Source organism: Phaseolus vulgaris, chromosome 8 (assembly GCF_051622355.1).
Source record: "Phaseolus vulgaris cultivar YP4 chromosome 8, ASM5162235v1, whole genome shotgun sequence".
NCBI classification, from domain to species: domain Eukaryota; kingdom Viridiplantae; phylum Streptophyta; class Magnoliopsida; order Fabales; family Fabaceae; genus Phaseolus; species Phaseolus vulgaris.
In genome coordinates, this window is record NC_143505.1 from 49,257,977 (window position 1) to 49,330,065 (window position 72,089).

At 33.6% G+C, this 72,089-nt stretch overlaps 3 protein-coding genes and 1 pseudogene across 3 annotated transcripts; 2 read left to right on the plus strand and 2 right to left on the minus strand.

Moving 5' to 3' along the window:
* Positions 1 to 10,262: 10,262 nt before the first annotated feature.
* LOC137826457 (phospho-2-dehydro-3-deoxyheptonate aldolase 1, chloroplastic) lies at positions 10,263 to 14,782 on the plus strand. Its single transcript, XM_068632427.1, has 5 exons — positions 10,263 to 11,152; positions 11,299 to 11,576; positions 12,913 to 13,189; positions 13,322 to 13,567; positions 14,314 to 14,782. The coding sequence occupies exons 1-5, from the start codon at positions 10,622 to 10,624 to the stop codon at positions 14,578 to 14,580; spliced, it is 1,599 nt and encodes a 532-aa protein (XP_068488528.1). The 5' UTR covers positions 10,263 to 10,621; the 3' UTR covers positions 14,581 to 14,782.
* A 12,357-nt stretch (positions 14,783 to 27,139) lies between these two features.
* LOC137826241 (serine/threonine-protein kinase SAPK2) lies at positions 27,140 to 30,672 on the minus strand. Its single transcript, XM_068632135.2, has 9 exons — positions 30,321 to 30,672; positions 30,113 to 30,187; positions 29,149 to 29,250; positions 28,892 to 28,945; positions 28,721 to 28,813; positions 28,543 to 28,635; positions 28,310 to 28,414; positions 28,081 to 28,179; positions 27,140 to 27,762 (listed from the first exon to the last, which is right to left on the minus strand). The coding sequence occupies exons 1-9, from the start codon at positions 30,438 to 30,440 to the stop codon at positions 27,484 to 27,486; spliced, it is 1,020 nt and encodes a 339-aa protein (XP_068488236.1). The 5' UTR covers positions 30,441 to 30,672; the 3' UTR covers positions 27,140 to 27,483.
* A 14,840-nt stretch (positions 30,673 to 45,512) lies between these two features.
* LOC137825295 (plant cysteine oxidase 1) lies at positions 45,513 to 47,714 on the minus strand. The gene is made up of 4 exons (XM_090294144.1): positions 47,657 to 47,714; positions 46,296 to 46,450; positions 46,053 to 46,178; positions 45,513 to 45,690 (listed from the first exon to the last, which is right to left on the minus strand). The coding sequence occupies exons 1-4, from the start codon at positions 47,712 to 47,714 to the stop codon at positions 45,514 to 45,516; spliced, it is 516 nt and encodes a 171-aa protein (XP_090150270.1). The 3' UTR covers position 45,513.
* A 23,116-nt stretch (positions 47,715 to 70,830) lies between these two features.
* Positions 70,831 to 72,089, plus strand: part of LOC137825296 (uncharacterized) — a 3,432-nt pseudogene continuing 2,173 nt past the window's right edge.

Sequence of the window (72,089 nt, forward strand, 5' to 3'; positions counted from 1 at the left end):
GGTCATGAGGTGTTTCACCAATTGTTTGCAAAAACTACATTGTTTTGACAATAATATAACATCAAATTACTTGGACTCTTAAGAATGTAATTTGCAAATTTTTGACTTTGAAATAATTCACCTTGTCAATACACGTAGATTTACGTGAAACCATCACCATTAGAGAGGATGAAATAAAAATACTAAAACCATAATTTATTCAATGTAGGGTCAAACTAAAGAACTCTAATTTATCAAATAGTAGGAGAATAATTCTCCATTTTTAACTTACTTAACTATAATAATAGCATACTCCAACTACTAATTTAAAAGGATGTCACAATCCAAAGTGAAAAACTCATTAATGTATGTGTATCCTTATTGTTATATGGTATAATTTTAATATTTTTTTATAGCTCAGTCAAAAAAAAAAAAGACCATTTTAGAAACTTAAGTGGTTAAATTGAAATTGTTAAACCATTAAGGATCTTACTAAACATAAAACGTAAGTTAACAAATTAAAAAAAATTAAATTAAAATATGTTTTAATTCATAATATTGTCTTTAAATAAAATTATATTTTTATTACTGTTATTGATATTAATTATAGCCTCATTTATAATTCGATGGCCACATTAACATATAATTAAAATAAAGAAGATTATTTTATTAAAATTTAAAATGATAAAAAAACACAATGGGAATGGATACTAAGGTTGATACATACTCCTGCACCTTTATTCTTGGATGCTAATAACAATAAAATATTTTGTTCACTTGCACTTTTATTCTCGAGTGCTAACTATACTTTATTCCTTACAACTTTTATAGATATTTAATTAGCGTATGTATTATAAACAATTAAAATATTTCTTCTATTTTAATTATCTTTTTCAAGTTGTCTATCAGCATCTGGGTCGAACTTATGATCCACCCTTTGAACCCATACTGCCCCAAAAATCGAGCTTACCTAAACTCTTGGACCGATGTTCAAGCACTCCTGACCAATACAATATCTATTAGTTATGATTATTATTTATAATTATTATTTACTATTATTGTTTATGAATATTATTTATGATTTTATAATTATTCATACTATAATATTTTCAATATTATGTATATAATCATAATTATTATGATTAATATTATTATATTATTAAAACTTTTAAAACCTTTAAAACTATTAAGATTATTTATATTCTTAATATTGTTAATAAAATTATTTATATTAATAATAATAATAATAATGAATTTATTTTAGATATAGATTCGTGAGTAAAATTTGTGAATAATGTAAAATTTACCTACGGATAGAGATTTGTGGGTAATAATCTGTAGGCAAAACTGAATTTACCTATTATTTGAAATTTGTGTGTAATATTCAAAAAAAATTTGAATTTATCTACAAATTCATATCAATAAATAATATAGGTAGATTATGCTAAATTTAGCTACGGATTATCATGTCCGTGGATAAAAATTCGTAAGTAAATTTTGATTTTTTTTAGTGACACTTCATAAAATAAACACATTTTTCACCTCACTGCACCCTTATTCTTTGGCTCACAATTTTTCTCCACCTCAACCAAGCTAATATTATATTGGAGATGAATGTTTTAAATAACATTTTGTTTTATAGCGGGTTTATAATTTGTGTTGCAATAAATGATATTTTATATCAAAATATTTTCTATTCTCGGAAAAACTTAGATTTATTTATTTTATTTAATCACTAAAATCTTAAACTAAATGATCATTTGTGATTTTTTATATTAAATAAATTTTATTCAGAATATTTTATTTTGAAAATACTTATATTATGAATATTTTATGAAATTTAGAAAACTATTAAATATATAGTTTAGAATTTTAAAAAAAGGTATTCAAATTTGATTTGTTTATTTAATTTAAAAATAAAGTGAATACAAAGAAAAAAAGTAAAAAAGTGAGATGGTTTTTAATGGGTAAAATAAATCAAAATAAAAAAGCTAAAATTATCTCTTATCTAATTTGGCTGCATAAAAAGTAAAAGAAGAAAGAAAAAGACATACAAAAAGAGAATCATTTCTAACAAAGTAAGCTAATAAAAAAGGGTAATTTACTTTATTTTATAAAAAAAAAAAGAGAGAATTTTCATGTTTAACTTGTGCCATGTGTAGGTTCACAAGTAACCAGATATGAACAATAACGGTTAATTAATGAAACAAATATTTCTCCATCCATCCACCTTTTTCTATTGATTTTTCTAAGATGGACCAAGTTAAAATGTTGAATATTAGCCGTTAATTAATGCGTTTAAGGTGACTCATTTATTTAGAATGAATTTCTGTGGATGTTGGTAAGAATTTCACTACTTTCACAGCATATTCGAAATAACCTGTAACAATGTTATCGATGCTTATACAATATTAACATGAGTTAATCCTAACACAGCCACAAATATACAAGATTAACATGAGTTAATCCTAACACAGCCACAAAGTCTTTAAAGAAAAAATATTTCTTAGCTTACAACAATAAGAGTATGACTTTACTCTCATACATGTTTTGTCTATTATATTATTTTAAAAAATATATTAAATATGTTTTTCATCTAATAGTATAATATGAAATTAATTTTTTTTTATTTTCAAATTTTAAATTATTTGAACATTTATAATAAAAAAGTTATTAAAATGAGATTTTGTTTATATTTTGTTGTACGTAACAAACGGATATCTAAAATGTAGTATTACAATATTACAACATTCACATTCTTCAGCATAAAATATTTTAAGTTACATCAGAAATCGATTTCTCATGACAATAATTTATTTCAATAATTTTTTATTATTTAAAATTTAGATTAGAAACAAAACTAATTTCACGCAAAAATGTAGAAAGAAAAATATATTTAATCCTTAAAAAATTTACTCCTATTCATAAATTTGAGTTGATAATACATTTGGAGTAAAGTGAGGTGCTAAATAAGTAGAATCTCCAAATTCAGTGAATACAGAAATCTCCAGAAACAAATACACTAGAATAAGAATTTGACTATTGAAATTTTGTTAGTGCAATTAATGTAGTAAAACACAACATTCATATAAAACAAAGTATCTAACATTCAATTTTGTCATCTAAGTCCATTAAGTATTTTATATCACATATTCCCTATTCATGTGTATAGATATAAGTTGTGAAAATATGTTTATAGATTGATTTGGTGGTAGTAGAAGTTGGTTGAGAATAGGTGGGGTAGGAGAAGAAGAGTGATAGCAGAAAAGGAAAAGGAGTTAAAGTGGGTTGGTGGGAGAAGACTTGGATCCATTTGAATACAAAAATCTTGAGCTTCAAAATATTGGGTATAATAGTCAATTGAGTATAAGCTTAAGACCATAACACGCCTACACCTCGTTGCACGTGTGCTAACTTCGAACCCCAAACTTCCACTTATTTTCCACGTGGAAATATGATTGTCACCAGCTTTGACTCTTTCTGGCTGGCTCTGTTCTTTACTCTGAAGACTCAGATATGGCTGCCACTGTTGTGATCAACAAAAACAAATAGTAGGATGAAGATGATGCGAATGTAGCTAAGCTTTTGATGGCTTTTAATATAATAATTATAAAAACTAATATAATTTTAAATAGAGTACGTAAAATGAGTAACTGTTCATCTTAATCTTTTATCTCATTTTAAATTAGCTGTTCAGATTAATTATGTTAAGATTAATTAAGTAATAACTGCACTAAATTATTTCTCAGAAAATCATTCATATTTTTCTTTCATAATATTAATTTCTATCAGCATGTATTCTAAATGATATAACTATATTTAAATATTTATTTGAAATTTAATTTTAATAAAAAAAAAAATATTTTTTAGTACTTTTTTTATAGAATCAAAATTAGAATATAAATATGTTCTAAATGTAATTTTGATCAAAATATATATTTTTAGTACTATTTTATAGAATCAAAATTATAATATAAATATATTTAATTTTTTTTATTTATTCTAATTGAAAAAGGAGATATTTTTTTCATTTATTTTGATTGAAAATATAACGTATTATTATTTTTATTAATACTTTTAATAATTAATAAATATAATATTTTTATTCATAGTTTTGTAAAAGATTATTATATTTGTAAAATAATTAAGTAAAAAAATTATATAAATGCATGTAGACTAATTAATATTTTAAAGAACTAAATTTTATATTATTTAAAAACTAATTAAAATATAAAAAAAAGTATTACGGACATTAATCATTTTGATAAACTGATAACATTGTATTAAACTTTCATATTTGATTGTTGTAAATAACATTATCTAATTATAATAATATTATTAATTTTAAAATAATTATAATGTAACTATATCTAATTAAAATGTATGTATTTTATAAAATAAAGTAATCTTTTTTTAAATAAAATTTTGTCTGAAAAATAAATTTCTCAAAGAGAAATATTTTCATAATATTTTCTTTAGAAATAATTATTGAATACGTATTAATAAAGAGAAAAATACAAGATTGCAATACTCTGACATACGTAGCAGAAAAAACTGCCAATGATTCCGTAAATAATTAAATGCACCTATTATCTAATAAATCCAAATATTCAATTTAAATAAAATAGAAGGTTAAAATTAGGAGTTAGTTATTTCACTTACTCTTGTTTGAACTAAGTGGATCTTCATTCTTTTAAATAATAAAAAATAAATTTTACATTACTAGAATAAATAATATGGTTTCAAACAATTGTGAATTATTTTATTCATGAATGTATTGTGAGGAATATGTATAAATAAAATTTAAGAATTTTTAACTTAAAAACAAATTTCCTATTAGATGAGAGTTTCCTTTATTAAGTTAGGTTAAAATTAAAGTGATGGTGCGCTTAGGGGTTATGGTATTTTCTATGAAAGTATGAAGGAGTTTATTGATAGTTTTTCTACGTTTATTGACGTTCATACTGCTTTAGTTGTTGAATTTTATGAAGTTATATATGAATGTAGGAAACTCAAAAGATGAGTATTATTAATGTATGACTTGAATGTGATTCTACCTTAGTTAGTTAGTGATGCATTTACTTGAAGGTTCCGTGAATGTTTCATAATTGATGGAACACTTATCTTAATTACTATAGAAAAATAAGGTTTATGGTTATTCATATTTTTCGTGAAGGGAATGCGTATATGAATAAGTTAGCTAACTTAGGATTTATTCATAGAGACTAATTTTATTAGTATAATAGGCTTCCATCCAGTCTATTTTTAGAATTCTTTATGAATATGTATAATTTACCTATATGAGTTTTGGTCTAATCTCTCCATATTTTTTTGTATTTTTTTTTTCTTTTAATAATATTATTTTTCATGTGATGACTGATGATTGTTGTTATTTGAAATATCAGCTTAACTGAGATGTCAAATTGAATAATGACGTGTAACATCAAAATTTTATATATAAAAAGAAAACTAAGAAAGCAAATTAATAAAATGGTAGCATAGCAACCAATTTATTATTCACCAACCCTCTTAGCACCAACCAAACCAAATACAAGATTTTCATTTTTGTTTTAAGAGATAAGGCCTTCTTTTGTGTTTTTCGGCTCGGTCGATTTTGTCCTTTTGTTGTAATTTTTTTTACGAAATCAATTTTATTTGAGTATATTTAGAGAAACTTTATTCTAAGGATTCTGGAATATAAAATTAAAAAAATTAAATTAATTAATTTATTTATAAATTAAAATTAAGTCTTGTGTGATACTTTTCATATTTTTATCTTAGATTTTTCTTGAATTTTGTTTTAATTAAATATGATCTTAATTTAACTATTAATTAGGAATAAATTTACTTAAACATATTATTGTAAATTTATTTTTTTAAAATAAAGAAGAAAAAATGAAGAAATACTTTTGAAAGATAAAGACAAATCCACTATGAAAGCTAATTTTATGTTTCAAGATTAAATTTGTCATTCTTAGTTGTTAGTATTCTACGAATGACCGTGAAATTGTTAGAAGTTGAAACACGAGAATTCTAGGTTGACTGTTAGTGAGGCTCACTGTCAAATTTTCTAAGGTTGGATGTGAGACTTTTTTTTCGGAGTGGAAAGTTTTTCATGACTTTAATAAGTAGGTATAAAAGATATTTTTGTACCCATTGAAAGTGTTAGTGTATTTGGGTTTCAACTTAAGCTTTGGAGAAAAAGAAAAAGAAGCTTTTAAGATATTAGGTGTAGAAAATTTACATTGTACTTGGATGGTTACTCAACCAAGTTTTTCAATTTTTTTATCACCTCTTCTTCCTTTTTCATTAATAAATAGGTAAACCTTTTTTTATTTGATTAAATGTAGTTATACTAAACACTCTTATATATTAATATACATAATTTTTTTTAATCTTCAACACTATTGTTTTAATTTTATGTTTCATGAATCTTGTGAGATATTAATCATAGCTTTTGTTGAGTTTTGATTGTGACTTCAATTCAAATCTTTGAAGTGATGTAAAACACCATTGTCCATCTTTAAAAATGAGTATTAATTTATTGGTCATATTTTAGTAATTGATCTTAAAACAAGTTACTTTGTTAAGTTACGCAAAGGATTGAGGCTTAATAAAGAAACTTAAGTCCTTTTCACTAAAAGAATTAGGTTTATAATGATTAATATTAATATTAAAAGTCAAAATGTTGGATTAAGTATCACATTGTAATAAAGTGATCTTTAATAAAGTTTAACCACAACATTTCACTTAGCAGGAATTATTTTTTAATACTTTCATATTTTCTTAGGTTATCATTTTAGTGGCGGGTAAAAACGCATTAATCCCTTTTACTTTGATATTTTGTAAATGATTTAGTTTTGCAGTAAGACTTGAAGTTTTCATTTTACTACCTATACGATGTAGTATGCTTGTTAAGGACGTTGTTAAACAGACAATCTTACCAAGACGATATTATTTCAATAGTCTAATCAATGACAAATTAGTTTTTATAGTCTAGAAGAGCCTTGACAAGACGTCCTATGATTTGAATGATAATAAATAATATCAAGTTTTGATGAACTAGTGATTTGTTATAAGTGTTTATAATATTTGTAAGATCATAAGACTCAAGATGAAGTTTATAATAAAATAAAATTTCAAGTTTAATTTGTTAAGATTGTCTTAGAAGTCGTCGATAGTTGACTTATACATCCAAATAAAGCTTATGAGCAACAAACCAATTTTCTTGTTGTTATATGCTAAGTTTTGTAATGTCAATATAAAAAAAGAATGTTTAGTATGAAATGTAATTTAAGCGTAACAAGTTGAGTACATTAGAGATCTATCATCTAAAAAGGTTACCAATCTCTACTATGTTTAACACAAAAATCAAATATCATCACGTAAGTCACAATGCTCTTATTCAATATGTCTATAAATATAAAATCTCGCAATGCCAAAAATAACTAATAATGTTAATGCAAGATCGTCTTTTAAACAAAATAAAGTGAGTACAACATAATCTTTCTAAATCATTCATTTTGTAAAATTATTTCTCAACAAAAAAGTATTCATTTGTATTCTCCTTTTTTACCTTCACTTATTGTAGCTAAGATTGACAATAATAGAATACTCATCAAACTTAAAAGTGATTTAATATTAATCAATACATTTGTTCTTTATTTTCATGGAGTTAAAAGAAGATTACTAAAAATAACTTTTTATACTAATATAAGTTAAAATGGCATGAAAAATACTTATAATAATTTTAATTAGTAGTTTTTATAGGTTGTAAAGAAAGACCATACACAATTCAATATTGAATTGAACCACTATAAAATTCTAAGTTATTTGTGCTTCAATTTTATATTTATACAAACTTCTAGTATTTGTCACAAACTATTTACAGTAATATCTTTTTATAACTAGTAAAGAATCCTTTTTAGACCAACTACTTTTTGGTATCTAGTGAGAAACTTTCAAATAATTTTTTTTTCCAATCTTTTTATATAACTAATATATTAACAATACACAAACTATATAAAAGTTCTTTATATAATTGTTCTCGTCGGTTGACTCTGGTGATAAGCTCTAGCTCCGGTATGTCTCTTCTGAAATCTGTTTTACGTCTTGTTGCACTGAAACGTGGTTTCGTTGACACAAAGAGAGTTATACCCGTTGATCACACTCCAACGATCAAGTTAGTAAGAGCTTACTAAAATTAAAGAAGTATTAAGTTTCAGTATCAGAAATAACGTATCTTTACTTGGGGTCTCAAACCCCTTTTATAGTTTATCTCTTATAGCAGTTTTCTCTCATGAAAATCTAATCTCAACCGAAAGTATAAAATAATAACAGAAAAACCACCTGCCAACACGGCACCATCTTAGGCACTAACAACAATAAAATTCTCTGTTTACATGGACACTCTTACTCATGATGCAACGTTATCTTTTCACGATACATGCAACTTAACCACTACGTGCCCTAAAACACACATTTAGGTTAAAATATATTTACGTGGCTTAACCACTACGTGCACTAACGCACACCCTTAGATTAAGAAATATCTTTTACTTATAACCTTATATTAGCGTATAAAAATATTATTTTAATTATTTTCCAATGAGCTTACTAGTATAACTAGATCAAACTCGTGACCCACTTTATAGGCCTAACAGTCGAGCTGACCTACCCAAATTCGTGCACCGAACTCCAATCACTAAGCAATGAACACTTTGTTTAGTACAATAATCTTTCTAAATAATTTTTTTAGATTATATATAAATTAATTGTAGCGAAACCAATTTATTTATTTTTCCTAAAAATCTAATGGGATTCCAAAGTATAAATTTTTATCTTAATTTCTTGCACATTAGTTCTACTGGTAGACAAATTTAAAGTATAGTTTTTAGTGATCATGGTATTTACGTAAATTTTAAAAGAGAAATGATATTTTTATTATAATTTATCAAACACCATTTTTGTGTGTTTATCACTTCCTCATCATTTATTGCATGTCGTAATGATAAAAAAATTAAAAATGATATATATATATATATATATAAATGTTATGTGTATCATTTCTAAGTTAAAAAAAATACTGTTAACTAAAAGGATTCTATTTTAATTATACATAAATTTTAATTCAATAAATTTTTAATTACTTAAATTAATTATATATTATACTATGTAGGTCGAAATGTCAAACCGAAAGTTCATACCGCAAGATTAAATATAAAGAATAAATAAATAAATAATATTAAATTAATTACTGTAGCAAAGTTCACAAAAACAAGTTTGTGTGTTTAATAAATATTAGGTACAAAAAGAAAAAATCCAAATAGGTTCTGACCCAATAAGAGAGCATTATAAATAGATGATCAACCCAATAGATAAGTAGAGTGATTTTATCTGATAACTATCTAAACCTGATTCTGATTTTCATATCTTATTTTCTATTTTCTAAATTGTGTGAATTTTAAAAATATTTATGCTATAAAGAAAATTTCCATTAGCTTTTGTTTAATCAAACTTTGGTTCAAACTAATTTAAGGAAACTGTAAAGAAAATGTCAAAGAAAAAAAAGCGAGAGAGTCTTCCAATTACAAATCACCATGTATCATAAATTGATTGATTTTTTTTAACAGTCATATCTTGAAATATATTTTATTTTTCTTAAATTATATATTAGTTATATAGTTGTAGAGAATGTAATTAAATGGTAACTAGAGTTTGTATTTCTTCAATTGTATACATTATGATATTTTAATTTGATATGTTTTGTTGTAATACTTTTACATATTATTACATAATAAAACCTTTTAGAATTGTGTGTTGTATTTATATGAATATTTTGTCTAAAAGATTCAATTTAATATTTCATTTAGTTTTATTTACTAATTTTTCATTTTATATTTCCGACTATTCGTGTTTCGTTCTTTTCTTTATTAATTTTTTATTTCATATTTCTCGACTATTTGTGTTTCGATCTTTTGGTGTGTTTAATGATCTTAAATTTATTTTAATAAATTTAGAATAATTTTTCAAAAAAGAATTGTTTATTTATTTGAATAGAACATTAAGGTAAGCTTAAAGTCTATAAATTACAGAAGCCGCCCCCCAAAACTAAATCCGGAGTTTAGTGTACTTCATTGCAACCTTCCTGCAACTAAACCAGTTATTTATTTTAATTTATTTGTAATAAAATAAAAAACAACTAAATAAAAATAAAAAAAAAAGGTATTTTTATTTTGTGAGAAAAAACCCTTAAAAAAATGTTAGCTGGGTCGTTCACTCTCCTCCACGCAACGCCGCCAACTCACCTACGCCCAAATAAGGAGCGATTAGTAGGTGAAGAGGAGAAAACAATCAAAAACACCAAAACCCTCAAAAATTTGACCTCATTGCCAACTAGCACGCCCAATCATTCGGAAATTACGAAACCACCCTTCTCCCAACTACCACCATTCCGTCTCTACCAGACACACACAAACACACCGCAACAACCCAACCTCAGACGTCTCCTTATAAATCTCTCACCAAACTCCCCTCACCCTCTTCACCACCCACAAAACCTGTGTGACTCCTCACATCCAAAATATCAAACACCATTACTGCAACATCATTACCATTCTCTTTCTCTCTCTCCACAATAACAATGGCAATCTCCTCAACCTCCAACTCTCTCATTCCCACCAAATCTCTCATCCCTCAATCCCACCCGCTTCTTCCCTCCACCAACATCAGGCCTGGCCTCAAGTCCAAGCCCGGCCTAGCTCCTTCCATCTTTGCCGTCCATGCGGCCGAGCCTGCTAAAAACCCCGTAGTCTCTGACAAGCCCAAGCCTCAGTCCCCGCCTCCCCCAGCCCCGGCCCGGGCCGGGAAGTGGGCCGTGGACAGCTGGAAGGCGAAGAAGGCACTGCAGCTGCCCGAGTACCCGAGCAAGGAGGATCTGGAGTCCGTTCTCCACACGCTCGAGGCGTTTCCGCCTATCGTCTTCGCTGGAGAGGCCCGGACGCTGGAGGAGCGCCTGGGCGAAGCGGCTCTCGGAAATGCCTTCCTACTTCAGGGCGGTGACTGCGCCGAAAGCTTCAAGGAGTTCAATGCCAACAACATCCGTGACACCTTCCGAATCATCCTCCAGATGAGCGTCGTCATGATGTTCGGCGGCCAAATGCCCGTCATCAAGGTAAAACCCGAACCACGACAATCTTGTTCGATAGAGTATCCAGATGTCAATATCTTAGCAATACTTGTTGTCACATTCTGTTGTGAATTGAATTGACGGTGTGAGTGTGAATTTGAATGGCGTTGTTGTGGTTGTTGTTTGTTTAGGTGGGGAGAATGGCTGGGCAGTTTGCGAAGCCGAGATCCGATTCGTTTGAGGAGAAGAACGGCGTGAAGCTTCCGAGTTACAGAGGGGATAATATTAACGGAGACGCGTTTAATGAGAAGTCTAGAATTCCGGATCCGCAGAGGATGATCAGGGCTTATTGTCAAGCTGCAGCTACGCTTAATCTTCTCAGAGCTTTCGCCACTGGAGGTTATGCCGCTATGCAGAGGGTTACTCAATGGAATTTGGACTTCACCCAGCACAGTGAACAGGGAGATAGGTATTTATTTATTTATTTATTTGCAATTTGCAATTTGCACTTTTTACTTTTGCTTGGAACTGTAGCAATCCTTTGAATTAGTCGTTTTCACCTCTTACAGGGTTCCCTGATTTACATGAAATCTAGGTTGGTTTGTAATCAGTGAAGGGAAAAAAAATCTAAATTGGGTGAAAATTAATTTGATTATTGAGAAAAAAAATGCTTGTTTTAATTTTTTTTTGTATCGTAGGAGATAATTAAACCGTTGTTTGATATTGTGATAAGTGGGGATGCATGTGCGGTGGAGGGTATTTGGTTGTTTTGTTTCTTTCTCAAAAGCCAACTCGTCTGTGTCGCAATTGTGATAAAGTTTATGTTAAATCGGCACGAGTTACACGATTTCCTCTAAACAGTGGTATCTGATGATGATAGTTTAACATAGTTTATTTCACCTATTTGACGTAAGAGATTGACTTTGGAGATTTTTTATTAGCAATTCAATTTACCCGTATACGAATTTTGTTTGAAGTTGTCTTCACTACAGACTCGGAAGGCAGAACTCGATTGATGTTCTTTACTTTTCTTTTATACTTTCCTACACACACACTCATTAAAAAGACAGCCTGCTTTTGCTTTCCACTTTTGCTAGGTGATTTTACATTGTACAAGAATTATAAGAGGGGTATAAAGCAAAAGTAAAGTAAAAAATAAATATTTTAACAAAACTATTAGATTGTATCCATATTTGTGTAGTTGATGTGAATGTGCATGTATGGAGCTACAACTGATGATGCATTAAAAAACCGAACTAATTTTGTAGGAATTATCTAAGTGATAAATACCATAGATTGCCGGGCAAAATGAAATTTTGCCAAAATTTATATCCATGCATATTTGTGAAGCCTATTTGATGTGATGCATACCACGGTGCATTAAAGAAGTGGGAGTGTATGGATTTCCAAATTTTGTAGTATTTAACTCAGGTAAATAGACCATAGCCTTCCACTTTTTGAAAATGGGTAATTTTTCACCAAAGGACCGACCGTCCCTGATATCTTCCACTCCCATTTTATTTCAGCACCCATGCTGGTTATACTTTTTTTTACACTTTCCTAGTTTAGAAAAAAATGTTTAAAGCGTGTTTGGTGTGTGCACTTTTGTTTTGTCATCTAAAACAAAAGATAAGAACGCTGTAATGAAAATGGCGTACAGAGAAACAATATTGTTTTTTTACTAGTTTCAAGATAACAGTTTATAAGAGGAATGTACTTGTTTACAATTTCTTTACAAGGTCTATTATGTTGTTTTTAATTGTAGTGTGGCTTGACATAGATTATATTTCTTATTGGTATGGCAGGTACCGTGAACTTGCTAACCGAGTTGATGAGGCCCTTGGATTCATGGCTGCTGCTGGGCTCACAGTGGACCATCCAATCATGAAAACAACCGAATTCTGGACATCTCATGAGTGCTTATTGTTGCCATATGAACAATCCCTCACTAGGTTGGATTCAACTTCTGGTCTCTACTATGATTGCTCAGCCCATATGCTTTGGGTTGGAGAACGAACCAGACAGCTCGATGGTGCCCATGTTGAGTTTCTTAGAGGAGTTGCTAACCCCTTGGGAATCAAGGTTTGGACATGATCAATTTAATTCCTATTCCAAAAAATGCAGTGTCATTCTTATGTCTAGTGTTTCTTTGATTTGCATTTATAGGGATTTAAGTGGCTTTATTGAAGCTGTATGTTTTTTATGTATTGGCAGGTAAGTGATAAGATGGATCCAAATGAGCTTGTTAAACTCATTGAGATCTTGAATTCCCAAAACAAACCAGGGAGAATAACTGTGATTACTAGGATGGGAGCTGAAAATATGAGGGTGAAGCTTCCACATCTCATCAGGGCAGTGCGCAGGGCAGGGCAAATTGTCACTTGGGTCAGTGATCCTATGCACGGAAACACCATCAAGGCTCCCTGTGGTCTTAAAACTCGCCCGTTCGATTCCATCAGGGTATACTCTCGCGTCTCTTTCTAATTTTTAATTGGTTATAGGTGGCTGTCGAATATCTTCAAATATGCGTAAATGTTAGGATTAAAATGAAGTTGAAGTTATTGTCCTCTTCCTTGGAGGAAAATAAAACCGTTTTTCACCCTGTGCTAGTCATAATCTTTGGATAAAACAAAACCTCTTCAAACTTTTGTTTGAAAGAAGGAAAAATATTGAAAAGATGTATGTTTTTTAAAATGATGCATACTAACATGTCTTGCTAGTAAGAGAAAGAAGATAGAAGTGACAAAAATTGTAAATGTTATTGACAATATGACCCGAAAAAAATCTAAAAAAATGAAGGATGCGAACAGAATATACTGGCATCTGAAGTGAGGTCGTGTATGGTGGGCTACCAGACCTAAAGTCTATAATACTTAGAAGCTGAAGTGGTAGGTCGAAAAAGGGCTAATTGTAGAAGTTGGTGAAACAGTATACTAGTCAGGTCATTTTCAGTTCGAAAGATCATTGTGGTATTGGTTATATTTCCATATCATTAGGTGGGAGTGGACCTTGGGGTCCAAGTGGGGGTGTTAATGTTTTTATTCTTGTCAACTAATAGAAAGAAACATGATAGCACCATGTCACTACCGCCAAACCACGTTAGTGATTTTTCCAAAGCAATAAAGTTTAGTGAGATAATAAAGTATTGAGAAAATTGATCATTGTTGAGGAGGTCATTGACTTTTTTTGTCTGAATTATTGGTCAGGCTGAAGTGAGAGCATTCTTCGATGTGCACGAGCAAGAGGGAAGCCACGCAGGAGGGGTTCATCTAGAGATGACGGGTCAAAATGTGACTGAGTGCATTGGTGGATCAAGAACAGTGACATTTGATGACTTGAGCTCACGTTACCACACACACTGTGACCCAAGGCTCAATGCTTCACAATCCCTTGAGCTTGCTTTCATCATCGCTGAACGTTTGAGAAAGAGCAGGATGAGATCGCAGCAAGCAACTGCCCCTCTAGGACTGTAAAAGCGCCTACAAAATCCAACAAGAGAAAATATCTTTGTTCTTTTTTTCCCTACATATTTATTAACGTCACTTTGATGCTGCATGTGGATTTGTTATGTGTTGTGTTCGTATGTGTATACTCCTATCACCTAGTAATGAGTTTGAACTGCCAAGGACAACAGTACTTCTTTTAATAATAATGAAACCAAAACGTTTCTCCTCACTCATCTTTTTGGTCCTTCTCCTTCGACTACTTTTCACAGGGATGCGATAGAACAATAAAATTTTATCGTATAAGTGAATGAAAGTATGTTTAAAAATTAAAATATTTCATAAAATGTTGATGTATGATTAAGAATATAATAATTCTGTATTAATTAGCTATGGTAAAAGTTCTTTTTTCAGAAATTTGTATTAGGGTTCCGCTTTGCAAACTTGATATTATGGGTTTATTGACATGCGGCCTTCCCATTATTCAGCCATATAGGCTCATGAGTTGGGAAGTATCCATTACCCAGCATGGATTGTTTCTTCCTGCACCTCCATAGATTCTTCTCGCAGCTTCATAAACTTTCGTATTTTCAAAAATGTTCCTATATAATATTCTGGATTACATAATCTGGATGTCATTTTTCAAATTCGTAATTAACTTCCGGATTATATAATTTGAAAGTTTTTTTCAGATGCATGATTAATTTTCAGATTACATAATCCGGAAGTCTTTTCTAATATGAAATTAGTTTTTGGATTATGTAATTCAAAAGTAATTTTTTAAATACGTGTTCAAATTATATAATCCAGAAACTACTCTCAAATCCAAACTAATTGGATTATATAATAAAAATATCATTTTGGATTATATAATCCGAAATATATGACAAAAACTAATAATAAATTATTTTATGAGTTCCAAAATAAGCAGGAAGAACAGTCCAACATGTCATGTGTTTTTCTTTCTTTCGTACATAATCTCATCATGTTGTGCCCAAACATGTGGAAGATAGATCAAATAGGATTTGAGATTATAAAATATATTAATTTTCTAAATATATTGTTTGAAATAAGTAATGACTCTCAATGTCAATCAAACTCGAAACGATTTATAAAATGACTTCTGTAACTAGCTCTTATAATTTCAATTTAACATTAACTAGATTTGAAAATAAATCAAGGTGCTTGACAAAAACCACATGGGTAACCTATATCACATCTGGACTAATTCTTTCTGCACCTACATATGTTCTGGCACCCCATACAAAATATGAAAATACTTTTTTATTCGTCTTGTGCCACCTTTGTATTTTGAATTATATAATCCAGAATGGTATTTCGGATTATATAATCTGGAAGTCTGGATTTGAAAAAAGACTTTCGGATTATGTAATCCAGAAGCTAATTACGAATTTGAAAAATGATTTTTAGATTATGTAATCCAAAATATTAAGTAGCAACATTTTTTAAAATACAAAAATTTATGAAAGTAGAAGAAAAACATAAGAAAGTGCATGAAGAAGTCTCACATCTGTTATGTTTTTATATGTCACATCTTTTATTAAAACATTTTGTTTAAAAGGGAGAGTATAGGACATTCAAAAATTTTGTTAAACTAAAACATGTTTACATATTTTAAAAAATGAATAAATATTTATTATTATCATTATTATTATTATTATTATTATTATTAATTTCATTACAAAGCATTAAAATGCGTATATTTTTTTTTAAATTATTAAGCATATTGGTTTATTATATAATAAATATATTCAAATCATATAATCTACTTTAACAAATGGTTAATTTAGAGGTTGAAATCTAATATTCAATTAACATAATATGAGTGCAATTTTAGAGTTTATAATTTAGGGTTTAGGATTTAAATGACTTCTTATCAACAATTTTAGCAGTTATAATATTGAAACAAAAATAGAGACAAATAATAATATGTCTAACATTCTTCAACATTATGTCACATATAAGCATGGTTATGAGTTGTTGTATCAAAACATGATTATCATGAGACTTTAATACTTTGTAGATACTAACACAAACTTTTTTTTTTCTTTTTTTCAATAAAGTGTGATATGCTAGTGAAAAATTTGAACTTTAGATCTTTGATACAATTTCACACATAGTCTTGTTTCACAAAGATCTTGACAAGCATCAAACTTATCATTTGTCTTGACTTTAATGTTCAAAAGATTTTCGATGAGACTATTACATACATTTTTTCTCCACATTCATAACATTAATACAATGTCTTACATAAAGAAACACCACCATGGAAGGTAAAAAAAAGTACTAACCTATTCTTCCATATGCTTTTATCATATGCCATTTTTTAGTATTTTCAAAGACAATGTTGATGTTCTCAACCCAATCATAAACTTGATCACCAGCTAAAGTAGTTTAGGAAATAACATCCTCCTAAAAACCATTAAAAACTTTTTTTTTTCAATCTGCAGCAAAGGTATGTGAGTAAGAAAATTTGAATCTCTATTATAATTTTTCTCTTTCCTTATTTCAAATGCACATAATTTCTATCTTCTTTACAGATAGAATAAGCATGATTACCCCTAACACTATATCCACCAAAGTTCCCATATATTGAGAAGTAATTTTATAGTACAAAATAACATTGCATGTAACTTGAAAGTGTTAAGTCATCAAGAGATTGTAATTTACAGGTTGTTTGGGATTGAAAATAAAAAATAAACAACTTGACATATTTGCATTTCATACATAACAAAAGTGGAATATTGTAAATGACCAATAAAACTAGCCATGAATTGTGATTTGTATTTAAGTTACCAAAATGATAAGGTTTATTGCCTCATTCTTGAAATTTGGAAAAAAATGGTCTATTTTTTTTCCATCAAGGAGAATAAATGGATGTTACAGTGACACGTATGGGTTTTTGCATCATGTTCACCAACACATAATCACTTAAACCTTGAAATTATATAGGGATGACAAAGCAAGGCGGGCCGTGCGGATTGACTTGCGACCCACTGAGAAAAATGCGAGGAGGGCTGCCTATTCCAACTCATTGGCCCACTTAGACCTGTCCCACATAACCCACAGCTCGTGCGGACCAAGTTCAGGTTGGACTGGCCCGCATAACTTAAAAATCTAAAAATTTCTTTCAGCACCCCCATATTTTTTTTCATGCATCCTCATATTTCACATTATGGAATTCTTACTCACATCTTATTACGCATGTGTCGTGAGAATAATATTGTGAGACCATTTACCTAATGCTTCTAAATAAAAAAGAATTAAATTTATTCAAAATTTCTATTTAATTTTTTTTATTAATTTTTAAAAAAAATATTTCTTATGCGGAGAGGGCCAGCCCGCGTTGCCATCCTTAAAATTATCAGAAGATACCAAAAAGTATTTGTTGGATGACCCTTCATTTCACTTTCTTGACTATCATTTCCATGTTTCACTTTTGTAGCTTGATACCCCAAAATGTAGACACTGTGAAAAGAGTCAACCTTTTTTCTATATATGCAATCTGTTGGGTATGAAGCCAGGATCAATTGGGTTGGGCTGAGTAGACACCATGTTTTAGTGAGTGGGCTTAATCATTGTGTCCCTTTATTATCTCTATTTAAAGAGATCATTGTACTTGTAATTGGTGTGCAAGAGGATATAATGTAAACCTAATAGTTGCCCGTGTGGATGTAGGTTGCAGTTGACAACCGAACCACGTTAAATCTTGTGTTGTTTATTTTTCTGCAGTTGATTCGTGATTGTGTGTGTTGCTTCCGCGTGCATTTTTCCCATCACAATCATTGTTAGAACCAAACTTAAACTTAAGCCTTTGATGAAAAAAATATCATCTATATAATCTTGAATTTATCATGTTAATCACTAGAACTAAAAGCGGAAGCATACTTGAATTCATAATGATAAGCTAGCAAACAAATTTGACCTTCCAGATCCACGCATAGTCTTTTTAGAGAATCTTTTAATAATCTCTTTGTCTCCTACTGATAATGAGATGTAAAAATAGAGAAGAATGTACTGTAATATATGGACCTAATCTATTTATGGATTTTCTTGCGATATTTCTATTTACCGATTACAAAATATAATCACCCTTGAATCATCAGACAATAAAGATCTCATAAACTTTTAGATTCATAACTACCAAAAATAATTTAATATCATTTAATCACTTTAACTTGGCATAACAATAACAATAGGTATCCTTAATATCTTTAATATGTAATTATTTACATATAAAACCAATGTTGGATTAAGAATCATGCCATCATCATGATAAACATGCATTTTTTTTATTCCACATTCATTGAACAAAATATCTTCCTTTTACCTGAAACATATTGTAACACCTGACTATTGTAGAAGAAACTATTATTAATTAGAAATTGAGAGTAATTTTTTTTGCAATAAGATTTTCTTTTAAAGAACATTTATCATAAAATAACTTCATAGATACATATGTATATCAAAATTTTACATATTTATAATTATTCATAGTATATTATAAAAATAAGCGAACTTTGTGCTATAATAAGAGTTCTACATTAGAATAGAGCACTTTCTATATATTTAATATCTATTAAAACTAAATTCTCCATGAGTTAACATCCTAGAGAAGATCTCATGAAATTTTCTTGAACAACTCTGACTACTTGTATAATAGGTACATATGAAAGAAAAACATGAAAAAGTGCAGTTTTTGTAAGCCTTAAATATTAATCTTAATAAGCATAACACACAATACAAACAATGGGGACATAGGATTTGACCTACAATTATGATACTCAATCTCACTTTATCAAACATATGGGTTCATATTCCACTTATGATGATCCATTATGAACATGAAAATTTACTTGGAAAATGATTAGGTAGTTGAACATTTCTCACTAAAACATTGGTACAAACATGATTATTTTTCTCAATAATTCCAACCATTTATTAGCTTATAAAAGAGACATATACTCACTACCTAACCTTGGTGATGCTAGCAAGTATCAGACAGTCCCAAGTTTAGCCTATAAATGTCCTAGTCCAAGACATTACTATGAACTATCCAAATATCTATGTGCATGATAAGTAATTCTTTACACCCCACCATGGTGTCAAGACTCTAGACAATTCAGTTAGACTTAGACAATCTCACAATGTAAGTTTACAAGCATGTTTTTTATGATAACAAGAAATCTTATAATGATAAGATAATTATCAAAACACTTTAAATGATGAAATAAAAAACACTAGACCATAAGATCCACGTAGACGTGTGAAGGGCCAACTGGACAACAAATATGGGAAGCGTGACTGCCACATGGTTGCACCTCAATGGAGAGAAACCCTCTTCACTCACAAGCCACCACTTGTCACTCCATGAATGGAGAGGATTTGCTCCAATTATAGAGTGTCATTTGTCAAACTATGAGTGAAAAGTATTTTTAGATTTTTGGAACCATTTATGCTATAAATAAAGGTTCTCAACTCATGTATTTTGCAGCTTTGATTGACTAATGAATTGCTGCACAAATTCAACCTCAATTTGTCTCTTAGCTCCCCCATAGTTAGCATTTTTTTAGTGTTTTAGGAAGGATCTTCCTAGAAATTTGCCTCACATCTCCTATGCATATTTTCCCTACTTCATTTCACCTTCATCTACTGTTTAAATTCATCCATAAAAGTCATAAATATTCTCCATCTTTCACAACAAAGAACTAAACTAAAAGAAACAATGCAAATCGAGCTAGAATTGCATCAATTAGTATCTAGAGCCTTGGTTGTATTCAAGAGATAAGTTGTTCTAGCTTGTGTTTTTTTTTCTTTTATTCCATCTTGTTTACTCACTATTTTTTAAGTATTGATTATGTTTTTCATTTGTTTCCAATGTTTCATTGTTGTTTTATTTCTTTTAATCAATTCCAAATGCTTAATCCTACTTGAACCAACCATTCTTCTGTAGTAGGACTTTTATTTGTGTTGCTTGAGTTCTTTTCAATTAAGGAGTTATATTCCTAACCCTAGTCATGTATTGGAAGTGGATCATGTCCAAGTCAATGAAAACTTATCATTTGAAGCTAGACCAATTATGATTAAAGATCATCACAGTAAGCAACTTAGAGGCAAGACCACCAGTATGGTGAAGGTGTTCTGAGATCATAGGTCTGGTGATTCCATGTGGGAGATAGAGGAAAACATAAGAGAATCTTATCCCTACCTCTTTTTTAGTAAGTTAATTTTTGAACACAATTTTTTCTTGTTGGGGAGAATGTAAGAACCTAGAAAATAGCTTTAGAGTAAAAGTGATACAATTAAAATGACACCATAATATTGTAAAAAGTTCATATAAATAGAAAAAACAGTTATTCAAATTTCATTTTAAAGTAACCAACATCTCTCTAAAAACACTTTTTATTTTCTCCTCTACCTTTTATATAGAAATATGATTTCATCCTTCATTAGATTAATGATTAAAGGCTACTTTTGGACTACTAACAATTATTAAAGAAAAGTTGCCTTATCAAATTTTTGATTTGACTAACTTTAATTATGCTCATTTTTCCTTTGATCCAATTTTGAGTTTTCCTATTTTCCTAGGTAATCGTGCTAAGCACGTGGTGTTTGTGACTTTAAGATTAGTTTCTATTAGTTTAGGGTCTTAGTGATGTGTTTGAATCATTTATCAAGACTCTGTGGTGCATGTTATGTTATCCTTGTGTTCTTTAAGAGTTTGAGCTCTTTGTGAGTACTCAACTCTCAATTTTGGTAAGGGAAGCTAGTTGTACTTTTCAATTGTATCCTAGGTTAGAAAATATGGATGTTAAGGTGACATGCTCACAAGTTCCAAATTTCTCTTACAGTGATTGAGATGAAGTGTGACATAGATGTTTTACTTGTTTTATAGGTATTTTGAATTAAGCTGGTGTTTGGAATAAATTAAGTATGATTTGGTTTATTTGTTGTGAATGTTGTATTGAATTGAATCAATATAGAAAACTAAGATTTTTGTTTATTAAAATGTAGTTGGCTTTGATATCTAGTTAAATGATTTGAAAATATTCTTTGGTTTGAACTATTTGAACTAAGTGTAAGTTTACTTAAGTAATTGTAGACTTTGAATAAGATCAAGTGACTCAAGTTGGAGGTGATAATTTTCAAAACTATTAAAAAAGGATATAAAAAACCCAACTTGAGGTACTTGGACTAGTCTCAAAATTTTGCAGATTAAGCAGAATTATGCAGACTTGCCAGACGAGTCAAACGCTCGCCGGAAAAAATTTAGAAAACAAAAAATTAAGACCATTGGTCTTTGGGTGAGTCACTCTTGTTGGGTGAATTTGGTTCGAGTGGTTTAGTCGTTGGGTGAACAATGTTCTCGTTCAGTGAAAGTTAGGGAATTAAATACCCGAGAGTATTGGTTGTTGGACGAGCCATACTCGTTGGGCAAATTTAGTCCCAAGGGCTTGGTCATTGGGCAAGCTTGGCACTTTTTGGGGGTGAGTGCTTGTTCTACATATGTAATTATGTAATTTTTTTATATTTTCTAATTATTTTAAAATCTAAATTTCTATGTTGTTTGATGGTATATTGATGTATGATATGAAAAACAAAGTGTAAGAAAGGAAATATGATGGTATATCCATGTTGAAGTGTAATTAAAATAGTATTTTTAAGAAAGGGAATATCGTGTTAAGATTTTAGGATGTGTATTAAATTATAGATTTGTCTAAATGGAGATATCCAAACTATATTGGTATATTGGAATCATATAGATGAAAACTAGGTGATGAGAGTCGAGGGATGTTCATATTATTGATTTTGCGGTTTGAAAGATAGTTGGTATGGGAGGTCATATGGATTTATCCTGTCATATAAGATGACTTAGTTCTTATGTTCATGTAACTATGTAGAGATATAACACAATAAAGGTAGTAAGACAACTGCAGATATATGAGTCAAAATCAATGTATGTGTCTTCCGAAAGTATAGTCATGTGTTTATGTATGTATGTTAGTAGATTTCTAGCATGAGCGGTATTGAATATGAGTTATTTGTAGTCACTTGATTGTGTAGTACACTACAACGGATGAAGTATGAAAGTTTGAGATGTTTGTGACTTGTTTGAATTAAAATTAAAATTAATGTTAATATCTTTTAAAAATCTCTAGTTTACTTTGTTTCTTATTGTGGTTTTTTAAAATTTGTGATGATCATGCCTTACACAAGATCAGGGGATGTTGCGGGTAATAGAACTTCACATTGAGCAGTTGAAATTTTAGTTTTATTTTTTTTGTCTTGTTTTGGATATATGTACATATTGAAAATTCTTGTAAAAAAGGAATATTATTTTGTAAATCTATTTGATGATAAATGACATATATATATATATAATATTTACCAGTATAATATATTTTTTTAGGTAATGTAACTAAAGGTATTACAAGGATGGGTATGAATTGCATATTATAGTAGGCACTAATGCAAATAACGCTTTCTACAATGACATATTAGGTCAGTTAAATGAGAATCGGTGTAAACAAAAATACGATAGCTCTTTTGTAAATATTTGGTACAATTACACCGATTGGATGACCCAATCGATGTAATATGTCACTTTGCGCTTTAACAAAGTTTTCTTGCACTCTGACTCACATTGCCTCCATTGCTGCTGCCACCACCGTCGTTGCCACCATTGTTGCCTCCACCGCTTTCCTCACCATTGCTCTGTACTACTATTTCATCTTCTTCATCGTGAACGCATCCACACTTAACGAGTTTCGTTGCCACTGCTGTTGCCGTTGTGTATTCCGCCACTGTTGTTGCCATTGTCGCCGCCATAACTTCGGTCCCACTCCATGTTAGTTTTTTTTTTTTAAATATTTTAATTTGATTATTATTTGGTTTACAATATAGAAAATTAGTTTTATTATATTGTATTTCGAATATAATGTATTATGTTTTAAATTGGGTAATGTCATATGTTGAACATTTTGGTATTAGGTATGAGGATGATCGACCCTCTATAATCCATAATGTGTATTGTGTTTTATAATGTATTATGTTTGGAATATAATATATTATATTTTAATTTATTTGAATTGTTATTTTAATTTTTATATGTTGAATGGTTAGGTATTGAGTCTTAATCGGCGTAATATGTGACATATTACACCGATTTTGGTCTTAACCAGTGTAATATATCACATATTTTTGAATTATTTTACTCAAATTTTGGTACATATTACACCGATTTTTACAACCGGTGTAATATGTGATTAACATTTTACATTGTTACATCAAAGATAGAACCGATGTAATATATCTCCTCGAATTAGTATAATATGTCTCCTAGAGCTGGTGTAATATGCATTTTATGCGTAATGAGGATTAGACTTTTGCCATGTTAACTCCATGAAAAAAATCAAGTTAGATCCATATTCACATTCCAATGATATATTAAGGATTAATCCAAACAATTCTATACTCATCCAATTAAGTCCTATTTATTAGTTCGAACACGATGTTCAACAATAATGTCAAACATATATTTATAAATAGAAGAATGTTAGTAATTCATACTATATTATGTTTTTAGTAGTATAAAAAGTTGTCTAATTTAAAAAAGGTACCCAACACTTAGTTTTCAACTCAACTAATACCTCCTATGTCTTCAACACTAGCTTCTCTATGAGATCAAATGGGCCATGGATGTAGGGACCTTCCTTTGATTTTCCTATTTGCTAATTCAAGGAATAAGTGTGTTTAGTCCCTAAATATATTTCAATGTTATTTTACTCCTTAAAAATATTATGTTTAATCATGGAACAAGAAAAAAATTATCTTTCTCATTTATGGTAATAAGAAGTACATATATATATATATAGAGAGAGAGAGAAAAGGGACAAATATTGCCTTTATTTATCGGCAACAAAGCATGTTTGACAACTGCAGAAAATGCTAAAGCTGAAAGAGAATGACAATAAGTTGAACTGTCTAATCAGCATTGGAATCAGAAACTTGATTAAAGCCATGTTTTGGCTTAGCATCAGTGGACATTTTAGAAGCAGCTTGAGTAGCAAAAGCAAGTGGAGCATCAGATACTGAGAGAGTGATGCCAATGGCACGTTGCTTCTCATGTTGAATTACTTGGTAAAACACCTTGATAATTGGAGGAATGTGATACCAAGAAGGATAATTCCTACGATTTGTGAGAAATATTCACGAAGACCCATCAAGAAAAGCATCATATACTTGGTATACTTGTAATGAAGAAGTCGTCTGATTCCCCTCAGGTGCAAGAATGGTTGCGTTGCCTTTCTTATGCCACATAGGAAGATGAACAAAGAGAGAAGGAGAATTGATTCTCTTGATAAAATGAAGTTAAAATACAATTATATAGTGTATATATAAGAAATAGAGAAGTATAGGAAAAGAGAGAGAAAACAAGTGTATGTTATTGTTTATTATGTGTTACATTGCTTGAAGGAAACCAATATATAGTGGTTCTAGGATACAACATTAATAAAATCAATTAATGGTAAGTGTATTGGTCGGTCCCGAACGAACGAAGGTTGCACACTAAACAAATAAATAAACATGATAATACGTGACAAGTAAGTTGTTGCAACTACCATTGAATGAGTCAAAGACACTTTGTAGAGCACTCCCTTAATATCAGGGAACCACCAACACGACCCAGAGACCATTAAGCATGTCTCTAACAATCGGTTACTTGGCCCACACGAGCCAAGACCCAAGTCAACCTCCAAAAGAAATTTCTGAAAGGGGGAAAGGTACATTTTCATAATATCAAAGAAACTTAACTAAACACTAGCACTGACTTGAGCGTCGGAGTGCAATCGCAGGTAACCCGCCGACCGGACGAACGTGCGCGAGACGAAAGAAAGACTCGAAGAATCAGATAGCTGTAGACCCGACAACAATTGTGTATCAACGTGGATCAACATTATTCAGGCCCTGACATCCACACAGGTACAGTAAGTAACCTCCCTTTGATGACAATTAATTGTAGTAAGAAACTTTCATTTGATTACAATTAATTGTGGCAAGTAACCTCCCAATTATGTCAAAAAAACATAAAGGTGAATCATAATCCACAATAACTGATTGGGAGATCAACTGAATGACTACCTAATTAACTAAATCAGCTAACTAACTTGTTTTGGAAGTCTACACTGATATGTTTGAAAATTAACTTGGTCGATTATGGCTGATTATCAAGAAGATAAGCCCATTATTTATTGAGTCAAACCAGTCTATTGTGCCTTTCGAGAAATTTTTAAGAAATGGGAAGAATTGAAATCAGCTAAAGCTATGGAAGAAAGTTTACATAATTTATATTTTTCGGTTCAAGTTAACATGTTAAACAACAGGTTTCTTGATTGCTATGTGCAGAAAAAAAATTCAAAATATGTTTACTAACAACTCTCAGTATAAACACAAAAGAGAAAAATAAAGTGTCTCGCGATTGGCTTTACATATACTGTTGAATACTGTCGACTTTCTTGACTGATTCCACAAGGGACAAATGTTTGTTTGGAAGCATAACATAAAAAAAGCAGTGTCGGCAATGCTGATTCATTCTATACAGCACAAGGGTTTAATTCAATGTGCCAAAGATAGATTTGTAGAACTTCAAAACTCGTCTTTGGTTCCACTTGACTACAAATTCCATAAATTTCTAATCTCTTTACAAAAAATATTGTCACACTAATAATATAACTAAAAAATTCAAAATTGGAGTCTTGGTGTAACGTATTTCCTTAGAAATAAAGAGCCCATTTTCATATTATGAACCCGGCTCCACAACCACAAGAGGTTACCAGCAAGCTCTATTCAAGTTTTTCAATAATACAAGAATGGTAGATCACAAAATGGAGTTGTAAATGTAAATTGAAAAGGACAATTGCAAAGAAACAAAAATAATCCTACATAATGAGGGGTATAATGGATGAGGGCAAAGGCTCCAAGCTTATCCTATGCTTACTTCCCACTCTACAATATAAAATAAAATCCATTAACAAAAGTATACTTATATCCCATATATCTCAGTTTCCCATGATGCAAAAGAGGAACCTGCCACAACTTGCTTAACTTGCTTTATTTAATATCCTAATATTTTGGAACATGTGATTTTACATCTCTAGAAACGGCACATGGATTTGATAGGAAAAAATGAACATAAGGAAAAAAAACCCTTAAATTGTCAAAACTAAAAAATAGACAAAACATTGAAAAGCTAAACTAACTATTAAGAAGTGGACTTTATGTCTAACTAAACCTCATAAAATCAAATTATAAAGTGAGGTTTGCACCCACTTATATACTATGAAATGTCATAATCTCTAGTCGATGTGAGATCTCCAACACACTCCCCTCACGTCAAGAGTGACAACTCGTGCGTGAGACAACATATTATGGGTGGTTCTATAACGGTACGATAGCGGGTGACACGATAAGTCCAACAAAACAATCGCTAGGATAGACTTGAAATGACTCTGATACCATATTATAAAATAGAGAGATGAACAAAAGAGAAAAAAGAAGACAAAAGATATGATCAAAAGGAATATTTCTTCTATTTTATTTTCCTTACTTAGATCAAAGCAAAGAGTCTGAATATATGCAAGTAGTACACTCATTCTAAGTCTAGTTAAAAAGACATAATGTGAAATAAAAGTCAATAAAAGCTAGAATAAGAAAAAACAAATTAAAAACTAGACATAAGTACAAAAAAGAAACAACTAAGAATTAGAAAAGACAAAATTAATATTAGTTTCCTTCTAGAAGCCTTGTATCCATATCCTTTGTTACTAGCCATCTAGGAATTTCAGCCCCCACAGAAAAATCTATTCACATTTTCGTATCAAACAATATCTTAGCTTGTTCATGTGCATACACTTAAAGAGGGCACACAAATTCTCCACTTGTTTCTACATCTTCAAGATCTTCTTCATCAGCATCCAAGTCATCCAGGTCCATGGTGCCCCCAGTTAGAAGGCCACCAACAATGGGAATGTTAAGAGATTTTCTTGCCTCTTGTACTATAGACAGGACTTCCTCAACACTTTGTGATGGATTATTTACATCATTTATTTCCCAGCTTGCACTTTCCATCAGTTCTATGGGTAAGTTCCTTAAAAACCATGGGTGGTTTTTAATTTCTGGTATTGTTATTCTCTGTAAAATGCCTTAAATGGATCAATACAATGGGAAAGGAGTCTACATGCATTTCAATAGAAGATTGGCAAAAAGATGCCCAAGATAGAGGAAAGAATAAGCATTGCTAGAATTGTGCCCAAAACACAAACTACAAATACTTCAAGAAGCCAAAGCATGGACAGGTATGACAAAGTAGAACTTTTAAGTTAGTTGAGAATAAATATGAAGAGCAGTATATAAGCATTTTGCTCCAGAATTTAAGCAATTACATCTTTTATCTAAAATGAATTTTATAGATGCAGAAAACAATAAGATTCTAGATATTAAATCGGTTACCTTTTCAGGACTTGCCACAAATATTTGTGATAGAAGATGTCTACATTCCATGGAAACTCGTACATAATCGGGGACTGAGTACTGGACACTAAGTATCTTCTGTATAAGCCACAAAGGGTCCAATTGAAACACCATATCATGAGAAAGTGAAACTAAACAACTAACTCCTATCTTTACACTAAAATGGTTTAAGGATTCAATAAGCTTGCAGCTATCAGTTATCACTCACACCAATGGTTTTTTTGAAGTTTCTTGGATCTGCAGGGTCTTCAAAAGGATAAGCCCCAACTAACATCACATATAAGGTGACTCCACAAGACCATACATCTGCAATCTATAGCTTCCAATGAAAACATTTTAGTAGAAAATAAAGCAGCAAACATAATACAAAAAGGACCACATGTATCTAAGTTGTAAAAAGCCAAGACCAAGGATAAGCAATGAGGAAGAATAAGACCTTACCTTTCCATCATATTCCTTCCTTGTAAGAACCTCAGGTGCAATATAAGCTGGAGTTCCTACCGTTGACTTAGGTTGAGAATGCAATAATGATGACTAAAAACAAGATAAGAATAAATTAGTATCTCATGAAGAAGGTGGCATCATCTATAGCTGTAATACTTGTTAACATTATAACTACCTTTGAGTAACCAAAGTCACAAATTTTAACTCGTGGTGCAGTGCTTCCATCTAAGAGAGTGTTTTCAAGCTTCAGATCTCTATGACAAATTTGCTGCATAGACATTACTGTAAAGATTCATTCTTTGTGATGGAACATGGTTCATGACACTTGTTTGGTTTAGTTTCATACCATTGAATGACAGTAACTGACTCCAGATATCAATTGCTGAAAGAAAAATCTTCCCTGGTAAAAAGTAACGAGACTTGAGGACCGAAGTTTCTGAATGAAATAATGCATATACTAGCATAACAGAACCAAATTAATAAAAAGTATAGACGAAGTTCAACTTTTGGACCTATCAAATGGCTCCACAACCAGATAAAATCTGGACAATATTATACTGAAATACATAAACTAATCAAATAATACCTCACGTTCTATATTACCTCATCCTCACTGAATCTACCAGCATTGCATATCCTCTCAAATAGTTCTCCTCCAGAAGCATACTCCATTACTATTGCTAGATGAGTTGGTGTCAGCAGGACCTACAAGTAGACTCATCAAATCTCACACAAATGATCTATTTCCTTCTTTTGAAACTGATTGGAAGCTTATTCCAATTGTAAGTATGTTCAGATTGCAAAATAACTAGTACATGGTTCACCTTAAAATTTAAATTTATTCAAAAGGGAAGCACAAAACACTAACATTACACTACCATCCAGAAAACATAGGAAAAGGAGAAAATAGAAAATTAGAGAAAAATGAAATGTAGGAAGGAATTTCATGGATGGATTTTTCTAATCACACTGTATAAACTGAAAACATCATACGGGAAAAAAGAAAAGTGAAAACAAATGTGGATAAATGCATCCGAATAAGTTTTGGTGCGGGGACATTTGTATTATGCTAAATTCAATTCCGATTCCCAACCCACTTCAGTACATGGTAGAATAACAAAATAGGAATCCAAAATATAAAAGTATATCAATATTCAAAGTCATGATGAGTGTTTCCAAAGCTAACTTCTCAAGTTCCCATCTTTCATGACATTGGTAACTACTTTCCACCACCACCACACACAATCTTTACATCTCACATTCTCATCTTTTCTTTAAGGCAATATCCAGATGCGCATATATTACCAATAAAAAATTGAAAAAAAAATTTAACAATAAAAAATAGACAGTGAATTATACCAAGAAGGCTTAAAATATTGCATCTAAATATTAGATGAGAATATAAACACAGATCAACATAATAGAAAGGCTGTTCAAAAAGTATGACTCTTGAAGACCAAAAACGAATTTTATATTTTGCAGAATTTTATCTTTGAGCTGAATAGAAAACCCAAAATAGAAGACACCCTTCACTCATTATTAGAAGTGTGAGTATTCCTTTACTAACCTCTTTGAATCTAATAATATTGGGATGCTTCAATGATCTATGGTTCATGATTTCCCTCTGGACATGCTCATCAATCTGCAGTACATATTTCCAATGTCTCACAGTGAACCAAAAAAACACATACCCAGATGAATAATTTGCTAAAAGAGAGGGAAAAAAAACAAAGTTATGCAACTGAAATTTAAAGGGTGTAGAAGATGAAGCAGACCTTCTGGCCTCTCTCAATAAACTTGACAGCAAAAAGCTCATTGGTGCAGTTGTCCCTAACCAGTTTGGCCACAGCAAAATTTCCAGAGCCAATATCTTTGAGAATCTCATAGCGCTCCATGTTTTAGAATTGCCAATTTCACTGCAATTCAACCACCCACCCGTGTGCTGTGTTTTTTAACATAAAAGGAATGAAGAATTAAAAGCTGAACTCAAAATGAATGTCTTATTCATATGAGACAGAAAAGTAGGTTCTCGGGTTTGTAAAAATGCCCTCCAAGTCTTAATAAGGACGCAAGCCAAGCCAGCCTTTGACTTCAGTATGAATGTTGCTGTCCACAATCAGAGGTGACAAATAGGAAAACAGCAAAGAGAAAAATTCTAAAAGAAAACAAATGCACACACATATACATAAATCAAACTCATAACATTTGACACGTGTTGAATTTAATAATAGGACACAACATAACTTATTTTTTAAGTAGTTTTTGTATATTCTTTTGTTTCAATTAAAATTATAACTTCCTTTTCATAACTACTACCGAACTCAAATGCTGGCTGGCTCTTGCTAAGAATTTGCTTACTGGGTTTCCTTGTTAAGAAAATAAATTAGAATATTTAAACAATATATTAATATTTTAGAATTATATAAAAAGTAATGTATTTTGTACTTTTGTTAAATATTTTCAACTAGTCATCTCTTAAAATCCTAAAAAAAACTTGTGGTAGAACTGGTGGGTGTAAAAAATTCCTTCTAACATTTATACTTCTATTTATATTAGGCAACTATTAATGAGGAAAAAAATATTATTCCTACTCTTTAACCATACTTCTATTATTGTTAGGTAAACTATTTATGATAAAAAAGACTCTTCTTAACTTGTCTACTCCTATTTTTTGGTAATATTTAATGATATCAATATAAGTGGCTAAAAATAATTTTATTTTTGACATATTAGTTATATAGATACGCTACCTATGTTTCTTGTATTTATATTCAATCTTTTAAAATTAATTTTTTAAATTAGAATATAAAAAACTAGTTGTTGTTATGTAAGTGGCTACATAGACGTTGACACATGTCATCAAACTACCGCAACTATACGGTCGAGGAGACATCGATACATATGATCAAATATTTGAAGACTGAATACGATCACTTAAAGATAAATCTCGTTTAAAGACAATTAATTAAGCATAACACACATATATAGAATTCTCCCATAATTACAAGATTAACTCAGTAAGTTATGTCAAATAGTGTCCACCTACATAAATATTTCGTCATCTCTATAAATACACGTCCAAGACCAAGATAAATATGCATTTAATAGCAATTAATACTCCGACTATTATATACAAAATCCTAATTTAAATGTAGTAGGTACTCCACTTCCAACCGAGATAAGGATCACAGTGAAAAATTGGAACTATCAACTATTGAAAGGGAAGAAGAAAGAAGACGACCATTTCCCAACATCTTGTGGTAATTTAGGACGAAGAAGATAGTGATGGATATCTAAATTTGTCTTCCTGATTACTTGTGTGTCTGTGCTAATTATTCGGTCTGTAATCTATTTTTTATTTTCAATTTGTCAAGACTTAACCATGAAGTAATTTTTGAGCCAATCAAATTTATTTATCCCATCAAGCATTTTAATTTAATTCAATTTCTGACCAATTCTATAATTGGATTATGGTATTATATATCTAGAGCTGAATAGAAATCAAACTATTAGTATTAAATCTGATGTGCAAACCTTTACGTAATTGAATAAGATATTCTCTCTTGGATAATGATACAAATAAGACGTTCTAAGCTAAAATTAATAAAGTGGAATATACAGGATAAATGTATGCATGAATCTGAAACAAAATTTATCTATACGATATTTTGAGTGAATATGTTGGATATTTTGGGATACCGGAATTTTATTACGTTAGAATTAAAATTGAATTAAGAATTCAAGTATGAATACAAGTCCTACGAAGTCCTACCATTAGATATAATTGTGAATATTAAATAATATATAATGATTTTTTTTATAAATTTATCATCTTAAGATTTTAATTGAAAATCAATCTTTTATATAGATTTATCTAATGTCTTATTATTGTGAATCTCTCCTTAAAAGATATAATAGTTGTATCATAACTAATGATAGTCCCTATATAAAAAGTCTTTTGTAAACGTGTCCCGTTATGAAGTCTTTTGTAAACGTGTCCCGTTATGATGAAGGATACTAGTGAGGTATTCAACATTAAAAATTAGATTAAGGGGAAGTGTATTAATACGAAAGGAACTCGTACATAAGGGGGAGAATTCTTAAGAATTCAAGTGTAAGTTTAAGTCCAAATATTGAATAGAAATAAGAATATTAAGCAATTTATAAAGAAAATTGTTATAAAAGAATGAATCGCTAGTTTAAACCAAGAGGAGGTGAATTGATTTTCAAATCTTTTTCATAAAAAGTTCCTTTTCTGGAAGTTTTTTTAAAGCAGAGCAAAGAAAGATTACACAAGAGACATTATATTAGTTCATATCAATATGATCTTACATCCAGTCTCAACTATTCAATCGTGGAATAATTAGTTCCCCTAACTTCAAAATGTTATTATGGTACAATCAACTATTGAACACTTTTAAGAGGATATTAAAACAAATCTTGATGATATCAATAGGGTATCAACCCTATCAACTTTTTCAACACAAGAGGATATATCTCTTATCAACTCTTAATCACCGAAAATCAAACACTAGAACAGTTACAACAACAAAGAATACAAGGAAAAATGTTACCAAATGTTCACACTAAAAGCACACAAGGTTCGACAACACACAACCATTTTTAGCAAATCTTGATAGCACTAATGAGAGTGAGAAAATGCTTAGAAAAACTCAATTTAGATTGCTTTTCATTGTGTATGGAATTGAAGTTGCTACCTTGAAGATTGAAGACGTATATACATTTAGTGTGTGTGTCTTTGTTTGGTTTGTAAGTTTATGTCTAGATAGTTTGATCTTTATTTACTTGTAAGAATTAAAGTTGTTTCAAAAGTTTTTTTTTTAACTTATCTTGGTGACATGATGATTTTAATTTATTAAAAGGTGTGTTAATCCAAAAAGTTTAGGAAGTTTTTGAAGAAAAGAAGGACATGAGTCTTTCACAAAAAGGGTATGGATATAGAAAAACTAAGTCAAGTTGATGACTCTTTTTTACGATAAGTGTACCGAGTCAGAAGTAATAATTTGTCCCCAAGGACAAATATTGAACCCACAAGGAATAATTATTTAAAATCCTAATCATAGCATTCACTAAGTATAAGAATATGTACAATAATTAGATCTGATTTGATATTGACAATAGTTTGCATGAAAATTAAATAAAAGCAAAGTAAATAGTAAAAGATTTCAATTAAGAAAATTGTGAATGAGGTTAATCCTTCTCACTCGTCTATGGTTTTCAACATATAACATTACATCTTGGCTGACATTGATGCACATATAAAAATAATTTATATTGATTCCTCGCATACAAAATTATTAAGAGAGTCTCCTAAATATCGATTACTCACATATTTATAAAAACTCCTTATCATTACGAACATATGTTATAAAGCAATTAACATTTCAAATTTATTCCTAGCATTCAAATATGTTAAGCATTATCATTTAAGTCAGATGCTTAGAAGTATTTTCCAGTCAAATCTAATTATCAAAATCATGAATAGTTTCAAGCTTTGAGTTTTACGAGAAAAAAACCCAACTTCACTTAAGTGAACTCGCTTAAGCGAGCCTTGGGCGAGTTCCTCTGGACTGATCTTGCTTGGGCGAGTTTGGACGAGTTTTCAATATTCTAACTTTGTCTTTTCATCTTGTCTTTAACCTATCCATTCTCCTTTAGCCCTTTTATCCCCATTTCCCATAGAATCCTAAAATTAACACAAATTTAGGAATAAATCGTTCACATTGATGACTTTTTACGATAAGTGCACCGCTTTGTCAGAAGTAATAATGTGTCCTTAAGGACAAATATCGATCCCACAAGGAAAAATTGAATAATTAAGTAAAATATTCGCTAAATAATTAACAGAATAATAAAAGTTTGTTGGGATTTGTTGGAATGACAATGATTAACAAGAAAACAAAGCAAAGAGTTGTTGCTTAAATTGGAAAAATAGGGATTGGGTTTCATCTGTCTCACTCTTTTGTATTTAGATTAGCCTGATAATATTATGTCCTATGATTAATATTGATGCATGTATAAAAGTCATTTATATCAATTCTTCGCGTATAAAATTCTTAAGAAACTTCCTAAATATCGATTCCTAGCATATTTATAAAAACAACTCTGTATTAAGATCAGACATTGATAGCAATTAACATTTCAAGTCTATTCTAGCACTCAAATATGTCAAGTATTATTGATTAGGTCAGAACCCTAAAAATACTTCGGTCAGATTTAAGATTCTAGATCAAGAATTAGAAGCAAAACAATAATACCAATAATCAATCAAGAACAAAATATTATGTCCAGAGATCACCTCAATACATAAGAGTTTGAACAGATTACTCTCAATCCTAAAGGGTAGAATTAGCCACACATCTTCTAGCACTTATATTCTCTCAATTGGATTACAATTCACTCAATGGTGTTTTTCTCTCAACCGTGCACCCTAGGGTCGAGCCTCAAGCCCCCTATTTAACCTAATTTCCTAGGGTTATGTGACTTCTTGCGTCACGCTAATGGGATTGTTGATTAAAACATAAAATGGTCCAATGATTCTAGCCCTTTCTCGCTCAAGAGAGATATAACTCGCTTGAGTGAGAAAGGCGCCAATTGTTAACGCTGCCACTGGAGCATTCTCTCGCTTGAGCGAGTTACTCTGCTGTTGAGTTGGGCTTTTTGTACTTTTGTGCGTTCCTGGGCCTTCCAGCTTTCTCCTTGCAACTTATATTATTCCTTTTTAGCCCAGTCATCTCCATTCTTCCCTAGAAACCTGAAATTAAAACCAAATTTGGGAATAAAATGCTCTTATTCAAATAAAGATCATAAAATATGTAAAAAGGTCTAAATTCATAAATTAGGGATTATTTTATATGTAATTTAACAATTAATACTCATAAGTGCCTATATTTTAATATGAAATATTACTAAAATTAGACACTTATCACACATTCATCTTATAATCCAAAAATATGTAAAAAGGTTCAAATTCCTAAATTAGGGGTTGAATGATTACTATTTTATCAATTAAATTCCATAAGTTCCTGTCTTTTTGTATGAAATATTACTTAATTATGGCACTTATCACAAGTTCCTCTAATTTAACATGTTTTTGGTTGTGGAGAATAAGGACATATTTGATGCCCAAATAGTCAAAACAAGGACAAAAACTTTGACAAGGAATCTGACAAAAGCCAGCAAGACTAGAAGAGCCTATATTGCTTGGCAAGACAATGATGAGACATCTTCTAGTGTTTCTTCAAAATATGATGAAAAGGTGAATTTGTGCTTCATGACTAACTACAAATCTTCCTCAAGCAGTGTAAGTTTTGATTTTTCTGATAATGGAAATAATTGCAATTAACTCTTATATTTTTAAAGAAACACATGAAGAAGCTAATAGATTGACCATTTCCAATAATAGACTCAAGGGATTAAATAATTTGATGGATAATAAGGTCACAACATTATAAAAGGAATTGAGGAATGTTAAAATGGATTTGGAAAACTTGGAAATCATATATAAGAATTCTTCTTGTAGATATTCTAAATCTTGTTAGTCGATTCAAAAGGATTGTCTAAAGTATATGTCACTATAAAACAAAATTCACTATCTTTTTAAAACTTAGCTAAACTTTACTATGGGGAGAGCTAATTTTGAAGCTTTGTTGGGTTCATAAAATTTTGTTTTTGATGAAGCTAGAATTGACTTCAAACTTGTTTTTCAAATAAAGTAAAGCAATATAGAAATTTATTTTCCTATAGAAAACTAAGTGTATCACCTTTTGTCACTTGTTTCTATTGTATGAGAAAATGTCATACTATTGAAATTGCAAAACCAAAAAATATGATGTTCCTAATGGCAAAGTGATAAGTGTCATATTTCAGTAATATTTCAATTAAATGACAAACATTTATAGATATTTATTGATAAAATAACTATAATTTAACCCTTAATTTAAGAATTTAAAACTTTTTACATATTTTGTGATTATAATATGAATAAGAACTATTTATTCTCAAATTTGTGTTAATTTCAGAATTTTATGGTAAAATGGAATGGCTAAAGAAGAATAAACAAGATGAAAAGGGAAAGTTGGAACATTCAAAAATCGCCCAAACTCACCCAAGCAGCTCACTCCAGAGGACCTTGTCCAAGACTCACCCAAACGAGTTTACTCCGGAGAAGTTGGGTTTTTTCTCGTCAAACTCGCCCAAGCAATCTATAACTCACTTAGGCGAGAAGTCACTTAGTCTAAGCCTAACTAGGTTAAATATGAGGCCTAACCCTAGACATCATTGGGAGAATAGAAGGACATAGAAAACCTTAGAGGAGACAATTATCAAGGAGAAACATTCTGAAACTTCTTTTCTTGTTTTCCATGCTTGTAATGGTCAACATGAGTGACTAATTCTACTCTTTGAGATTGGGAGTAAATTTTTCAAACTTTTATGTGTTGAGATGATATTTAAACATAATATTTTGTTCTTAATTGTGATTGGTATTATCATTTTATTCTTAACGCTTGTTTTATCATGATTTTGATCCTTAGATTTGACTGAAAAGTACTTTTAAACATCTGACCTAAATGATAATGCTTAACTTATTTGAATGTTAGGGATAGATTTGAAATATTAATTTCTATCAACATTTGTTCGTAACGAGGATTTTTTATAAATATGCGAGGAATCAATATTTAAAAGACTATCTTAATAATTTTATATGCGAGGAATCAATATAAATGAATTTTATATGCGCATCAATATCAATCAAAGATAGAATATTATATTCTTTTCAAAATATAAAAGAGTGAGAAGGATGAACCCTCAATCCCAATTTTTTCAATTGAATCAAACAACTATTTACTTTACTTTATTTACATTCTTACGATCTCATACATAACAAACTTTTATATATTGTTTTCTATTTAGTGAATACTATACTTGAGAATTCAATTGTTCCTTGTGGGTTCGATATGCGTACTTAGGGACAAATTTATTACTTCTGACACGATACACTTATCGTAAAATAGTCATCACAAAGTAAAGTGGATTTCAAACTGTGCCAAAAGGGAAATTAACACTGCTAGACCCAAGTTAATAAGGGTACCATATCTTGTTGTATAATCTATCTTGCAGGTGCACTTGAAAGCTAGTAAGCAGTTGTGCTACTTAGACAATGGTTGCTCAAGGCACATGACTAGTGATGCTGAAAAATTCATGAATCTAGTACTAAAAACCGAAGGTTATGTCACCTATGGTGACAATAATAAAGGGAGAATCCTTGGCCATGGTGATATAGGAGATGGTTATTCTATTATACAAAATGTACTTTATTGCAATAACATCATAATTTAATTTGTGACAACATACATAACATTGTGCATTAGATGAATCATGTTTTAGTAATCAAAGTCAAATACTAAATAATAGTTTGAAAATAATATTAAGGACTATTTAACTAGCACTAATTATAACTTTTTTAATTTGTTGTAGGAGAACATTTATGGTACTTGAACTTAATTACTTTCAAGTGTCGAGATTCAAACTCAAGTTGCCATAACACTATGTAATAAGATGTGAGGTTAAATTTTAGGAAGTGTATTTAAACTTAACTTATCCTCACAAAATCGACTTGATAAGGTGGAATTTGTTTCCACTTATATAATATAATATCTTTAATTGATGTTGAAATTTTTAACACTATTTTAAGTTATACTATTTTAATATATAAGAATAATTTTACTACAAAGAATGTTTTGTGGATACAACTTCCAATTATTTTAAGAGTTATGATATGTTAACAATTCAATATTGGATTGCTCCATATTATAAATATGAAAAATATAAGTGTACCTGTGAGGGGCCCATACAATACTTATGCTTGTTGGTGAGTGGCTGATGTGTTCATATCCTTTCTTCAATCTCCTTCCTTTATTGATGACGTTCAGTCGGCTGGGATACCTGCGATTGCACTCTGACGGTCAAGTCAGTATTATGTTTCAAGTGTGCTATAGTGGGATATGAAAACATATCTTCCTCCTTTGTCTTGCCCCCCTTTATACGAGTGTGTCCTTCCTCTCTATCGTTGAGGATATTTTCCTTGACTCATTTAATGCTAATGATTTTTAGCAATAACACTTCATAACTACTAATGACAACCATTACATGTTCAATGCTACTGGTAATTGCTTGTAATAATAGTTATTTATTGTGTTCTTTATGTTGTTATTTTACCTTGATCGGTCGGTCTTTGACTCGTCTAGAACCGGCCAGTATAATAAGAAAAAATAAATGTGGATCCATATGATGAGATAAAGAAATTTTAAAAGATTATAAATTGGTGTTTAATAAAGATTTTGTTTTTAATTACCGTTACTATGAAATGGTGAATTAGGAAGCCAAAATGGTGAATTCATTTCAATTGGTCTAAATGAAATTCACGTATCCTATATATTTTTTAAGAAAACAGTTTTAATTATATTTTGTATTTATCTAGAATATGGTTTTAGTTTCTTGTTTTTTTAAATCCATATTTTTAGTTTTTTATATTAAAATAAAGATATTTAGTTTCGTATATTTTCAAAAGTCAGTAATTTTAGTCCAAATGTTCGCATTAAGATGTTATTAAAAGGCATGAGGTTATACTTAAATTATTTGTTTATTTTAAGGTAACTAAATATGTTTATTTTTAAGAAAACAGTTTTAATTATATTTTGTATTTATCTAGAATATGGTTTTAGTTTCTTGTTTTTTTAAATCCATATTTTTAGTTTTTTATATTAAAATAAAGATATTTAGTTTCGTATATTTTCAAAAGTCAGTAATTTTAGTCCAAATGTTCGCATTAAGATGTTATTAAAAGGCATGAGGTTATACTTAAATTATTTGTTTATTTTAAGGTAACTAAATATGTTTATTTTTAAGAAAACAGTTTTAATTATATTTTGTATTTATCTAGAATATGGTTTTAGTTTCTTGTTTTTTTAAATCCATATTTTTAGTTTTTTATATTAAAATAAAGATATTTAGTTTCGTATATTTTCAAAAGTCAGTAATTTTAGTCCAAATGTTCGCATTAAGATGTTATTAAAAGGCATGAGGTTATACTTAAATTATTTGTTTATTTTAAGGTAACTATACAAGAAAATCATAAAATAGAAACCAATTTTTAGAGATCAAAATAATTATTTGCAATAGTAACTAAATTAGAGACCATTTTAGAAACTAAGAAAAATTGTTTCTAAATTAGTTTCTATTATTGTTAAATAGTTTTTAAATTGGTAATTAGCTACCAAGGTTTTAACTACCAATTATTTAGTTTCTAAATTTGGTAGCAAAAACCTTGGTTGTTTATTAGATACCAATTTAGAAACCATTTAACAATAATAGAAACTAATTTAGAAACCAAAAATTTATTTAGTCCATAAAATGGTCTCTAATTTAGTCACTATAGCAACTAATTATTTTTTGTTTATAAATATGATTTCTATTTCATGATTTTCTTGTAGTGTAATTAGAATTATTTTAACAATGATTATCCTATTACTTGCACAATTAAAGTGTGTTTTGTGGGAACCATATAAATATATAAGGATAAATGTATTAATATCTATATAACACACTGATACGGACATTAATACGACATGAACATGAAGATATGTATAATCTTTAAAATGTAGGACATGGGAACACGGATATATATTATATAATTATGAATTATATAAATTGACAATAAAGACTTATGTGCACAAGTATGTTTCACAGTTTTTTTTTTATAGCAGAAAAATGTTTCTCATTATTGGTTTAAAATAATTTGTTCCTTATTTGATAATCATAATAAAAATTTAAGAAGTTTGAGTTTTTAGAAAATTAATATATTTTTTCTTTTTAAAAATGTATTAGAACTATGTTAGAATTATCACAAATCCTTCAAATATTTTTTGAATCAGACACTTCACGAATACGTGTCCTACTAATATCTTACGAGTGTCATTTTCGATATGTGTGTCCAACATGGACATATCATTTAAAAGGCGTGTCCGAACCTAATGCACAATTAAAGAGTGTTAGGTGGAAACCCATATAAATTTCTAAGAAATCAATGCGTTAATGTAGATAATTAGATTGAAATAATTTATTTTGAAAATTGTGGATAGCATTTAAACGAAATAAAATAAAAGGATAAAATTATATTTTAGTCACTTTATTTTTATGATTTTATTTATTAATTTTTTAATCTGAAATTAGTTAAATTTGGTTTGAATTTTCAACCTAATCTTAATATCATAAAATTTCGAAGGCATTTGGCATTTAACAAAATACAAAGCTGGTTATAAAAGCATACAAGGATAAACCCTCATTAGTTGTTAAAGCACAATTATATATGATTTTTATTTACATACGGGGTGTGTTCACAACAATTTTTTGTCAACAAACAAATTTAAATTTGGGTGAAATGTGATTTTTTTTTTTTTTTTTGCATGAGACTCTTATATCATAATTTAAAAGCAACAGAAAATTAAGGGTAATTTATCATATTTAAAAGGTTAATTAATAAGTTATTATAAACGATAAAAAAAATACTAATTAACTAAAGAATTGGGTATGAGAGGACAAATAAACTCCAATTAACTAAAGAATTAAACTCCAAATTGTCTCATCAAATCACCCCTCATGTGCTTTATTTTAATTAGTGGCTCCCTTAAAAATTATTTGGACACATAAAGTCTTTTTTCTTTGAAAAGGTATTTGTCTTGTTGAAAAAATAACTTTTATATGAACCTTTGGAGTACTCATGAAAAAACTTTAAAGAAGTAATCATTATTTTAATATAACTCTTTTATATGATCAAATTTTGTTTAGACGAAGGATTGTAATAGAACTACTTATTCTGCTAAAGTTGGTAAGGGTTCTTGTTAGGGAGATGAGACCTAGAGAATTATTGAAAGCTTTGTCTTTTTTTTTTCCTTCAAGCAGGTTGCTAAAACTTTTACTGTGATCCTTCTGGCCTTCGTGCTACTCCTTCGGCTCTCAGTCTCGTGTGAATACTAAATGGGGGAGGTACATGCAAAAGGCACTCCGACGCTCAAGTCGATAAAGATGGTATTCGGCATTCGGGTGTGTACACTAATAGTGACGTACCTTTCTTCTTGGAATATGCGTTATTTATATTATTTTAATGGGTTTACCTTATTAGGCCTGATTAGTGGAATGTATCACTCTTACGGTTGTATTACCTAATTCTTAATGGTAGTTTAGCTTCACTGACCTTGGTTTGAGCGTTAATGGATTAAGTGTGTCGGTCGACCTGGCCGTCTGCGGAGGTCTCGATCAGCTCGATTAGGGAGACCGAGTCATGATAGTGATCGGTGGGTCCATACCAGTACAGTAAGCTATTTTTTTATTTTTTTTGTACAAAGAATTTGACGTGTTGCAGAATATATTAACTTTCTCTATGTTTTTTTCTCATAACTCACTTTTTTAGATGGTCCTTGCTCAACTTATCTTTTATTGACTTTTCATAAACATTCTCATTTTTTATTAAATAAGAGAAGATAACGTAGATATCTTAAAGAACAAAATTAATTAAAATAAAGGATATGAAAAACCATAATGAATTAAAATAAAATATGTAGATGACATACATGAAAAGATTGTCAACGATACAGCTCATGTGATGAATGTTTTAAAAAATATTTATGTTGTCTCTTTAAAATCAAGATATCAACCAATATTGATCCAAAAAAAATAGTTCATTATGCAAAACTTAGATTTGCACGCCTTCTAAGAAAATGTTTTCGGAGATCATTAATAGGTGAATTTTTTTTAAGAATCATATGCTGAGAATTTTAAACTCTCCTATTTAGTGTAAATGTTTTAAAAATCATTTCTAAAATTCTAACCCAGAACTCATTTGTTTAATCCAAATTTCCACTAAATTTTTTCCGTAAGAGAGGATGTGAATCTAAATTTTCTATAAACAAAGAAAAAGGGATTCATTCTCGTAAACAGCTTAAACATGTCAAACACATAATAGCATTAAAAAATATATATATATATATATATATATATATATATATATATATATATATATATGATCCTCAATATGAAAACGTCTGTAGACTAAAGTAAAGAATTTGATTAAAAATTATAATTTAATTAAATTTTAAGTCTCTTAGAAATTTAGATATTTTTAACTAAATTTCTATTAAAAAAAATATTTTTTAATTGAATATTTATTATTTAATTTTTCGTTAATTGAGTTTTTTTTTTATCCAGTTTTTTTTATTTGTCTCCACAAGTTAAGAAATATAAGGTTTTGTAGTTAATATAAGATGATAATAATATGGTTGATATAAAATACAAGTGACTTTTATTATTTTCAATAATTGTAATATCATTTTATATTAACCATAAAATCTAACATTTATGGAGATAGGTAAGTAAGATGATGAAGCAAATAACATTCAAGTCACTTGGTTAATAGAAAAATTAAATTTTGAAAATTTAATTAAAATATAAATTTTTTGAATGTTCAATAAATCTAAATTTTTTAATAAAAAGTTAATTAAAAATGCCTAAATTTATAATAAGCTTAAAATTTAATTAAGAAAGCAAGTATTATCCAAAATATATATTCTATTAGAAATAGATATTTTTAAAACATTCATAGGAAACATAGGAATTTAACATCCTCAACCAATCTAAGAAAACCCTTAAATATTTGCCACATTCTAACTTTGGATGGATGATCTCGGTTGTTTTTTACAATATTGTTTTGTCATTGGTGTAAAAGAAAAAATTATGTGCCCTGGAGTGTATTCCTTGTTATCTTAAAAGGCTAGAATCTCATTGAATGATAAAATCAATTTAGAGGATCTATATCTTTAAAAACGTTTACTCTTACAAGATTTTTGGCATTTATCACTAATTTAAAATCAACTCATCCAATGTGATGATGACTGGCACAGAGTTTCTTAATAACTGATGATTGATTTCTTAGGAATTTAGAACCCTCTTAAATGTATATTTATTATGAAAAATGTTTTATTAACACCTTTTGTCACTAACACAGACTTGACACCACTTGTGTGTGGCATTAATTGAGGCTACAGACGTGATATTTGGTGAGGATGTGACACTGACTCTATATTATAATATATGATCCGTAGCACATGCAAAACTGGTTACCCGTGTGTCTGTAAGTGATTACTTATGTGACACACGCAAAATTGGTTACCCGTGTGTGTAAGTAGTTACTTATGTGACGTTTAAGACCACCCACTCTTCATGAAAAAAAAATCATTTTTTAATAAGAACCATATATTACATCGATCAGATGACTTAACCGGTGTAATAACCCTACCAAAACTACCCAGCCACAGGTTCCTCCACATATACTGACACACGTAAAACTGGTTACTCGTGTGTCTGTAAGTGGTTACCTATGTGACGTTTATGGTCAACCACTCTTAATGAAAAAAAACATTTTTTTTAATAAAAACCATATATTACATCGATCAGATGACTTAACCGGTGTAAAAATCATATATTACATTTGTTAGATAGCTTAACCAATGTAGGTTTCTCCACATATACTGACACACACAAAACTGGTTACCCGTGTGTCTGTAAGTGGTTACCTATGTGATGTTTATGGTCACCCACTCTTCATGAAAAAAAAAATTATTTTTTTAATAACAACCATATATTACATCGGTTAGATGGCTTAATCAATGTAAAAATCATATATAACATCGGTTTGATGGCTTAACCGATGTAGGTTTCTCCACATATACTGGCACACACAAAACTGGTTACCCGTGTGTCTGTAAGTGGTTATATATGTGACGTTTATAACACACCCACTCTTTATGAAAAAAAATTCAATTTTTTTTAATATGGGTCATATATTACATCGGTTAGAAGACTTAACCGATGTAATATGAGTCATTCTGAGTAAAAAAAATATATTACACCGTTTGTTTCTAAGAACCGATTTAATATATTTTTTTTTACACTATTTTAAAGTTCGTGTTGCTCATTTGCGTGCAATCTCACTCTATCACGTCATTGTCACGTCTGTACCGTCAAATGTGTGTTTGTGTCGGGCTGTCAATATGGATTCATTTATTACAACTTGGAGAAATAGTAATCCTCTTTTTCAGTTCTACAGAATTGAAAAACAGTAAAAGGATAGTCATGTCTGAAACAGGTAAAACCAAATGCGCACCAACTCTATTTAAACAATTTTTTGCATTTATATTTCCTAATTTACATAAAACCTTTCCAAGATCCCAATATTACATGTGATTAAACTCTGAAACTCACTCAATTCACTTCACACATATTGGCTCACTCAATTTTTTTTACAAAATCAGTTTGAACTACTATAAATTAATGGATTAGGTGAATTAATTAACTTAATTAATTAATTTTACCCATTTATTGTAATTAAAAAAAACTTGAGTTGAATAAAGAAATTCAAAGTTCATACATAAATAAGATATACTTAATCTCACCTCAAACTTATCTAATTTATAGGTTAAAAAGTTAGGTTTATTTTAGCCTAAAAAAGTTGAACCCAAAACATGTAGAATCCTTGGTGAATGAGATTGGTACATAGATTTGAAGTTATTTTGAGACCTCTGCATGTGATATATCTTAATTTTCTGCTGTGCTCTCTTCAGTTTCCAAGTGTTTAAAGAGTCAATTAAATTGATATGTACACACAATGAATCTAGAGTTGCAGCAAGGCTAGTCTTGACATCAACTTAATTGGAAGTAGATAGAACATGGAAGCTGCATTCACCAAATGTCTAAATGTGCACTTTCCCTCTCTGATACGGTTCCAAAGCCAATTAATGTATTTTGACATACACAAGCTTATTACAATTCTAAATTGGTGGTGGCCTTCAAAACTCTCCCATTTCAAACAATTGCTGCTAATTAATATATCTATATTTACTCATAACATGAGTAAGTGGAAGGCCTTCCAAGTATTGAGTATGGTGGAGAAAGCACATCTAGTATTACACATGGCGTCAACGCTGTGAAAGAATGAATATTGCCACCACTTCTTGGAAACATTATCAACATTCCACAAAGGGTTCTGATAGCATTCCTTGCTCTACTCAAAATCTTAAGGTAACAAAAAAGTTTGTGAACTTTTTTTCTATGTTGTTCAATCAACTCTTTGATATTTAATTAATGTGAAACTCAAATGCGTACTTAGATTAACTATTTTTTGACTTCAATAATATAATTCATCTATAAAAAATGAGTTGATGATTTTGATGTTTTTAAATTTGAAAAATGATTTCTGATGACATACTGCATTACAAGTTATTTCAAATACAATATTGAAGTGACTGTATGAACACAGGTGTGTCACGCCATTGTTAGGTAATGACAGAGACTGGTCTTAATCATTTATAAAAGCTAAAATTGGAAAATAAAGGATTGAAAAAAAAAAGTCTATATTTATAGTAAAATGTAGAAACAAGTTCAGATGAAAAGCAATAAGCTTTGACATAGGCAGAGCCATGAAAGAGCTTACTCAACACTGTCATTCCTGGATGATCATGAAGTGGAAATACTTTTAATGCTGGAAGACAAAACACACCCATCTGCATGTTCTTAAAATTCGTTACATTAGATCGCCATAAGGGTAGTTAAATCTCACTCAAATTTGTTGGTTAACAAAAGAAGTAATTCATATAGATGTTTCAATTTTCTAAACTCACAGAGAAATTGTCACATTCATGAATGTGAACGTGTGTAATCTCAGAGAAGCCTTGTCCACAAAGCAATCCCTGGCTGCTATGTTCGGTTTCATCTGACATAGGAGAACCAAACAACCCGAACTGGTCGATTCCCACTGCTATTGCTTCAATCTTATCTGCAATTAGTTGAACTCAAACTTTTGAATCAGTCTTTTATATGCACATAATATGAAGGATATATAGAGATCTTAAAACACAGCTAGCAAATTTTTTACATAATGGATTTGTTGAAAAGTTGGAAGCCCCTTTAGAGAAAACAAGGTATGAGTAGCATGGTTAACCTTAGTTGGTTATGCTGCGACCAAATTTGAAAGCATCATTGAGATATATCATGTATCATTAAAGAAGGACAGAGAAAAAGGGAGAAAAAAGAGTTGTGAAAAAAGTAAACTAAACCTTGGGCCCTATCTTACCTGTATTGTATTTCAGTGGGTGAGCATCTTTTGTTTCAATTTTTTCCCTTTCAAGAAAGGGTTATTTATTATACAATTAGGTCAAGCCCAGTCAATTTCTAAAGATGAGTTCTGCCCGGTGTTTAAAACATAAAATGGGCCATGTAATGTGGAGAGGTGAAAAATCAATATTGTAGACATGGGTATGAGTAACAAGGATACAAAGTTCTGTTTTCATTTTTTTCAAATTATTAAAATATTTTTAGTTTATTAGATAACTTAAAGAATTTAAGTTAGTTATATTATGATCTTTAATTTCATTATTTACATTAGTATATATATTTAATATTTTACTTTTTTATATAATTATTTAATATTTATTTAATTGTTATTTGATAATTTGAGTTAAAATTTATACAATTGTAATTTTTTAATATTAGAGAAAAATATGTCTTTATCTTTTTAATATTGAATCCTTTATAATATTTTTTTTTTAATTTTTAGTTTTATAAAAAGTTATTTAATTAATATTTTTGTAACCGTAAGAGAATAGATATCTTTTATGAAATGAGGATTGGATAAAAGTTTTATACCTATTAAATATTAAATATAAAGGTAAGGATAAAGAAACTTTTTTCTTTAAAAAGGGAATCTTTCATTCCCCTACTTGATATCTATATATAACTTGCATTGAAATTTTAACTTAGATTAAAAATTATAAAATCTCTGCATCGTGTCGTGAGTTAAAGAAACAAGCAATTGTTGGTGATGGTACAATTAACGAGTGTCTCTAAGTTTTATGTTGGATTCCTTTCATTGTGTATTAAGTGCACCTTGTAAAGTAATAGAAGATAATGTTGACGGGAAATTATATAGAGGTGCTGAAAATAGTACCTGCAAAATAATATAAAAATAATGTTGATTGGTAACTGTATGTGCCGAAAATAGCAGCATGTGAACCGTTAACGTTGAAATTTGGTGCCCTCATGTTATGACAAACTAATAATGTTGTACTTCTCAATTCCAGGTCCCACATTTGTTGTATTTCAATATAATTAACAGTTGTAGACTGCAATGTGCAATCACGGAAAAAAAATTCCCAAATGGTTTATTGCAACAAAAAAAAGTTATACTATGTAAAATATTGCAAAGATAACATGATTCATATAGTATACAAGAATTCAATTTTAGATAGCTGAATTTTAGTAATAGTGATTAAGGAATTGTTGCCAAAAAAAAAGTCAGAAATTTGGTTTATGTAGAACTAAATTCTTACCTGAATTTTTAAATAATTTGTGTATAAATAATTAGTATTTTTAATTAAAATTTGATTTATATATTTATAATAAAGTTTGAGAATTTAATATAAACTAATATTAAATGTTGCTTTTAATTTTTTGTTTAATAGAAATTATTATTATTAATGATTTAATAAAAATTCAATAAAGAAGGAAATGTAGGAAATTTTAATTTTTGTATTTAAATAAGTAAGTAAATTAATAAATTAATATAAAAACTATTAACTTATTTATATAACAGGGAATAGTATGTACTTGTAATTATGTTTCATTTATTAATTTAATTTAATTTAATAATTGTTTTCAAAAATTCGTAAAAATTTAATGATATAAATAAAAAAAATTATTTCATGTTTGAAAATTTAATATAAATTAATAATAACTGTTGTAATAATTTAATTATTATTAAAACCTATTGTTAATACATAGTAATGGTTTACAGTGGGTATTGTTTGTAATAAATAATATTAAGCATTATTTCAAAAAAAAAAAAAATTATCGTGTTTAAATTTTTTATTATAAATTTAAATTAACAGTATAACTTTATTATTGGAAATTATTATTATTATTAATAGTAGTAAACTTTGTCATTTATGTTTAATAAAATGAAATAATTGAAAATATGATATAAATTATAAAATATAAATCTAAGTAATTTTTATTAATAATTCAAAGTTTGAAACAAAAATAAAAATGTATGAAAGAAGAAATAAATAGACAATAAGATAAAATGAGTGAGATATTATATAAATTATTAATTTTTCTTATTGGGTGGTGATACTTTAACAGCTCCCACGGTAAAACATAAGTTCACTTCACATCCAAATAAATTATTATTTTAATTATATTTATTTTATTTTTAATTTAAAATATTATTATATTAATATAATTGGTTGTCAATTGTATGTTGTTCACTATTTGAGTGTCAAAAATAAACTTTTTCTTTCTTATTTTTATTAGGATAATAAGAAATATTTAAGTCACAAATTATGTCATCCATTATAGTACTACGTAAATTATTAATATGAATAAATAACTTAAGTGTTTTTCGATATTTTTCAAAAGTAATAAGAGATGTTTAAATCGCAAATTATATCATCCTCTATAGCACTGCGTAAATTATTAATATGCACAAACAACTCAAGTTTTCTCCATTATTTTTCAAGTAACACTTTGTATGCCATGAATCAAGACTAAAATACGCGAGTTATATCAAAATTTGTTCTTAACTAAAACGATTCATGACGAAATTGTCATTGTAAAATTGTAAATTCATAAAGAGCATTAATATTCTATTTTGGTGTCTTCTTTCTAGTCATTGTAATTTAGTACTCATTTTTATCGTATTGAACAAGTCAACCAAGGTGTATGTGTGTTAGAGCACAATTTTTCTTGGCTTAAAGCATGATTTACAGTTCAACTAGATAAAATATCAGATTTATAGTTCTTTATGAAAGATGAACCAATTGTTTTATTGAAACAACTGATTGTTTAAAGCAAAAAACAAACAAAGCAATGTATTAGAGTAGGGAAAGAGAGATTCAGACAAATAGATTTATACTGGTTCACTTTTAACCAAGAGCTACATCCAGTCCTTAGCTAACCATTGAAGATTCACTATGCAATCAAAACTAGATTACAAAACATACTGAGAATGTTGATCTTGAACCCCTCAAGAACACAACACTCTTGAACAACAACACAATTTCTAGAACCTATTTCTGAAACTGAGACAAAACATACTAAGAATGTTGACCTTGAACCTCTCAAGAACACATAACAATCTTGAACAACAACACAATTTCTAGAACCTATTTCTGAAACTGACTAACACACAATTATAGTATTCAAAGAAGGAAATAAATACACATGGGCTTTACAAACAAGTAGTACAAATTAATAGAAAACCCAAATCCTATTTGCCACACAAGTGATGATTCAAAAACTCTTGATCTTCTCTTGAAAATTGTTTTTAATAAACTCTCTTTCTTAGTCATTTGAAAAGATCACATAACAATTTTTATATAAACTCAAAGAAGTGGTTAAAATCATTAGATCATTAATCAAAAGCAATTAGAAATATTTTTAAAAAGTTTGAAATTCATAACAGAATTTTGTTAAAAAAACAACTAATTGATTTGAAAAAACAACTTATTGATTTATTTTTCTATTAAGAATTTCACATAAAACAACCAATTGTTTTATCAAAATAACCAATTGTTTCTGCCTTACATAAAAGACAAAAGAAAGCAAAGCTTTTTCAAAACCTTTGAAAAACATTAAGTGTCAATCACCAAGTTGTTTCGACAAATCAATTGGATAAAAAACTTGTTGTTGTCACAAGACCTTGAACAACAACTTTTTCAACTGATTGAAAGCTCAAAACAACTGACTAAAATTTACATAGCTTTTTAGAAAACACTTCTTTCAAAAGAGATGAAGAATCAAGTGAGCTTGGATCAATAGTAGATGTGAATTGACAATTCAAGACCTATCAAACAATACACACAAACACAGCAGTAGGTTCTTCAAGTCTTTAAAGGAGATTTGGAAGCATCAAAACACCTTGTTCAACAATTCCCCCTGGTTTGTTTGTGTTGTAGATTTTGAACTTAAGAGTTCATGCAAAACAGAATTGTATACCACACAATGCAAGTATAGCAGTAGGATAAAACAGTTTTAAAAAGCACACTTAAAGAACTAGTTTCTACATAACCAGAAAAGCAGAAAAAACCAAAAAAGTTTGAAGTGTTCAAAGTAGTTTAGTGTAGTGTAATGCAAAATAGCAACAACAATTTTGAAACATACAACCAAAACAAACAGGTAAACTTCTCCCCTATTTGTCTTCACAAATAGACAATGAGAAGGGTTGTACATAGCAGAAAGCAAAATGATAATGCAATAGTACAGCAGTACAGACAATGTAAGACATTTCAAGTACTTTGCAAAGAGAACCTCAATAGAGTAAACCAAATAGATGCTTTGAGATTTTCATTTGGTCATATGAGACACTCACATAAGTTGAGAAGTGGAGACCCACATACTTCCTTTATTCTTTTTTGTTTCTCCTTTGAGCAACCACTGTACATATGCCAAGGATGTCTCTTGACTGTCAAAGAACCTTGCAAGACATATACAATTGAAGAGTGCAGACACAAAGACTATCTTTACTCTTAATATTTTCCCCTTGAGCAGTCATTCTTCAAAACTAAGGTGATTCTTCGCTGCCAAGGATCCCAAGAAAAGGTTAAAAAGCAAGATCTGGTCCCATTATGAATGTGGGTCCAATGATATTAGTAGGAACCTTAGGAATCCATTTTAAAAGATTCTGATTCTTCATTTGCCATTAAACAAAGGTTGACTTCCTCATCATCCTTTGATGAAGAACTTGAAGATGAATCATCATTGTATGCTCTTCTTGATTTTACTTTCTTCTCATACTTCTTGTCATCCTTTTTCTCTTTGCTCACAGTGGTTAGACATTTAGCCTTTGTGTGTCCCTGTTTACCACATCCAAAACAAGTATAGTTTGAAGAATTAAAATCAATTGGTTTTTTGCTATTATACCTGTTTGACGGCTAAGCTTTGTCCTTGTTGTTCTTTTTCAAGAACTTCCCAAATTTCCTTGTGAGCATGTTGAGAGTTTCACTATCACTGCAGTCCCTTGAGTCTTGATCAATCTTTTGTGTTGCAGCTTCTAAAGCAATGCTTTTCACATGTTTTTCTTCATTCTATTGGTCATTCAGCCAGTTCATCTCAAGTTCATGCTCTTTTAGCTTTTCAAACAAAGATGCAGAGATCAATGTAGTCAAATCTTTTGATTCTGAAATGGCAGTGACCTTTGGCTGCTAATATATATTCAAGCATTTGAGGATCTTAATGGTTTAGCTCCTAATTTTCAAAGAATTTTCCAAGACCATTGAGATGAGTTGTGTTGAACAAGGCTTTGATACCTCCAAATCTCTATGGATTGCTTGAAGACTGGATGTAGCTTGTATGTGTGTGTTCTTATTAGTTTGAATTGTAAATCCACTCTTAGTTAGGATTCAAAGTTGGTTTAAATCAAATCCTTTTGAAAAAAATGTTTTACAAAGAAGTGGAAAAACAACCAGTTGTTTTATCGTTTCAATCGGTTGTTTGGCACTTAGTGTTTTTGAAACAGGTTTGACAAAGCTTAAATTGGTTGAATTTGTTGTCAAACCAATTCAATCGGTTGTTTCGACAATTCAACCGATTATTTTTTAAATCTCTTAACAGAATCTGTTAAGTTTGGTAAATTTGTTTTCGCTTATCCAAAACTGTTTTGGCTCTTTCATTAAATGTGTTTAACTGCCTTTTGGAGTTTATAAAAGTGGTGTTAACACTCCTGGCTAAAGGGATCAGAGATTAATCTTTTGAAAAACAGTTTTCTCCAAGATTTACATCAAACTTTGGTTGAACTTGCCAAGAGTGGAATAAGACTTGTGTAATATTTTGTGATTCAATCAGTATCAGGTGTGTTCTTTCCTTATTCTCTCTTGATTTGTAAAGAACTGTGTTTCACAGAGTCAGAGAGTGTTCTGATCTGTGGTGTGTTGTTTTGTCAAAGGAAGTGTGTGTTCTTGAGGGTTTAAGATCACTTCTTTGGTGTGTGTGTGTGTGTGTGTGTGATAATAATCTGTGACTGATTGCACAGTGGAATACCTAGTGGTTTCTGGGGACTAGATGTAACTCTTGGTGTAAGAGTGAACCAATATAAATCTGTTTGTGTGATTCTCTCTTTCCCTAATCTCAATTGTATATGCTTTTAGTTGTTTTCATAAACTACTGATAAAAACAATTGGTTGATTTTCTGGAAATCAACTAAAATAGTTTTGTAACTTGAGCCCTTTCATTCCTTTTGGCTTTGATTCTTCATTGGCTTTCTCCATATCTTCAAAGTTTGCGAAAAACGTTTAAAAACAATTCACCCCCTCTTGTTTTAGGCCTACAATTCTAACAATTTACAATGTGAGTAAATCTCTTCTGCATATCAAAAATAGTTTCCCCTTTCAGCATCTTAAACATTTCATACTCTTGGATCAAGGCATGCTTCTTTGCCCTATTCACATTTGCTATGCCTTCATGGGTTACTTCAACGATGTCTCACATCTCCTTTGCTGATCCACATTGAGAGACCCTGAAAAATTCTTCTGAATTCAAGGCAGAAATTATAATGTTCTTAGCAATGTAATCATATTGAGCCTTTTTTTCCTTCATCATCAGTCCCTTCAGACCAAGTTTTTTCATTGAAAACTTTATCTTTTTCAACTTTAGGAATAAAAAGACCATTTGTGATAGCATCTCATATTCCTCTATCAATCTATTCAGCAAAAAAAATTCATTTTTACCTTCCAGAATTCATAGTTCAGTCCACAAAACAAAGGTGGTCTGTTTATAGAAGCACCCTCCCCAAATGATAGTTTTTTAGCTATTTTCAAAAAGATTTTAGGATCGAAACTTAAAGCAACTTTCAAGAACTCAGTTCTTGATACCAATTGTTAGAATGTGTGGCCAAAATAAGAGCGGAGGGTGAATTGTTTTTACAGAATTTTTGCAAAGAATGGAAGTAGAGTGAAAAGTTCAGTAAAATCAACTAATTGATTTTTTTGTTCAATTGGATAAAATATCAGATTTATAGTTCTTTATGAAAAATCAACCATTTGTTTTATCAAAATAACTGATTGTTTATACCAAAAAACAAAGAACATATTACAAAGCAATGTATAAGAGTAGGGAAAGAGAGATTCACACAAAAAGATTTATACTCGTTCACTCTTAACGAAGAGCTACATCCAGTCCTCAATTAACCATTTATAATTCACTATGCAATCAAATTTAGATTACAAAACACACTAAGAATGTTGATCTTAAACCCCTCAAGAACACACAAAACTTCTTAACCAAAATCACACCAAGAATGTTGATTTTGAACCACTCAAGAACACACAACACTCTTGAACAACAACACAGTTTCCAGAACCTCTTTTTGAAATTGACTAACACACGATTACAGTATTCAAAGAAGGAAATAGAATACACTTAGGATTTACAAAGAAGTAGTACAAATGAATAGAAAACTCAGATCCTATCTCACACACAAGTGGTGATCCAAAAGCTCTTGATCTTTCTCTTGAAAATTGTTTTTAATAAACTCTATTTCTTAGCCATTTAAAAAGATCACATAACAATCTTTATATAGACTTGATCGTGCCTGTTGACCAGAACACTGGAACCTGCCTCGTCAAAGGATCGACGTGCGCACCGCTTCAAGCTTCCGTTCTTCTTCGAGATCCACCTCAAGAACCTGCGAAAGAACAGAGCGGCGCCGCTGCGGCCGATCGCACTCCAACGCCCAAGTCAGTGACAGAACCACCAAATACTAAGAGCAAGAACACTCAAGAAATCTCAAGGAACCGTGCAATGTTCTCTCTCACAGTAAGCTCTCGAACTCGCAAGCGTAAAGAGTATATTCTGAATGTGCGTACCTCAAAAAGTTCGTTGAGAACTCTTATATACCTGGTCACTTTCTCTCTCCTGGCAGTTACAGACCTGGACACGTGGCTCGCATCCAGTCGTACACGTGCCACCATCTGGAGCCTCCTTGACTTGGGCGCTGCTTCTGACTCTCTTTTTGGCTAAGTTATTTATGCATGGTACTGCCCAGTGCATAGCTAACTTGGGAGCGCGATCTTTACTGGAATTGGCGAGTTAGGGTGCTCTCGTACACCTACCCTGTGGTTTCGCCGGCCGCCTTCATAATCTGCATCACCTTCATCTTCGGCGATGTGCTTGCTCTGGCGATCTCCAATCACTTGGTCGCCTGAGTTTACATCTAGCGACTTCATCTTCAACTGGGCGATCGCCTGGTATGCTGGAGATCGGAGCACGCCAACTTAGTAACTGGCGATTCCAAGAACCCCCCGACTTCCTTCCCTTCTGCAACTCTGGCGCCTTGTCCACACGCCTACTCCGTGGCTTGGTGCCACGTCATCACTTCCGACTACCAGGGCGGTACACAAGCCCCCCAGTCTTAAGCGAAGACTTGTCCAGCGAAAAGACTGAAAGAGTCACGTCAACACCGGTCTACGTGGCACTGACGCAGAATTCCAAGCGGTTGTACTTTCTGCTTCTCTGACGCTCCACCAAACCCCTCACCCATCGCTCGACACGTGGCTTCATCAACGGTTACCTTCAGTTACCGTTTGCGCTTCCCAAACCCATTTCGAAAAAACTCTTAAACCCATTTTCACTCCACTGTTCCATCACTTTTCTTCGTATTCTCAAACGCTCTAACTTTCTCCTGCAAAAAACTCTCAGCGTTCTTCAGCATTCTGAATCACCAGCATCCTTCATCGTCTTCCTGATCGTCAAAAGGTACCTCCTTTCCTTCTTCTGCTGGTTTTTCCTGCATTTTAACCGATTCGCATCATCCTGTAACTGTCTGGTGCATACGTTGTGGGTTGTTTTTCCATTTCTCCTTTCTCGTAACTTAGGGCTTCGTCAATCGTTGCAACGAACCTTTGTTCGTTCGTTTTTCACCCTTCTCCCATGATCGAGTCAGCCTCTGCGAACCCTGATCATTTTTCCTTTTCTTCTTCCTTTGCAGCTTCGAGAATGACTCGCTCAAAGATCACCCCGAATCCTCCTCCTTCATCGCGAAACCCCTCTTCTTAAGCACTCAACCCACCGCGAGCACGCGGTGCTTCATCTTCTCAGGCTGAGAGGCCTGCACCTTCCCGCCCCAACCTGGCCCAGGCGACTCCACCTATCACCGGAGGAGCCCCCGTCCCCCCATCAGACTTCAAAAAAACTCTACCCCTGGGCCAACTCGACCCTGTTGAGGGAAACGTCTTCCGTGAACACTGCTGGGGCAGTTTTGCGATTGACTAAGGGGGATGAGCCTCACCAAACATTTCATAAGGAGCACGATGAGAAGATGATAGTGCTACCTTGCCCCCCCCGATCTGCCCGTTTGTGCCGACGATAAGGCGAGCGTTGACGGGCCCTTCTGCTTCGTCTACACAACGCTATTCAAGAAGGTGAAACTGAAGTTTCCCTTTACCCGTTTCGAGAGGGAACTCCTCACCGAGCTCAACATCGCCGCCGCCCAGCTTCATCCCAACAGCTGGGCGTTTGTGCGAGCATTCCAAGTGATGTGCGACCATCTGGGGTTGCCCGCATCCGTAGATGTATTTTTGTTTCTCTTTGAAGCCAAGCACCCAGGAGACCGCCTGTGGGTTAGTTTAAATGGGATTGCTGGGAGGTCGATCTTCTCCATCTTCCAGCAATCCTATAAAGACTGGAAGGGAAAGTTCGTCCAAGTGCGCCCCAACGACAAGGACACTTCCCTACTCGACGGTTTCCCCTTGTACTGGGTGAACAAGGGGAACAAGGAGTCCAAGAGCTGCTTCAGGAGACCCAGAAGTCCTGATAGCATGGGTGCGTTGGACAGAGATCTCTGCCTCTTTTGGAAGAGTGTGGCGAGTGCCAACATCACCTTCCTCACCACCACCCTGATCTGCTTCGAATTCTTCGAGGACCAACTCGAAATTCGAATAGGTTAGAACATTTACGCCTTTGTTTTGATACTGCTTCCGTTAACTGTTTCTGGGCGTCTTGTGCGTTACGCGCAATACTTTGGTTTTATTTTTCTGCACTCTTTATCTGCTTTGCCGTTGCATACTGCCTTGTGCATTGACTCTTCTCTCTGAACTAACTCCTGCCTTTTCGCTCTATGCAGATAATATGTTGGGCCAAGGCAAACTCGCAGAATTGAGGGCGCTCGCCCGAACCCACGGGTTGGCGACGGGCTCTCAAACAGTACCAAATTCGGTGGTGGAGATCGCCGCCGCACAGGGTCGATCGCCACCTAAGGGCCCAGCTCCCTCCGATGTCCAGCCCGCCGCCCAACGTAAAAAACTTATCCTCAAAAGGCCCAAGAGGAAAGCTCCCCAGGTAGTCCACGAGGAGGAGGAAGAAGATGACGAGGTCACCGAAGATGGCCTTGTTACAAAGAGGAAGAGGGTGGCACCTTCTTCACCACCTGCCCCACCCCCTCTTCCAACCTCAACACCTCCATCCACGCCCGCTCCACCTCCAACTTTGCCATCTCCACCAGCTCCTGCCTCACCTGTCCAAGCCATTCCACTGGCAACTGCGCCACCTGCGGTTGAGGCCCAAGAGCCAAATTTCATGGAGGACCCCCCGAGCGCCTCCACACCATATGTATCAGCTGGAGGGGGTCCTCCTTCCAATGCCTCAGCCGCAGATGTTGCTCCAATCGGGGATGAGCTTGCCCACACCTCTCCGATTCTGATCACCGAGTCCCCGACGTCGCCACCACGAGCAGAAGCGCCTACTGAAGAACCAACCAAAGAAGGTGGCGACGAAAATCAACAACAGGCCCACCCAACACCTCTACAAGCAGCAAACCTCCCTCTTGAGGTTACGAGGATGTGGGAGCCTTTATCTGCTAAGCTGAAGACGATAGCAGAAGACATCCCCGCCATCATAACCAGAGTCGTGGAGAGCTCCACCAGGAAACTCTAGGACGACCTCTTCAACCTTAAAACTGAAAACAGCACCATGAGGGTTGAGGTGGAGAAGTTGTCCTTTAACCTGACACTCGCGGAGATTGAACACTCCCGAGTAGAGGACGCAATGAGCACCGAGCTCAGAATGGTGCGCAAGGAGGCCACTGAACTCCGCCATAAGGTGCAGCAACTGGCTCAAGAAAAAATCGAACTAGAGAGCAAGATTGTGCCTTATCGCGTCAGGGTGGCTGACCTGGAGGCTCTCATAAAAACCGACGCCGTCAAGGTGAAGAAGCTGGAGCAAAGGTCAGCCGACTGGGAGATCTTCCTTGGCAAGGTGGAGAAGGCGAGGGATGACGCCATGGCTGAGCTCGACGAAGCCAATAAGAAAAAAGGGGAGCTTGCAGCTGAACTGGGCAAGGTGCAAGCAGAATCCAAGAAGGTTGCTGAAGACCTTCTCCAGGCTCAAGAAATCAACGAACAACTCAAGAAGCAAGTTGAGGAGCTGGAGCAGCAGAATAAGGGACTGAAAGAACAAGCTGAAGAACTCGAGAAACAGATTGAAGAGCTTAAGAAGCAAATTGAAGATCTCAATCTGAGTTCCGCCCAAATTCTGGCTGCTGGATTCGAGGCTGCACGGGAACAGTTCGCCTGCTTGTTCCCCGATCTGGATCTCATCATGGTGTCTCTAAATAATGAGGTGGTGGATGGAAAAGTGGTGACCGCCGAAGACTAACCAATTTACTCCATCCACTGCTTTTATACTTTCCCTTTGTGTATAACTTGTAACAAACTTCATGTCTTTTCGTACATATGTTTTGAACTGATATTTACCGTTAATAACAAAAGTCTATGTGTTTTCTCTTGCGACTTTTTCAACTGCTTCAACTTTCCTTGCGTGTTTTACTTCAAAGAAATGACTTAGCGAAACTGTAGGCACGATCTTTGACTTAACTGCTTCGAACCACTTCAACCTTAAGCAACAATCACTTTAACAACTCGTAATCTTAAGGCAATTAACCTTATCGTAAAAATATTCCTCAAGCAACAAACTTTAACTCAGCTACTGGCTTAAATACTGCTTCACCCGATCTGCTTCATCAAAACGGGTCTTTTAACCTTCTCGCCACTGTTTGAACCTTTCCTGGTCGCCAAAGGCTCTTGGCGATCAGTTTCTTTCTGGCTTCACGCCTTGGCCATTGTTCTTCGATTTGGGGGTAGAGGCGCCTTTCGGATCCTTCTCTACCTTCCTGAACTTCAGGACCAAAGGCCGGGTGGCTAGGCGCTCTCTTCGAACCTACCTTAGCCACCTTCCAAACTTCGTCCACCCTTAACACCATACCTGAACTCGTTCGAGACGAGAAGGATTTTATCTTGCCTGAACTCGCTCGTGGCGAGAAGGTCTTTTAACTTGCCTGAACTCGCTCATAGGCGAGAAGGTCTTTTACTTGCCTCTACATTGCCCCAGGGGTTACATCTTCTCGTCCCCAGAAACACTGAGGACTTTTCGCTGGTGCCTCTACATTGCCCCAGGGGTTACATCTTCTCGCCCCCAGAAACACTGAGGACTTTTCACTCTTCCTCGCCTGCACTCGCTCGACGACGAGGAGGTCTTTAACTTGCCTCGGGACGCGCGAGGGCGTTGAGGTCTTTTAACTGGTGCCTCCGATCGCCGAAAGACGATGAGGACTTAAAACTTTAACTGATGCCTCCGATCGCCGAAAAACAATGAGGACTTTAAACTTTTTAGAAAGCATGTAATATATCTTTAACTTGCCTTGAGTCACATATAAGTGACAAGGTCTTTCTTCAAAACTTTTCTGAAAACAACAAGCACGCAATCTAAAACAACTTGTACTTTGAAAACTTCTCTTTATTGGGTGGCCTCATTAAAAACCCTCCTTAGGGAAAAAAGAGTGCCCCCTTCAAACTTGTTTCAACAGAGACATTGTAATGTAACTTTGTGTTTATCTTTACTTACAAAGTTCTCAACTGTAATACAACTTCAGGTGCGTGGCGTTCCAGGTGCGAGGAATCGCCCCTCCTTCCAATGTCTCTAAGCGGTAGGCGCCGTTCCCGAGCGCCTCGGTTATTCTGAACGGTCCAGTCCACTTGGGCGACAGTTTATTCTCCATTTCGTACTGGTGGGCTTTTCTCATCACCAGGTCGCCTTCTTTAAACTGCCTTGGCATCACCTTCGAGTTATATCTTCGTTCAATCCTTCTCTTCACCGCTTCAGCCTTCAATCTCGCCTCTTCCCTGACATCATCCAGTAGATCCAGGTTCAGCCTTCTCTCTTCATTCGAGTCTTCCTCTACAAAGTTCTGGAATCTCGGCGAGCTCTCCTGGATCTCTACTGGAATCATTGCGTCACACCCATAGACCAAGCTGAACGGGGTCTCATGGGTGCCTGACTGCTCGGTGGTGTGGTATGCCCAGACTATACGGAGCACCTCCTCAGCCCAGCTTCCCTTGGCTTTTTCTAGCCTTCTCTTCAAACCTCTCAACAACACCCGATTAGCTGACTCCACCTGGCCATTTGTCTGAGGGTGCTCGACGGATGCAAACACTTGTTGAATTCCCACCCCTTCGCAAAGCTTCTTCAACAGGTGGCTTGCAAACTGAGTCCCATTGTCCGACACCAGGCGCTTAGGCACTCCAAACCGGCACACGATGTTCTTCCACACGAAACCTTCGATCTTGTGTGCGGTGATCTGGGCCACTGGTTCTGCTTCGATCCACTTGGTGAAATATTCAATCGCCACCACCAAGTACTTCATCTGCCTGATCGCCAACGGGAAAGGCCCCAGGATGTCGATTCCCCAGGTATGAAACGGCCAAGGGCTGTAGATCGACTTCAACTCTTCGGGAGGCGCCTTGTGCCAATCGGCGTGCTGTTGGCATTGTTTGCAACATTGGGCATACTTCTTGCAGTCTTCTCTCATCGATGGCCAGTAGTAACCTGCACGGAGAGTCCTCGCGGCCAGAGCTCGACCCCCGACGTGACTTCCGCATATACCTTCGTGGAGCTCTGCCATGATTCTCGTGCACTTCTCGCCATGTACACATTCCAGGAGTGGGTGAGTGAACCCAAACCTATATAGATCGCCATCAATCAACGTGTACTTGCTAGAATTTTTCTTTACCTTCCTAGCCTCTGTCGGATCCAGTGGGAGAAGGCCATCTGCCAGGCATCGCTTGTACTGTGTTATCCAGGTGTCTGGCTCATGGATAGCACACACCTGCGTCATGTTCACCTTCTCTCCTCGACATGCTCTAATTCTCGGCGATCTCAGAGTTTCTTGCGTCAAGGACTTATGACTTCTCGCTGCTTTCTCCGTCAACTTGCTTATCTGAAGAACCAGGTGATCTGCCGCAAATGCTCTTGGCGTCTTCAGAGTTTCTTGAATCACCGTCCTCTGTCTACCACCCTTGCCTGAGCTGGCGAGCATAGCTAGCAAGTCAGCTCGGGCATTCTGCTCTCTGGGCACATGCACTACTTCAAAGGAGGCAAAGGAACTCTTCAATTCCTGCACATACTCCAAGTAAGCCGCCATTTGTGGATCTTTAGCCTGGAACTCGCCTGTTACTTGCCCTGTGACTAGCAGCGAGTCACTCTTAGCCATTAGGACCCTGGCTCCCATCTCTTTGGCCAGCAAAATCCCGGCGATCAGCGCCTCATATTCTGCTTGATTGTTACTGGCTTTGAAGGCAAATCTCAAAGATTGTTCGATCAGCACGCCGTTGGGTCCTTCCAAAATGACTCCAGCACCGCTACCCTGCTGGTTCGACGATCCATCCACCGAGAGTACCCAACGGAAATCGTCCCCTTCAACCCGTGTGGCCTCATATGAGAGCTCGACCACGAAATCTGCAAAGATTTGCCCCTTGATCGGGCCTCGGGGCTCATATTTAATATCGAACTCTGACAATTCTACTGCCCACTTCACCATCCTTCCCGCAACGTCAGGCTTTTTCAAGACCTTCTGGATGGGCAGGTCAGTCATCACCAGTATGGTGAAGCTATGGAAATAGTGGCGCAATCTCCTCGCCGAAAATACCACAGCCAGCGCAGCCTTTTCTAGGGCCTGATATCTCGTCTCGGGGCCCTGCAACACCTTACTCACAAAATAAATAGGCTTCTGAGCCTGACCTTGATCCTGGGTGAGCACCGCACTCACCGCCCTCTCAGTTACAGCAAAATACAACCTGAGAGGGGTTCCCACCAGCGGTTTGCACAAAACCGGCGGGCTCGCTAGATACTCCTTCAGCTTGACGAAGGCTTCCTCGCACTCCTTCGTCCAAACAAACTTATTATTGCGCCTCAGGCACTGAAAATAGGGATGGCCCTTTTCTCCGCTAGCTGACACGAAGCGAGACAGGGCTGCCATCCAACCTGTTAGCAGCTGGACTTCTTTCACCGTAGCTGGGCTCCTCATCGCCAAGATGGCGGCATACTTATCAGGGTTGGCCTCTATGCCTCTTTCAGTCAAGAGGAAACCCAAAAACTTTCCAGCCTCCACGCCGAAAATGCATTTCTCTGGATTAAGCTTTAATCTGAACTTGGCGATCGTCGTGAACAATTCTTCCAAGTCTGCAACGTGCTTGCTCTTTTCCGGCGAGGTCACGACCATGTCATCGACGTACGCTTGCACGTTCCTTCCTAGCATTGGTGCAAGTACTCGATCCATCAGCCTCTAGTACGTGGCCCCCGCGTTCTTCAGCCCAAACGGCATCACCTTATAGCAGTAGCATGATCTCTCCGTCATGAAGGTTGTCTTCTCTTCATCCATGGGATGCATCTTGATCTGATTATACCCCGAGAAGGCATCCAGGAAGCTCAGCAACTTGCACCCTGCAGCACTATCTACCAGGGCGTCTATGCTTGGTAAAGGATACGAATCCTTTGGGCAAGCTTTGTTCAGGTCGGTGAAATCGACGCACATGCGCCATTTCCCATTACTCTTCTTCACCAGCACGACATTTGCCAGCCATTCAGGGTACTGGACTTCCTTGATGTGGCCTGCAGCGAGGAGTTTCTGTGTCTCGTCCCTGATCGCCTGCCTCCTCTCCTCGTTGAACTTCCTTCTTCTTTGCCGTACCGGTCTCACCAAGCTGTCCATCGCCAGATGATGGCACAGGAAGTCAGGATCGATCCCGGGCATGTCCGAAGCGGACCATGCAAACGCGTCCAGATGCCGCTCAATCACCTTGGCGATCTGGTCCTGGAGCTCAACCTCCAGGGATCTTCCCAACTTGAAGATCTTTCCCCCGATTTCTCTCTCGAGCCACTGCTCGACGGGTTTTGGTCTGGTTTCTCTGGCGATCACCGCCCTGGCGATTCCCAGTTCTCTCGCTTCCTCAGGGCGATTCCTTGCCTCTTCCTCTTCCAGACAGGCATTCCCCTCCCCTAGCTCAGCATCCACCATCTCCACGTCCCTTCCGGCGGTCTCTTCTGTTACCGTCGATCTGGGCTTCACACCAGGAGGCGGGGTGGTTGTTACGTAACTCACTGATCCCTTGTTTTTCAGGCTATTCTCATAGCACTTCTTTGCTTCCTTCTGATCGGATTTGATGGTGATAACCACCCCCTCCATGGACGGCAACTTCACCTTCATGTGCCGGGTCGATGGTATGGCACCTATCCTGTTGAGCGTGGGCCTTCCCAACAGGATGTTGTATGCTGAAGGAGCGTTCACAACGAGGTATTTGATTTTCTCCGTTCTTGAACCTGCCACATCTGTAAACGTTGTCCTCAATTCTATGTACCCCCTGACCTTCACCTGGTCACCAGCGAACCCATACAAACACCCTCCATAGGGCCTCAGCTGGTCAAGGGGCAGCTCTAGCTGCGTGAAAGTCGGCCAAAACATCACATCTGCCGAGCTTCCTTGGTCCACCAGCACCCTGTGGACCTTTCTTCCTGCTGTTATCAGCGAAATTACTATGGGATCGTTGTCATGAGGCACAACATCCCGGAGATCTTGCTTGGTGAATGTGATATCCACTTCCGGCGAGTGGTCTTCAAACATATCCACCGTCATCACAGACCTCGCGTACCTCTTCCTCTGTGATGCGGTGCATCCACCTCCTGAGAAACCCCCTGCAATGGTATGGATTTCTCCGTGCGTAGGCATCTCGTGCTGCTGAGCTTCAGCACCTGCTGGCTGGGAGCTCGATGCACCCCCCGTCCTTCTGTCCAGCAAATAATCATTTAGGAACCCGCTCTTTACTAGATCGTCGAGCTGGTATCCCAATGCTAAGCACGAGTCCACTGTATGGCCAAAGCCCTGGTGAAACTCACACCAGGCGTCTGGCTTTGGTCCCAGCACCCTGTCACCCACCTTTTCTGGCGCCTTCAACCTTGCGGATATATTGGGAATGGCGATCAGATCCGCCAATCCCATGACAAACTTGTGCTTAGGCGGGCGATTGTATTCCCGGCGTGCTGGTTGCTGGCGTCCTTGGCCCCTGCCTTTGTTCTTCCTTGGATCATAGGGATGGCGAGTCCTCTGATCCCTTCTGGCCGCCGCTGTCTCCAGCACTCTCTGCGGTTGGACCCTGGTCTGGGCGCGTGGCCTAGTGGGGGCCACGCTCCCTCTCTTCTCGGCGACTTCGCTCTCGTCGGCGATGTGGGCCACCGCAAGTCGCCTAACCTCAGCGAACGTGGCGGGGTGTGCCCTGACCAACGCCTCGCAGAATGGTCCTGGCAGCACGCCTTTCTTAAACGCATAGACTAGCATTTCTTCATCCTTGGCCGGCGATCTGACCATCTGCGCCCCAAAACGATTCAGGTAGTCCCTGAGGGACTCTCCCTGATACTGCCTTATATCAAACAGGTCATAAGACACCCTGGGCGGTGCCTTATTCACGATGTACTGCTCAACAAAAATCTTCGAGAACTGCTGAAAACTGGTTATGTGACCATTAGGCAGGCTCACAAACCATTCCAGCGCCGTTCCCTGGAGCGTGCTCACAAACATCTTGCAATACACGGCGTCTGATCCCCCTGACAGCATCATCTGCGTATGGAACGTGGTGAGATGAGCTTCAGGATCCTCCACGCCGGTGAAAACAGCCTTAACCGGAACCACGCTCGCAGGAATGGGCGTGTCAGTAATCGCCTGATCGAAAGGCATAGGAAAAACGCGAGGTGGCGACGACGGCGCGACCTCTTCAGAACGGAACGCCCCTGCTGCTCCTGAAGAGCTTGACGCAACTCCTCAGTCACCTTGCTAAGCTCGTCATTCCTGGCCCGAGAGGCGGCCAGGTCCTCGTGCATTCTCGCCTGTTCTATGCGCGAGGCCTCCACAGTTGCCTGCAACGAGCGCATAATCTCTACCATCTGCGCCATGGTCATGGCGGCGGCGCCTTCGGCAGCGACGGGCGCGACTGGACTTGAACGATTGCTTCTCATTTTTCTCATGAAACTCAGCGAATCACGGAATGCAGCGAACAACACTTACTTCAGCTACGATCGATTCAACGATCAATCGGAAAAAACTGTGCGAAACTCCGCAAGAAAACTCAAGAACACCGCAAACCTTCGAACAAACCTGCAACTCCACCAGAAACCACCGCTTTTCCCGCGGATAACCAAACGAGCGAAAGAACTCAACTCCACCGAACAAATCACGCGTAAACAGCGGAAAAACCTCACTTCACCGATCAAAAACCCAAACGAACGGTATAAAACGCGAATTCACCGAACAAATCTCAAGCAAACAGCGAACGATGGTTGCACCAGCATACAACCACGCAGAAAACTTCGAAAACCTCCAAGAACTCACGCTGTGGATGGGAGCAAGTTTTACACGGCCCCACGGTGGGCGCCTGATGATCCTGCCTGTTGACCAGAACACTGGAACCTGCCTCGTCAAAGGATCGACGTGCGTACCGCTTCAAGCTTCCGTTCTTCTTCGAGATCCACCTCAAGAACCTGCGAAAGAACAGAGCGGCGCCGCTGCGGCCGTTCGCACTCCAACGCCCAAGTCAGTGACAGAACCACCAAATACTAAGAGCAAGAACACTCAAGAAATCTCAAGGAACCGTGCAATGTTCTCTCTCACAATAAGCTCTCGAACTCGCAAGCGTAAAGAGTATATTCTGAATGTGCGTACCTCAGAAAGTTCGTTGAGAACTCTTATATACCTGGTCACTTTCTCTCTCCTGGCAGTTACAGACCTGGACACGTGGCTCGCATCCAGTCGTACACGTGCCACCATCTGGAGCCTCCTTGACTTGGGCGCTGCTTCTGACTCTCTTTTTGGCTAAGTTATTTATGCATGGTACTGCCCAGTGCATAGCTAACTTGGGAGCGCGATCTTTACTGGAATTGGCGAGTTAGGGTGCTCTCGTACACCTACCCTGTGGTTTCGCCGGCCGCCTTCATAATCTGCATCACCTTCATCTTCGGCGATGTGCTTGCTCTGGCGATCTCCAATCACTTGGTCGCCTGAGTTTACATCTAGCGACTTCATCTTCAACTGGGCGATCGCCTGGTATGCTGGAGATCGGAGCACGCCAACTTAGTAACTGGCGATTCCAAGAACCCCCCGACTTCCTTCCTTTCTGCAACTCTGGCGCCTTGTGCACACGCCTACTCCGTGGCTTGGTGCCACGTCATCACTTCCGACTACCAGGGCGGTACAAAACTTAAGGAAGTGATTAAAATTGTTAAATCATTAATGAAAATCATTTAGAAACATTTAAAAACAGTCTGGAATTCATAACGGAATTCTGTTAAAAAAACAACTGATTGATTTGAAGAAAACCTGATTAATTTATTTTTCTGTTAAGAATTTTACATAAAATAGCAGTTGTTTTATCAAAATAACCGACTGTTTCTATCTTACAATAAAGACAAAGAAGGCAAATATTTTTCAAAACCTTTGAAAAACATTAAGTGTCAATCAACAGTTGTTTTGACAAATCAACTAGTAAAAAATTTGTTGTAGTCATAAGACCTTGAATAAAAACTTTTACAACTGATTGAAAACTTAAAACAACTGACTAAAATTTACATAGCTTTGTAGAAAACACTTCTTTTGAAAGAGATAAAGAATCAAGTGAGTCTGGCTCAATACTGTTGAACCAAGTGGTGTTCAATGTTTTGAAGAATCCAAACCCTTTGAAGGATGATGAAGGATCTGCTGTACTTGATGTTGTTGTGCTGTTTTAGTCTTGTTCTGGGGTAGTTCTATGTTGTAATCAACACTTAGATTAAATCTCAAAGCAATTAGCATCTCAATTTTATCAAAGCAAAATGTTTTTCAAACTAAGTTGAAACAACCGATTGTTTTGTCGAAACAACCGATTGTTTACACTTAGGTGTTTTGAGAAAGTTTGAAAACTGTTTTTGAATGGTGTTTTTGTTAAGTAACAAAACAACCGATTGATTCGAGGAAACAATCGATTGTTTGTTTTAAAACCATAACAGAAAAACTGTTTTCTTTGACTGAGCTTTAAATGTTTTAACTAAATACGCTCCAATCATTAAATGCTTTGACCAATCTATTTTAAATGCAATTAAGAGTTTATTAAGATTTGATAACAAACTATATTCTTAGATATATTCTGAAAAACAGTTTTGATATATGAAGAATCTTGAAACATAGTTTTCATCTAAGAAGAGTTTTTCAAAGTATTATGAAATTGCAAAAGAGTTGAGAGATTGATCAAGGTGCTGAATAGGATTCTCTTGTATTGATTTCAGATATTCATCTGTAACAAGTGTAATCTGTGTAAACTGCTGAACAATTATGTTTGTGTGTGTTGCTGAGATTGGTTGTGTGTTCTTGAGGTGTTCAAGATCAGCAATCTTAGTGTTGGCCAAGGAGAGTGTGTTTCTTGAGGTTTTCAAGGTCATTCTCTTGGTTGTTGTTGTAAGTGATCAAGGTGTGGTTGCTTAGTGGATTTCCTCAGGGTTTCTGAGAAGACTGAATGTAGCTCTGGGTTGGAGTGAACCAGTATAAACAGCTGCGTACAATCTTTCTATCCCTAACTCTTTAATTTCAGTTTGTTTGTTGTTTGCTGGTATAAACAACCGATTGTTTCGAAGAAACAACCGATTGTTTTTTCTGGTATTACAGTTTTGCTTGCTGTTTTGGCTAACTGAATTGCTGAATCAATTGGTTTCTGAAATAAGTTCATTCTAGCTGTGAAAAGTTTGCGAAAACCCCTTTAAACCATTCACCCCTTTAAACAATCTTTCTATCCCTAACTCTTTAATTTCAGTTTGTTTGTTGTTTGCTGGTATAAACAACCGATTGTTTCGAAGAAACAACCGATTGTTTTTTCTGGTATTACAGTTTTGCTTGTTGTTTTGGCTAACTGAATTGCTGAATCAATTGGTTTCTGAAATAAGTTCATTCTAGCTTTGAAAAGTTTGCGAAAACCCCTTTAAACCATTCACCCCCCCCCTTCTAGTTTAAAGCCATCTTTTCTAACAATTGGCATCAAGAGCTTGGTTCTTGTAAGTCATTCAAGTTGATCCTAAAATCTTTCAAAATGTCTGATAGACTACTGTTTGGGGAAGGTGCCTCAATAAACAGACCACCCTTGTTTTGTGGTTTGAATTACCAGTTTTGGAAAGTTAGAATGAAAATATTTATGGAATCTCTTGACAAAGAAATTTGGGATGCAATTGAAAATGGTCTTTTTATTCCAACATTTGAAAAAGATGGTTCTGTCATTGAGAAGTCGTGGTCTTAATGGACTGAAGCAGAAAGTAGAAAGGCCAAATTCGATTGCATTGCCAAAAATATTATAACCTCTACTTTAAATTCTGATGAGTTTTTCAGGGTCTCACAATGCAAATCATCAAAAGAGATGTGGGATGCTTTGGAAGTCACTCATGAAGGAACAAACGACGTGAAAAGGGCTAGAAAGCATGCTCTCATCCAAGAGTATGAGATGTTTAGAATGCTGAAAGGTGAAACCATAGCTGAAGTGCAAAAAAGGTTTACACACATCATCAATCACCTTATGAGCCTTGACAAGACGTTTGATAAAGAGGAGCTGAACATCAAGATCTTAAAATTGCTGAATCAATTGGTTTCTGAAATAAGTTCATTCTAGCTTTGAAAAGTTTGCGAAAACCCCTTTAAACCATTCACACCACCCCCCCCCCCCCCCGCCCCCTCTAGTTTAAAGCCATCTTTTCTAACAAATATTATATGTGAATTGACAATTCAAAAAAATACCAAACAATACACACAAACACATCAGTAGGTTCTTCAAATCTTCAAAGCAGATTTGGAAGCATCAAAGCACCTGGTTCAACATGGACAACCACCAAAAGAAATTCTAACTTTGGGAAAGTCCTAGGCTTTTAGTTATGGGAAGAGCTCGCCATAAGTGGTGGTGTTGAAAGAGAATGAGATAATGTAGTGTGTTTCAATTTAAGGTTCTGGTGTGTGTCGAAGTTGTGGAAACAATGGTATTTATAGTTAGATTGATACAATTTGGATCGTTGAAATGATGGATGCAATCATGATCGTGGACACTAATTTGTAATGCCACAAATGACATTCTACATGGTTGCAAGATTCATTATACGTGTAAACAATAACTTCACTAGAATTGGTGCAATTAGTGCCCATTGTCTAATTTCATTTATTTGATTTCATACGTGTGAACGGTAACATCACATGAATTGATGTCTTTAATGACAATCGTGTGAGTTGTGCATTAATGCAAGACTCGTCAAGCATGAATAATGATATTGTAAGAATTAATGGCCTTAACAAGAAGGGGTGAATTGTTTAAGGGGCATTTTTCGCAAATATATGTTAAGAACGAAGATTGGTATTGATTTACAGATAAACGAATCAGATCAGCCAAGAAAACAGAACTGTTAAACCATCTATCAGAAAAACAACCGGTTGAAATTACGTTTTAACCGATTGTTTATGGCAGCAGTGTTAAAATCACAATTCAATCAGATTTTAAATGAGTGAGGAAAAGAGAATATCACACAATCAATTATATGGGTTCACTCTTTACCAAAGCTACATCCAGTCCCCAGAAAACCACTAGGTATTCACTAAGTAACCAACAACAAATTACAATCACACAACAGTACAAATAAGTGATCTTGATCCCACAAGATCGCACACCCTCTTTGGCTTTTCACACAATCACAGTCAGAACAACCTCTGACCTTACAGATTTAATGTTTTAGAAGTATGCAGAATGAAAAACAATTATAAGAATAGAAGGAACAAATTACACCTGGTGTACAGGAAATCCCAGAGCTCCTAATTACCTTCTTGAACCAATTTTACAACCTTAGGCAATCTAGCAAAGGTTGAATCAAATCTTCCTCAAAATGTTTCTTAATCTCACTTTCTGTGTATTTTCAAATATGGAGGGTAACTAGTTTTATAACTCTTCAATCTAGTCGTTTTAGGCAGTTAAACACGAGTCAAAACAGATTCAAATCAACTGAAAACATATTTAACAGATTTTTGAAAAGCTGTTAAGAAATTCAAAAATCAACCGGTTGAAATGTCGTTTTAACCGGTTATCAAAATGAAATACTTCTTTTTACTCAACGGAAATATAAAACCTTTTTTTATTAATTATGGTAATATATTTATAAAAGTACAAAATAAATGAAAGAATTATAAAAAAAATAAATAACTTTTTCTTATTGTTTTGTGATAATAAAATTTTAAATAAATTGTTTAGTCATAATAGCGAGTTTTAGTATTTTATCTATAAACGATATATAAATGATTCCGTAATTGTATTAATACTTTAGGGTACCCTATCATGGCTTTCGCAGTAGCACACCTGGTTCATTTCTTATGTTCAAATTCGGGTTCAACTCCCGATTGCGAAATTTATTTTTATCAAAATAAATACTTCTTTTTATTCAACGGAAATATAAAACCTTTTTTTATTAATTATTGTAATATATTTATAAAAGTAAAAAATAAATGAAAGAATTATAAAAAAAATAAATAACTTTTTCTTATTGTTTTGTGATAATACATTTTAAATAAATTGTTTAGTCATAATAGCGAGTTTTAGTATTTTATCTATAAACGATATAAAAATGATTCCGTAATAAACTTACATTAAAGTTGTAAGTCATGATGGGAACTTAATAAACATTCAAGAAACTGTGGGATATTATGACCCTTTACAATATCCACTATTATTTCCTTTTGGAACATATGGTTGGGATTTCAACACAAAAAATCATAATGGCCAAAGTATCTCATGCTGAAAATATTATAGCTACATGGTTCAGGTAACTTCCAACTTCCAACAATTTACTTATCAATGTTGTGTCATAAAATTAATACACATACATGATTACTTCAATGTAGATTCAACCCAATGATCAATCTACAATATTACAAGCGGGACGACTTTTACAACAATATGTTGTAGACAACTATGTCAAGATTGAAGCAGGAAGGTTACGATGGATTCGAAATTATCAAAATAATATTCGTGCTGAAGTGTATCAAGGTTTGCAAGATGCTTTGCACGAAGGACAAACTCACACAGGTACATAATATTTGTAACATACTACATCTATTACATATAAATATATCAAAACTCATAGTGTTTTTTTATTCAAGGAAATGTTGGACAGAGGACAATATTACCATCATCATTTATTGGTAGTTGTCGAGACTTGACCCAACGATATGAAGATGGCATGGCAATTGTTGCTCATGATGGTAAACCTGATATTTTCCTTACAATGACATGCAATCCTTCTTGGAGTGAAATTTCATCAGAACTTAAAAATTTTCAAACTCCACAAGATCGTCCTGACTTGCTCACAAGAATATTTCGTGCAAAATTTGAACAATTGAAGGAAGATGTGATCGATAAAGGAGTTCTTAGAAAAGTTAAAAGTTACATGTATGTGACTGAATTCCAAAAACGTGGACTACCCCATGTGCATATGTTACTTATCTTACACGATAATGATAAATTACGTGATCCAGAAGATTATGATAGCATTGTTAGAGCAGAGACACCAAAAAGTGAAGAAGAACCACAGTTGCACGAAGCTGTACTAAAACACATGATACACGGGCCTTGCGGAACTCTTAATCCAAGATCACCATGTATGAAGCACAATCAATGCAAGAAAAAATATCCTAAAGAGTTCTTGGAAGAAACACGTCAAGGTACTGATTCATATCCACAATACAAAAGACGTTTCAATGCACCGGTATCTATAAATAGAAATGCGACTGTTGACAATAGATGGGTGGTTCCTTATAACCCTTGGTTGTTGCTAAAATATGATTGTCATATAAATGTTGAGGTGTGTAGTAGCATTAAAAGTATTAAATATTTATACAAGTATGTGTACAAAGGTCCAGATCGAGTAGCAATAGAGGTTCGTAGAGGATCAATTGTAGATGAAGTCCAACAATATATTGATGCTAGATGGATTTGCGCTCCGGAGGCTTTATGGAAAATATTTAGATTTAAACTTTATAGAATGAATCCAAGTGTAGAAAGATTACAAATTCA

Excerpts from the sequence above, each read along its gene's own strand:
- LOC137826457 (XM_068632427.1), top strand. The coding sequence starts at position 10,622 with ATGGCAATCTCCTCAACCTCCAACTCTCTCATTCCCACCAAATCTCTC. Across the intron at positions 11,577-12,912 it reads CACAGTGAACAGGGAGATAG|GTACCGTGAACTTGCTAACC; the intron begins GTATTTATTTAT and ends TTGGTATGGCAG. Across the intron at positions 13,190-13,321 it reads CTAACCCCTTGGGAATCAAG|GTAAGTGATAAGATGGATCC; the intron begins GTTTGGACATGA and ends ATGTATTGGCAG.
- LOC137826241 (XM_068632135.2), bottom strand. The coding sequence starts at position 30,440 with ATGGAGCGCTATGAGATTCTCAAAGATATTGGCTCTGGAAATTTTGCT. Across the intron at positions 28,946-29,148 it reads GTAGATTCAGTGAGGATGAG|GGAAGATTTTTCTTTCAGCA; the intron begins GTAATATAGAAC and ends ACTTTTTACCAG. Across the intron at positions 28,636-28,720 it reads GTGACTTTGGTTACTCAAAG|TCATCATTATTGCATTCTCA; the intron begins GTAGTTATAATG and ends TCTTGTTTTTAG.
- LOC137825295 (XM_090294144.1), bottom strand. The coding sequence starts at position 47,714 with ATGAGGGCACCAAATTTCAACGTTAACGGTTCACATGCTGCTATTTTC. Across the intron at positions 46,451-47,656 it reads TGCTATTTTCGGCACATACA|ATAAGATTGAAGCAATAGCA; the intron begins GTTACCAATCAA and ends AACTAATTGCAG. Across the intron at positions 45,691-46,052 it reads ATTGCTTTTCATCTGAACTT|ATTTTGAGTAGAGCAAGGAA; the intron begins GTTTCTACATTT and ends TGTTACCTTAAG.